This window comes from Dendropsophus ebraccatus, chromosome 3 (assembly GCF_027789765.1).
Source record: "Dendropsophus ebraccatus isolate aDenEbr1 chromosome 3, aDenEbr1.pat, whole genome shotgun sequence".
NCBI lineage: Eukaryota > Metazoa > Chordata > Amphibia > Anura > Hylidae > Dendropsophus > Dendropsophus ebraccatus.
The window spans coordinates 94866570-94938658 of record NC_091456.1 but is presented as its reverse complement, the minus strand read 5'-3'; the positions used below and the strand labels follow the sequence as shown (position 1 = coordinate 94938658).

At 44.2% G+C, this 72089-nt stretch overlaps 3 protein-coding genes across 7 annotated transcripts; 2 read left to right on the top strand and 1 right to left on the bottom strand.

The window, feature by feature from the left end:
- The first annotated feature begins 21796 nt into the window (after nt 1-21796).
- TMEM221 (transmembrane protein 221) lies at nt 21797-27709 on the top strand. Its single transcript, XM_069964411.1, has 3 exons — nt 21797-22083; nt 25812-25897; nt 27014-27709. Exons 1-3 carry the CDS (start codon nt 21797-21799, stop codon nt 27571-27573), a joined length of 933 nt encoding a protein of 310 aa, XP_069820512.1. The 3' UTR covers nt 27574-27709.
- A 985-nt stretch (nt 27710-28694) lies between these two features.
- BORCS8 (BLOC-1 related complex subunit 8) lies at nt 28695-39320 on the bottom strand. 2 transcript variants are annotated; one of them, XM_069962251.1, is made up of 4 exons: nt 39110-39320; nt 34371-34483; nt 32065-32129; nt 28695-31020 (listed from the first exon to the last, which is right to left on the bottom strand). In XM_069962251.1, exons 2-4 carry the CDS (start codon nt 34458-34460, stop codon nt 30909-30911), a joined length of 267 nt encoding a protein of 88 aa, XP_069818352.1. In that variant the 5' UTR covers nt 34461-34483; nt 39110-39320; the 3' UTR covers nt 28695-30908. The 2 variants fall into 2 exon arrangements, with proteins under 2 accessions (XP_069818352.1, XP_069818351.1); XM_069962250.1 differs by having other exon boundaries at nt 28696-31020; nt 39060-39320.
- A 47-nt stretch (nt 39321-39367) lies between these two features.
- On the top strand, nt 39368-67875 carry RFXANK (regulatory factor X associated ankyrin containing protein). Of its 4 annotated transcripts, none has more exons than XM_069962247.1 (9): nt 39372-39518; nt 50509-50637; nt 51163-51243; nt 54068-54133; nt 54220-54320; nt 55834-55959; nt 61030-61096; nt 62408-62488; nt 66192-67875. In XM_069962247.1, exons 2-9 carry the CDS (start codon nt 50511-50513, stop codon nt 66242-66244), a joined length of 702 nt encoding a protein of 233 aa, XP_069818348.1. In that variant the 5' UTR covers nt 39372-39518; nt 50509-50510; the 3' UTR covers nt 66245-67875. The 4 variants fall into 4 exon arrangements, with proteins under 4 accessions (XP_069818350.1, XP_069818348.1, XP_069818346.1 ...); XM_069962245.1 differs by having other exon boundaries at nt 39372-39521; XM_069962246.1 differs by having other exon boundaries at nt 39372-39525.
- Nucleotides 67876-72089: the final 4214 nt, after the last annotated feature.

The window sequence follows — 72089 nt, the reverse complement described above, 5'->3', positions numbered from 1 at the left end:
CCCCTCCAGAGCAGCAGTATCAGTGACAGGTAGGATAATACCCCCTCACCAGACTGCACCCCCTCTGGAGCAGCAGCAGTATCAGTGATAGGTAGGATAATACCCCCTCACCAGACTGCACCCCCTCCGGAGCAGCAGTATCAGTGATAGGTAGGATAATACCCCCTCACCAGACTGCACCCCCTCCGGAGCAGCAGTATCAGTGATAGGTAGGATAATACCCCCCCTCACCAGACTGCACCCCCTCCGGAGCAGCAGTATCAGTGATAGGTAGGATAATACCCCCCCTCACCAGACTGCACCCCTCCAGAGCAGCAGTATCAGTGATAGGTAGGATTATGCCCCCCCTCACCAGACTGCACCCCCCTCCGGAGCAGCAGTATCAGTGATAGGTAGGATAATACCCCCTCACCAGACTGCACCCCCTCCGGAGCAGCAGTATCAGTGATAGGCAGGATTATGCCCCCCTCACCAGACTGCACCCCCTCTGGAGCAGCAGTATCAGTGATAGGTAGGATTATGCCCCCCCTCACCAGACTGCACCCCCTCCGGAGCAGCAGCAGAGGCAGCACTAAAGTAGTAAAAATTCTTGTGATTTTATTCACACCCTCTAGCGTGATGTTTCGTTTTCGCTCTGAGTAAGGCAAAACATTGCACAAGAGGGAGGTAATAAAGTCACAAGATTTTTTACTACTTTGGTGCTATCTTCGCTGCTGAATTATTGTACCAAGTCTCCTGGTTCCGTTGAAAGGGCTGCAAGCGGCATCAAGGTGTACAAACCACCACTAAAGTGACTGGCGGTGTTGGGCTTGTAACATGACCGCCCAAGGTGAGCAGCAAGTTTAGCCACTTACACACATTTGTTCTGCAGTAATAAGCTATGTGCGCCGCATGGTGTTCTCTCTCTTCTACTAGTAGATGTAAAAAATGGCAGATTACATTTTAAAGCCAGGTTTACACGCTGACCACTGATATGCCTTTCATGATGGTCCTTTAAAGGGAACCTGTCACCCCCCGTGCCGGGGTGACAGGCTCCCGACCCCCCGTTAGAGCCCCATATACTTACCTAATCCCGCCGGGTCCCGCTTCTGGAGATGGTCGGGTGATGAAGATCTCAGCCGCTGCAGCCCGGCGTGCGCTGAGAGATGAGTCCAACACCCATAGAGAATGACGGGAGAGTCCAGCGCTTCGTCATTCTCTATGAGCGTTGGACTCATCTCTCAGCGCGCGCGCCGGGCTGCAGCGGCTGAGATCTTCATCATCCGACCACCTCCAGAAGCGGGACCCGGCGGGATTAGGTAAGTATAGGGGGCTCTAACGGGGGGTCGGGAGCCTGTCACCCCGGCACAGGGGGTGACAGGTTCCCTTTAAAGTCTTATTCCAGCCCAACACCTTGTGGTGAGGCTAGAATAAACAGTCATGGGTCTCCTCTACTGGAGATTGTAACAGAGGAGCAGACTAGATGGTCATTTTTTCCTTCATCTTCTGAGGCTGTGTTCACACATGACATTTTTTATGTGTTTTTACAGCAATATTGTTGGAATTTCATTAAAGTTTCTTCATAAATGGTGCAGTTTTACCACAACTGCATAAATCAGTAACAACTGTATAAGTGACTGGCACTGCACTAGCGTTGCTGGTCACATACACAGCTCTATGCAAAGTCGCTGTACTAACGTGAAAGGTTTGGCGCTGATTATGTCTTTATATATTGGGTGGGCCCCAAGAATCAATTTCCCTGGTGGGCCAAGGTACCCCAGTCCGACACTGTTGACAGGTGAACATTGCTGGGCTTTTGAAGCCCAGGGGAATGCCTGGGCTTTATCTTTAATTTGCTTCACCTCTTAAGGAAGCATGGCGTACCGGTACGTAATGCGTCCGCAAGAGGTGTTCAGAGCGGGGCCACGCGTTGTCCTGGATTAGCGATCCACACATCTTTACCGGCCGGGTGTCAGCTCCAAAATGGCACTGATCCCGGCTCGACTACTGCTGCTGCTCCTGTCTCTCTTCACTGATCAGCAACAAGTGTGCCCCTTTTTTTTCTCTAACAAATACGTTTTTCCCCCTTTTTTTGTGTCCGTGCTGCCCAGTCCCTCTGCCTCTCTTTGCCCCCTCAGACCTCACCTGCCCACCTCACCGACCCACCCCTGTACCAGCCTCTCCCCCCTGAGTCACTTTGCCCACTCAGACCGTTCCTCTGCCACCCTCCCCCTCACCTGGCCACCTCACCTGCCCACCCCTGTGCCAGCTTCTCCCCCCTGACTCTCTTTGCCCACTCAGACAGTTCCTCCGCCACCCACCCCCTCACCTGCCCACCCCTCTGCCATCCCCCCTGTCTCTCTTGTTCTGATCAGTGACTATTCACTGATCAGCAACAAGTGGGCACAGGTTTTTTTTCCCTTGAAAAGTGTAAGTGTAAAAAACACACACTACACATAAATAAATTTTACTGATTTACATAAGTCCCCATATCTAAATCTTAAAAAAATGGCCCATCGTATGTATTCGGCTAAAGAGGCATATACTCTTATTGCCTCTGACACCGATACAGCCAGTGAGGGAGAAGAGGAAGATCCTACTTTCCTCGTTTCGACCTCCTCCTCCTCTTCATCATGTAGCGATGATGAACCCCCAAGGCGCCGAAGGCGTCCAAGGCGAACGCCTCGGGCAGCCTCCCCCAATCTCCACCCCAGTGACCCCATCTCCACCCCAGCCCCCCATACAAGTGAGCCCATCTGGACCCCAGTCCCCCCCAATTTTGAGCCACAGATTCCCCTCCAATCCAATTTGACCCCTCAGGCTTCACTGAAATAGACTTTTTAAAACTCTTTTTCAGTGAAGAACTGGTAAGTCTGATGGTCGTGCAAACTAATTTGTACGCCCAGCAGTTTCTGGCTCAGCACCCCGTCTCCTCTTTTTTTTCGGGATCCCACAGCTGGACCCCAGTTGATGCAGCAGAAATGACCACGTTTTGGGGTCTTCTGCTGCACATGGGGCTAGTTAAAAAACCCCGAATTAGGCAGTATTGGAGTGTGGATATTTTATATAACACTCCAATACACCGGATGGCCATGACAAGGCATCGCTTTGAAGCCATCCTCAAATTCCTGCATTACAACGATAATGCAAGGTGCCCCCCCCCCCCCCGAGATGATCCCTCTTACAACAGCCTATACAAAATTAGGCCGGTCATTGATCATCTTGCGGACAAATTTTCGGAGGTATATATCCCAGGGAAATATATCTCCATTGACGAATCCCTTGTCAGCTTCAAGGGGAGAGTCCAATTTCGCCAGTACCTGCCAAGTAAGAGGGCAAGGTACGGCATCAAACTCTACAAACTCTGTAAGAGTACCTCAGGGTACACTCACAGATTTAGAGTTTATGAAGGGAGGGACACCCACATCCAACCTCTAGAATGTCCCCCCACTCTGGGAGTTAGTGGGAAGCTTGTGTGGGAACTGATGTTCCCACTACTGGATAAAGGTTACCACCTCTACGTGGATAACTTTTATACCAGTCTCCCTCTTTTCAAATCCCTCAGAGCTCGGGCTACTGTAGCTTGCGGCACTGTGAGGAAAAATCAGAGAGGCCTCCCGAGATCTCCTGTGGCAGAAGTACTGCGACGGGGTGTCTTCAAGGCCCATTTTAGCGACAACCTGGTATTAGTCAAATATAAGGACAAACGCGATGTCCTTATTTTGACTACTATCCATGGTCTTGGCACGACCCCTGCCCCTGTCCGCGGTACCACCGCAGTAGCACTCAAACCCGATTGTATTTTGGACTACAATCGGTATATGGGAGGAGTTGATCTTTCAGATCAAGTCCTCAAGCCATATAGTGCTCTGCGGAAAACAAACATCTGGTACAAAAAGTTAGCCGTGCACCTGGTCCAAACGGCAATGTACAACGCGTTTGTACTTTACCGTTGTGCCGGCCACCCTGGGAAATACCTCCAGTTTCAGGAGGCAGTTGTCAAGGCCCTGATTTTTTTGTGGAGGAGAAGGAGGAGGGCCTAGTTCTTCTGCAGCTGCAACTGGAGGTCCCCGTATCGTGCCAGGGCAGCATTTTCCTGGCGAAGTTCCTCACACTGGCAAGAAGGGCAAAAGCCAGAAAAGGTGTCGTGTGTGCTACAAAAGGGGGTTTAGAAAGGACACGTGTTTTCAGTGTGATACCTGTCCTGATAAACCTGGCCTCTGTATTAAAGAATGCTTCAAGATGTACCATACGTTCATGGAGTATTAATTCCCAACCTGCAAAATTTCCAAATTTGTCCTTTCCACTTCTGGTCACTGGCCACTAGAGATGAGCGGACCGTTGGACATTTGGTCGCTCTCTTGTCATGCCTGTGATGCCGGCTGCATAGTTGCGCTCCCGCGAATATGCGGGCAGGATATTCCAGGGAATTCAACATGGATTTCCTGGAATATACTGGCCACATATTCCCGGGAGCGCAAATATGCAGCCAGGAACACAGGCATTACGAGAGAGCGCCGATGCCATCGGACCAAAAGTCAGAACAGCTCGCTCATCTCTACTGGCCACATGTAGGGTTTATTTTTATTTTATTTTTTTATATATAGGGTACATAGGGTCCATTTACACGGAAAGATTATCTGCCAAAGATTTAAAGCCAACGCCAGGAATGGATGTGAAAGAGGAGAAATCTCAGGCTTTCCTTTATGACCTGATCTCTGTTTATAGTCTGTTTCCAGCTTTGGAAACAGACTATAAACAGAGATCAGGTCATAAAGGAAAGTCTGAGATTTCTCCACTTTCAAATCCATTCCTGGCTTTGGCTTCAAATCTTTGGCAGATAATCTGTCAGATAATCTTTCTGTGTAAATAGACCCATACACGGCATAAATAGTAGAGGGCAGACTTTCCATGTCGGCATCACATGCAGATGTGGAAAGTCATACTGGCCTGACAGTTGAGCTTCTATGTTTCAACTGTCAGCCAATGCCGTGCCTATCTCCTAATTTAGACCTCAAATACACATGGGCTCCCAAGGCCCATTGTATTTGCAGGCTTACAATTAGAGCCAGATTTTGATTTTTTTTTTCTAGAAGGGACATACACGGCATAATTAGGGCATGTTCACACTGAGCAAAAGCGGGGGAATTCCAAAGCGGAGCTCCACTTGCCTCAGTGTCAAACAGTGTGTGTATGGGAGGGCTCGCGCGTCTCCGTTCTAAGAATTTACATGTCAGTTCTTTGAGCGGAGGCGTGCAAGCCCTCCCATAGACACACTGGTTTACACTGGGGCAGGTGGAATTCCATGGTGGAGACCTCCGCAGTGGAATTCCAACGATTTTGCTCGGTGTGAACGCACCCTTAGGGCCAGTTCACAATGAGTAAACACGGTGTAAATCCCACTGTGCTCAGTGTGCTGCTGTAAGTGAATGAGAGGGTGCACGCTAGTTTGAGCAGAGAGGACAGTGAGCGGACCAGCGAGCACCCTCTCATTCACTTACAGCAGCACACTGAGCACGGTGGAGAGGTCCGCCACGGAATAACGCCGTGTTTACTCAGTGTGAACTGACCCTTTAGTGGAGGGCAGACTTTCCATGACGGCATCAACTGCTAACGTGGAGAGTCATACTGGCCTTACAGTTGAGCAGTGTGAAAATTGGTATTTCTAATTTTCAACTACTGCAGCACATTCAGTCCAGGAAAATAAATTTATGAAATGCTTTTGCACCCTACACCTCCTAAATACTTTTCTTGGGTGGTGTAGTTTCTGTAATGGCATCCTTTTGCTTGGGCATTTTTCTATTTATTTTCCTGAGAATGTCTGCAACTGTCAGCCAACTCTGTGCATGTCTAATTTATTTTTCTCTTTTAACCCTACCTATGTGCCTGTCACCAGTGAGGTCCGTGTAACATGAGGGCTCAAAAGGGCATTCCGGTCTCAAAAGGGCACTCAGTCCTTTTGGAGGCTTGTCCTGTGTCCACGTAGTAATGTAAGTCCACTTGTGGGGTATTTCCCCCTTCGGAGGAAATTGCTCTACCTATTCCCACTCCAACCCGCTTTTAACCCCTTGAGAAAATGAAAGATTCCAGGCTAGACCAACCTTTTAGTCTAAAAAATTTACTTTTTTTAGATGAAAATGTTGGTCTATCCTGGAATCTTTCATTTTCACAAGGGCTTAGAAGAAAAAAATACCCACTAAACATGTAGAGAATTTGCCCCTGAGTATGGAAATACCCCACATGTGGACTTAAAGTGCCAAGCGGGCACAAGGAAAGCCTCCAAAGGGAAGGAGCACCGTTTTGAAAGCTGGATTTAGACAGAATGGAGGATCGTGGCCATGTTGATTTTTCAAAGGGCCCGTGCTACCAAAACAGTGGAAACTATCCACAAGTGACCCCATTATGGAAAGGACACCCCTCAAGGAATCTAACAAGGGGTATAGTGAGCATATGGACCCCACTGGTGGAAGGCACATAGGTGGAACAATGTGCTGTAAAAAAGAAAATTTCATTTTTTCTTTTTCACAACACATTGTTCCACATTATGCCTGCCACCAGTTGGCCATATGCTCACTATACCCCTTGTTACGTTCCTTGAGGGGTGTAGTTTCCATAATGGGGTCACTTGTGGGGGGTTTACAATGTTTTGGCAGCACGGGGGCTCTGCGAACCCGACATGGCCTCCATCCTCCAATCTGGCCAAATCCAGCTTCCAAAATCCAAACGGCGCTCCTTCCCTTTGGAGGCTCTCCTAGCGCCCACTTGGCAATAAACGTCCACATGTGGGGTATTTCCGTACTTGTGGGGAATTGCTCTACATGTGTAGCAGGTTTTTTTCTTTTTTAACCCCTTGTGAAAAAGAAAAAATTGAGGCTACCCTAACTTTTTGGTCAAAAAAAAAGTACTTTTTCATTTTCTTAGCACATTGTGCCTGCCACCAGTGGGGTCCATATGCTCACTATACCCCTTGTTACGTTCCTTGAGGGGTGTAGTTTCCATAATGGGGTCACTTGTGGGGGGTTTACAATGTTTTGGCAGCACGGGGGCTCTGCGAACCCGACAAGGCCTCCATCCTCCAATCTGGCCAAATCCAGCTTCCAAAATCCAAACGGCGCTCCTTCCCTTTGGAGGCTCTCCTAGCGCCCACTTGGCAATAAACGTCCACATGTGGGGTATTTCCGTGTTCGTGGGGAATTGCTCTACATGTGTAGCAGGTTTTTTTCTTTTTTAACCCCTTGTGAAAATGAAAAAATCGAGGCTAGACTAACATTTTAGTTTAAAATATAAATTTTTTCATTTTCACGGCACATTGTTCCACATTTGTACCGGTCACCAGTGGGGTCCATATGGCCACTATACCCCTTGTTACGTTCCTTGAGGGGTGTAGTTTCCATAATGGGGTCACTTGTGGGGGGTTTACAATGTTTTGGCAGCACGGGGGCTCTGCGAACCCGACATGGCCTCCCTCCTCCAATCTGGCCAAATCCAGCTTCCAAAATCCAAACGACGCTCCTTCCCTTTGGAGGCTCTCCTAGCGCCCACTTGGCAATAAACGTCCACATGTTGGGTATTTCCGTGTTCGTGGGGAATTGGGGTCCATATGGCCACTATACCCCTTGTTACGTTCCTTGAGGGGTGTAGTTTCCATAATGGGGTCACTTGTGGGGGGTTTACAATGTTTTGGCAGCACGGCATGGCCTCCGTCCTCCAATCTGGCCAAATCCAGCTTCCAAAATTCATAGACGCTCCTTCCCTTTGGAGGCTCTCCTAGCGCCCACTTGGCAATAAACGTCCACATATGGGGTATTTTTCTAAACTGCAGAAACAGGGCAATAAATTTTGTGGTGCATTTCTCTGGTAATAGGTTTTCTATTATGAGAGAAATTGGATTACAATATAATTTGTGCACAGAAAATTGACATATTTTTAATTTTCTTACACATTTAGCTTTTATTTCTGTGACTCAACTAAAGAGTTAAAAAATAATAATAAAAAGCGATCAAAAAGTCGTATATGCGCAATCAAGGTACCGATAGAAAGTAAACATCATGGAGCAAAAAATGACACTTGACACAGCCCCATAGACCAAAGGATAAAAGCGTTATAACCATGGGAATGTTCACACTACGTATATTTCAGTCAGTATTGTGGTCCTCATATTGCAACCAAAACCAGGAGTGGATTAAAAACACAGAAAGGATCTATTCACACAATGTTGAAATTGAGTGGATGGCCGCCATTTAACAGTAAATAATGACCATTATTTCAATACAACAGCCGTTGTTATAAAATAACAGCAAATATTTGCCATTAAATGGCGGCCATCCACTCAATTTCAACATTGTGTGAACAGATCCTTTCTGTGTTTTTAATCCACTCCTGGTTTTGGTTGCAATATGAGGACCACAATACTGACTGAAATATACGTAGTGTGAACCAGGGGCGTAACTAGGATTCATGGTGCCCCATAGCAAAAAACTGTATGGGGCCCCCCTCCTCAGCATACTCCTGGAAGGAACGCTGCCTCTGGCAACGTGTTGCAAGCCCTACATACACATGTACCCACATAGCCGCTAGTCTACTGTGCCACCATCTCCCCCTTGTGTACCATGTCATCGTCTTATCTGTTGCAAAACTTCAACTCCTGTTATGTGAAATAGTCCTGCATATTACCCCACACTATGCTGGGAGATGTAGTCCTGTATATTACCCCACACTATGCAGGGAGATGTAGTCCTGTATATTACCCCACACACCATGCTGGGAGATGTAGTCCTGTATATTACCCCACACACCATGCTGGGAGATGTAGTCCTGTATATTACCCCACACTATGCTGGGAGATGTAGTCCTGTATATTACCCCACACTATGCGGGGAGATGTAGTCCTGTATATTACCCCACACACCATGCTGGGAGATGTAGTCCTGTATATTACCCCACACACCATGCTGGGAGATGTAGTCCTGTATATTACCCCACACACCATGCTGGGAGACGTAGTCCTGTATATTACCGCACACACTATTCTGGGAGATGTAGTCCTGTATATTACCCCACACACTATTCTGGGAGATGTAGTCCTGTATATTACCCCACACTATGCGGGGAGATGTAGTCCTGTATATTACCCCACACTATGCGGGGAGATGTAGTCCTGTATATTACCCCACACTATGCTGGGAGATGTAGTCCTGTATGTTACCACACACCATGATGGGAGATGTAGTTCTACAGCCCACCCTATACACCAAGCTGGGTGATGTAGTCCTGCATATTACCACACAACATGCTGGGAGAAGTAGTTCTACTGTGCCACTGCCTCCACCCTCCTATACTATGTCAACCTCTAATCCCTTGCAGAACTTCAATCCCCACTATGAACCGTCAATAGGAAATGATGAGGGTTGTAGTTCTGCAACTTGAATGTCCACAGGCTGTAAAACTACATCTCCCATCATGAACTGTTAGCAGGACATAGTGGGGTTGTAGTTCTCTGGGGTAATCTCACCTGTCCTGGTTCCTGCTCTGTCCTCTGGTCCTGTGTGGCTTCTGTGCCCGCCTTCTTCTCTCTCGTCTGTGGGGGCACTGATGGTGATGGTAGGGGACAGGGACACCGCAGAGACGGATGCTGCAGGGGGACACAGAACGGGGACGGGGGCCGCAGGGGGACACGGGACGGAGACGGAGGCCGCAGGGGGACACAGGACAGGGTGGGAGCCGCAGGGGACGCTGAGGACGGGAGCCGCAGGACAGGGGAAGGAGGGGAAGGGTGGCGCAGGGGACGCTGAGGATGGGGGCGGGAGCCGCAGGACCAGGGCAGTTTCTAGATAATTTTGGCAACAGGGCAAATCTTGATAAAAGCGCCCCCCCCCCGACCTCACTCAATTCATCCCTGGAGAAGGAAGGGGGGCTTTTATCAGGAATCGGGTTATTAGGAAGAAGCAGTGTGTGTATTATGGCATAGAGCAGCGTTGCACCCCTAAGAGTTCAACTGAATACAAAATCATCATACAGGGACTCACAGGTGACGTCTTCTTTGATCTGAGGCGTCATTTTCCTTTTCCTCTCCAACCGGCCTGGACCACCGTGATGATTTCTTGCAGCTACAATTCGTGTCTTCAGAACCTGCCAGACAGACATCTCAGGCTCCGCACATTTCCGGCAACTTCCTTCCCTTTTCCCTCCTCTAGGCTCCAAAACTGTAGTAATTCTGCTGCTTGGTGCAGTAAAGTCTGCAAGGTGTAACCTCCATTACACACTGACATACAGGATACTGGGAGAGCTGTGTGACTTCCATTACACACTGACATACAGGATACTGGGAGAGCAGTGTGACCTCCATTACACAGACATACAGGATGCTGGGAAAGCTATGTGACCTCCATTACACTGACATACAGGATGCTGGGAGAGCTGGGTGACCTCCATTATACACTGACATACAGGATACTGGGAAAGCTGGGTGACCTCCATTACACTGACATACAGGATGCGGAGAGCTGGGTGACCTCCATTATACACTGACATACAGGATGCGGAGAGCTGGGTGACCTCCATTATACACTGACATACAGGATGCTGGGAAAGCTGGGTGACCTCCATTATACTGACATACTGGATGCTAGGAAAGCTGGGTGACCTCCATTATACACTGACATACAGGATGCTGGGAAAGCTAGGTGACCTCCATTACACTGACATACAGGATGCGGAGAGCTGGGTGACCTACATTATACTGACATACAGGATTAGGGGAGAGCTGTGTGACCTCCATTATACACTGACATACAGGATGCTGGGAAAGCTGGGTGGCCTCCATTACACTGACATATAGGATACTGGGAAAGCTGGGTGACCTCCATTATACTGACATACAAGATTAGGGGAGAGTTGTGTGACCTCCATTATACACTGACATACAGGATGCTGGGAAAGCTGGGTGACCTCCATTACACTGACATACAGGATGCGGAGAGCTGGGAGACCTCCATTACACTGACATACAGGATGTAGAGAGCTGAGTGACCTCCATTATATTGACATACTGGATGCTGGGAAAACTGGGTGACCATCCCCTGTAATTCCCCTGTGCTGACCTCATTGTAATTCCCCCATGCTGTCCCCATAAAAAAATCCCCCCTGTGCTCCCCCCCCATAATACTAATCCCCTCTGCTCCCCCCTGCATTGGCAAACACACACACACAAAAAAAACACATTATACTCACCTTATTCTGGCATACCGCGGTCCCTCTCCTCCTCCACTGCCGGCCGTGCAACGTCTTCTCTCTCCATGACGTCACTGCGCTGCTGGAGGGAGATGTCTGCATGTGCTCTGCTGAGTCGGAGCAATCCGGGGGCGGAGTTACGAACGGGTTCGGGGGCGGAGCTATCGGTGGGCGGCGGAGCTACGGGCCGGCAGGCAGGCGATCGGAGGGCAGTCTTGCCAGGTGATGGGGCAGAGGGGCAGATGATGGGCTGAGCGGGCGGGCGGCAGGGGGGGGGCCCGCAGCTAAGTGGGTGCGGGGAGTGCCACCAGCGCCCCCTAGCTGTCGGCGCCCCGTGCGGTCGCCCAAAACGGCCCTGCGCAGGACAGGGGAAGGAGGGGGCGGGTGCCGCAGGGGACGCTGAGGACGGGGGCGGGCCTCATGGCACACTGCGACTTGCCGTTTGCAGCACCCAGGAGGCCCGCTCGGCGGTCGGGTGCTGCGAGTGTCTTCTCAGGGGGCTCGGTCCATTACAGGATCGGGCACCGGGCCCCCTGATAAGGCGGGCCCCGTAGCAGCAGCTACGGCTGCTTCGGCGGTAGTTCCGCCACTGGTGTGAACCCAGCCTTAAGGAACATATATTTAACAATGGTTTGAATTTTTTACAGGCCATCAGATACAAGAAAAGTTATACATGTTATATATCATTGTAATCGTAACGACTTGAGGAACATGCATAACAAGTCAGTTTTACCCCAGGGAAAATAGCGTAAAAACAAAAAAACCCTAAATATAAAAAAAATTCGTTTTTTTGTTCAATTTCACCACACATTGAATTTTTTGCTGGTTTCACAGTGTACTTTATGCAAAAATTCAGCCTGTCATTGCAAAGTACAATTAGTGATGCAAACAATAAGGGGTCATGTCGGTCTCTAGGTGGAAAAATGCAAGTGCTATGGCCTTTTAAACAAAAGGAGGAAAAAACAAAAACGCAAAACGAAAATTGGCTCCGTCCTTAACCCCTTAACGACATCGGGCGTAAATTTACGCCCTGATGCCGGTAAGGGAGTTCAGAGCGGGGCCGCGCGGCGACCCCGCTCTGAACCGCGGCGGTCCCGGGTGCCGCGTGTAGCCCGGGACCGCAGGTATTAGCGGGCACGGTCCGATCGCCGTGCCCGCTAATACAGTAATCAGATGCAGCTGTCAAACATGACAGCTGCATCCGATTACCGGATCCAGCGTCTCCCTGGTGTCTAGTGGAGGAGATCGCTCCTCCGGGATGTTATCCCGGAGGAGCGATCTCCGTTTCTGAAGCCGGCCGGGGACCGCTCCAAGATGGCGCCGTCCCCGGCTTGGCACTCGTTTACTTCCGGCTGCAGCAGCCGAAAGCAAACGAGTGCCTATCTCATGGATCTCTGCAGCATATCTATGCTGCAGAGATCTCTATGAGAGATCAAAGCACTTATACTAGAAGTCCCCCAGGGGGGCTTCTAGTATAAGTGTTAAAGTAAAAAATAAAGTGTTGTTAACAGTAAAAAGCCCCCTCCCCTAATAAAAGTCTGAATCACCCCCCTTTTCCCAGGTTATAAATAAAAGTAAATAAATAAATAAATAAACAAACATGTTTGCTATCGCCGCGTGCGTAATCGCCCGAACTATTAATCACATTCCTGATCTCGTACGGTAAACGGCGTCAGCGCAAAAAAATCCCAAAGTGCAAAATTGCGCATTTTTGGTCGCATCAAATCCAGAAAAATTGTAATAAAAAGCGATCAAAAAGTCGTATATGCGCAATCAAGGTACCGATAGAAAGAACACATCATGGCGCAAAAAATGACACCTCGCACAGCCCCATAGACCAAAGGATAAAAGCGCTATAAGCCTGGGAATGGAGCGATTTTAAGTGACGTATATTTGTTGACAATGGTTTAATTTTTTTACAGGCCATCAGATACAATATAAGTTATACATGTTACATATCGTTTTAATCGTAACGACTTGAGGAACATATATAACAAGTCAGTTTTACCCCAGGGCGTATGGCGTAAAAACACATTTCCCCCAAATAAACAAAATGCTTTTTTTTTTTCAATTTCACCACACTTTGAATTTTTTTCTGGTTTCGCAGTGTACTTTATGCAAAAATTCAGCATGTCATTGCAAAGTACAATTAGTGACGCAAAAAATAAGGGCTCATGTGGGTTTCTAGGTGGAAAAATGCAAGTGCTATGGCCTTTTAAGCACAAGGAGGAAAAAACTAAAACGCAAAAATCGAAATTGGCTCTGTCCTTAAAGGGTTAAGAGGTTAAAAGTTTATATCTTGGCACTGAAGCAACAGAATGAATTAAGATGGGGGACATTTATTGTTAAGTCTAATAGCTGCAACTTTTTAAAACTAGTTATAGCCATTTGTATTTCTACTTGTGCTTAGTGAATTTATTAAAAATTGTGCAGGCTTGATAAAATAGCACACAGCATTTTTTATCTGACAAACAAGTGAAATGCATTCACCTGGTCTGGAGCAGACTCACATAAGTGTACTGTTGTTCACACTACGTATATTTCAGTCGGTATTGTGGTCCTCATATTGCAACCAAAACCAGGAGTGGATTAAAAACACAGAAAGGCTCTGTTCACACAATGTTGAAATTGAGTGGATGGCCGCCATATAACAGTAAATAACTGCCATTATTTCAATATAAAAGCCGTTGTTTTAAAATAACAGCAAATATTTGCCATTAAATGGCGGCCATCCACTCAATTTCAACATTGTGTGAACAGAGCCTTTCTGTGTTTTTAATCCACTCCTGGTTTTGGTTGAAATATGAGGACCACAATACTGACTGAAATATACGTAGTGTGAATATACGTATATTCACAGGATCAAGTGCAATAGATATCTTCTTGGATTTAGAAACCCTATTATGCTGACCCAGAGGAAGGTAAAAACCCTTATGAAGCAGATGACAATAGCCCCATCACAGCAAGAAATTTCCTTCCTGACTCCAATGGCAATCAGACAGGGGAGTAGCTAAAGGCTGATGGGCCCTTGTGCAAAATTTTAGCTTGGGGCCCCCCCATCTCACCCGATCAGGCAAAGTCATATCTAACGTTATATTCAATTACTCTAATGTGCCACCAGTGGTGTAAGTGGTTCCCGCAGGGTTGAGGCCCCTCTACCACCGGATCACAACATTGCTGTACTCTCTGATGTTACTTGTCGGCTGTACAGTGATGTCATCTGACCTGGGGGAGGGGCCTCAATGCTGAGGAGAGGTGGATTGCAGCACAAGCTGGAGCTCAACGCCGTAAAGGTACGGCGATAGGACACAACTTGGGCCTCCAACGCAGATGTCTGGAGGAGGGGGCGCTGGTACTTGCTGTCATCTGATTAGGTAAGAGGCCCAATCAGATGACAGCATGTGCCAGCGGGCGCAGCAGGACAGATTAGTGCAGTGCTTCCCAACCTTTTCCACCTTGGGGCACCCCTTGGAAAAAATTTAGCTTGGGGCACACCTACTAAATAATGTTCTACAATATAAGAAAACTGTCATACAGTGACTCACAGGTGACGTCTTTAATCAGAGGCGTCACTTTCCCTTTTCCTCTCCATCCAGTCCAGTCCTCCATGATGATTCCTTCCAGATACGTTTCATCTTTTCAGAACCTGCGAGACAAACAATTTAGGCTCCGCACATTTCTAGCAACTTCCTTCCCCTTCTCCCTCCTGTAGGCTCCCAAAGTAACTGTGCTGTTTGGTGTTATGTGCAGTAAAGCGAGTAGGAATGTCGGATGCCTCCTGTATGTAGGATCCCCTGCTGTGCCCCCATTAGCTAATAATGCCCACAGAGGTGCCCCCATGAGCTAATAATGCCCCCAGAGGTGCCCCCCATGAGCTAATAATGCCCCCTGCTGTGCCCCCATGAGCTAATAATGCCCCCAGAGGTGCCCCCATGAACTAATAATGCCCCCAGACGTGCCCCCATGAGATAATAATGCCTCCAGAGATTCCCCCATGAACTAATAATGCCCCCAGAGGTTCCCCCATGAACTAATAATGCCCCCATGAACTAATAATGCCCCCAGAGGTGGCCCCCATGAACTAATAATGCCCCCAGAGGTGCCCCCATGAGCTAATAATGCCCCCAGAGGTGCCCCCATGAACTAATAAAGCTCCCAGATGTTCACCCATGAACTAATAATGCCCCCAGAGGTTCCCCCATTAACAAATAATGCCCCCAGAGGTTCCCCCATGAACTAATAATGTCCAAAGAAGTGCCCCCATGAGCTAATAATGCCCCCAGAGGTGCCCCCATGAACTAATAATGCCCCCAGAGGTGCCCCCAAGAGCTAATAATGCCCACAGAGGTGCCCCCATGAACTAATAATGCCCCCAGAGGTGCCCCATGAGCTAATAATGCCCCCAGAGGTGCCCCCATGAACTAATAATGCCCCCAGAGGTGCCCCATGAGCTAATAATGCCCCCAGAGGTGCCCCCATGAACTAATAATGCCCCCAGAGGTGCCCCTATGAACTAATAATGCCCCCAGAGGTTCCCCCATGAACTAATAATGCCCCCCAGAGGTGCCCCATGAGCTAATAATGCCCCCAGAGGTTCCCCCATGAACTAATAATTCCCCCACAGGTGCCCCCATGAGCTAATAATGCTCCCAGAGGTGCCCCCATGAACTAATAATGCTCCCAGAGGTGCCCCCATGAACTAATAATGCCCCCAGAGGTGCCCCCTATAAACTAATAATGCCCCCAGAGGTGCCCCTAAAAAAACAAACATCCTACTCACCTAATCCGGGCTGTGTGGCTGCAGGGAGCAGCTCTCCTCCTCTTCTGGCTCCATCTTAGGAGCCGCAGGAACGGGACCTCCGGCAGGCGTGATGACATCACATCATCATGCCTGCCGGAGAGGTCACGTCCCGGCGTCCCATAGGCTGCTGGTATGAAGTGCCAGCAGCCTATGGGAGGGAATGCAGGAGCAGGACGCTGACAGGTCCTGCTCCTGCATTCTGCTCGCTTTAATGTTCAGCCCGCTCACTGTGCGGGCAGAACATCAAAACGATCTGTGCATTCCGAGTAGCTGCGCGGCTTCTCGGGATGCTTAAAGAGACAAGTGGCAAGGGGGGCCGTGCGGGCCCCCCTAGCGTAGGGGCTGGTCGCCATGGCGACCGCTGCAACCCCTATAGCTACGCCACTGCAATCAGAATAATCCCTGGATCAACATGCTATCACATAAAAATCTAATGTCCATAACTTGTAATATTATATATATGGAGAAAAGCATCCAGGGCTCTATTGAACACATTTAAAGTGACTCTGTACCCACAATCTGACCCCCTCAAACAGATTGTACCTTCGGATAGCTGTTTATAATCCAAGATCTGTCCTGGGATCTGTTTGGCAGGTGATGCAGTTATTGTCCTGAAAACAACTTTTAAACTTGCAGCCCTGTGTCAAACTGGCGTGGCCTAGAGTATCTGTGCATTAGGCTGGCACAACCTCTCTGTCCCTCCTCCCCGCCATTTACATCATTAGGAATGCCCCAGGCGGGTATTCTCCTATTCCTCACTGCACAGGTGCCTTAACGATCCAGTCTATGTGCCGTGCTCACACCAGTGATGAATAGTAGAAAATCTGAATTCCTGGAGCATTCCTAATGATGAAGAGGGCCAGCCTAATGCACAGACACTCTGCAAGTTTAAAAGTTGTTTTTTAGGACAATAACTGCATCACCTGCCGAATGGACCCCAGGACAGATCTTGGAGTAAAATCAGCTATCCGAAGGTACACGTGGTTTGGGGAGAGGGGTGGGGAACAGATTGTGGGCACAGAGTCACTTTAATGAATCAGCCATGACAACATCATGTGGCAGAGAGTTCCACAGTCTCACTGCCTATGGCTCTGTTGCAGTGGATTTTGCTGTAAAGCATAAGTGTCTACATTAAGCCACTGTTTATAATCGATTGCATCCTTGGGGTACTCCGCTAGAGCATCTTGTTGTTTAGATGTACCTGGCTTGAAAAGATTGAGAAACACTGCTCTAGATGTAGAGGATGCCCTCTTGTGATGGTTACAGGCCTAGGTGTAAAAAGATCTGTCCTCCTATATCTTTTGAATCAAAGGAGGTCCAGGCCTTTGATTGGCTGAGCGGCCTGTCAGCTAAGACAGGCCGCTCTGGAGCTGCAGCACGCGAGACCCGGGGAGAAGAGGAGCAGGAGGAGCCCTGGACCATGGAAAGGTAATGTATTTCTTTTGCAAATCGCCAACCGCCGTCCGTGCACCGCTATTACACGTAGCGGTGCGCGGTCGGCGTCCGACAATTATAGGTCACAACCTATATCAACGATCAGACGATGACAGCGATCATCGGCTGATTGTTGTGTTTATTACACGGAACGATAATAGTTTATCAGATTATTGTTCCGTGTAATAGTACCCTTAGCCAGGGCCGCACCGATAACACTTCTGTTATCAAAATACCAGAACAAGAAAGTAGATCATGATTATCATAAGGTATTCCCGATTTTGTCAGTGTTTTCTTCAGATAGCACTGTTGTGCTGTTTCTGGTGAATTTTCCTGTAATTTCCTTATGATCTGTTTGTCTGACTGTCCGCTCTTATGCATGTACAAGTTTATGGCTACAGGAAACTTATGGGACACATAAATTGCCATAGGAATTGTTGTAAACAGTAGCACATTGAAAAAGCACCAGTTTTTAATCTGTCCTTCTATGTGACTTTTACTTGACCTCTGAACCACAGAATTCCTAGTTTATAAATAACTTTCCCTCACAGGTTCAGTGCATAACTACAACTAATGTTTATTAATGTTGGCCACTTAACACTTTCCTCCATAATAACTTATTAACAGCTTTAAGGGCTCGTTCCCACTGAGCAAAAGCAGCTGAATTTCTGCGCTGAATCAGCGCTGAAATTTCAGCCGTTAAAATAGGTGCAGAGCTAATTTCCATTGTGTTGAATGGAAATTCTGCTCTGCAGTTCACACAGTGGAATTTCCGCACTGAACTAATCCGCTTTCCGCCAGAAGAATGAACATGTTCATTCTTCCGCTAGCGGAAGCCTATACAAATCAATGGGGCTCTGATTTTCTGTTTCAGCGCGGATTCAGCGCGGATTCAGCGCGGAATACAAGCGTAATACAAGCGGAAATTACTCGCTGAATCAGCGCGGAAATGGGGAAAAGGGGGGGGAGGAGGATTCTAGTATATGTTCTGGTATAGTCTAGTTTACTCACCAAATACTCGCTGAATTTCAGCGCTGAATTTCAGCGCTGAATGCATGCGGATTCAGCGCGGATTCCTCGAGTATTCCGCGCTGAATTTGTCAAGAGCTGATTACGAGCTGAACACTTTCCTAGCAGAATACGCAGGGATTCTGCTTGCATTCTGCTTATATTCTGCTCGGAATTCAGCGTCAGTTGATTTCAGGCGGAAATATTTCCTTGCGTAATCCGCTCCTTTTGCTCTGTGTGAACGTAGCCTAAAGGGTTGTCCGGGCAAGGGACATATTTGATATATGATTGAGGAGAAGGAAACTGAAAAAAATAAACTACACCCCAGGCTCCTGCGCTGCCACCAGTATGACAATTCTCTGTCCCTGATGTGTGGCTGCTTCTGGGTTCCATGACGTTACATATCCACCCAGTTTCTCAGCAGCTGCAGCCGTGTCCGTCTGAGTTACTGATTCGCTAAGGGGGCTTGCAACGTTATTGCCTCAGAACTCAAAGGAGACCACACAGAAGGAGGGCCAACCGCTTTGAGGGCTGGTGTATAAGAGATGACAAGATTGTCTTAAATATAACTAGCTTTACACAGTGTTTGTGTTTATGTTTAGCATATACGTTTTATACTCTTGAAATGCTAAAAATGTATACATTAAACGGATGCTAAAAACAGATTCTGCTGTATGCTGAATCTGTTTACCATTGTCTTACATCATCAACAATTGTTAATTGACACAAAAGGGCAGATGAATATTGAATTCTATACAGAAAATTATAAAAATTTTAATAATATAATATAAACCAGTGAAACTAATGTCAGGACTCTAAGGCTCCTATAGCTGGCATTAAAGTGTTTTTTTCCCATCATACAAAGTGTATTTTCTTTGTGTTTCAACTTCTGCAATTAAATAATACATTTTAATGTATACATATACAGGCTGATGAACATGAAAGTATAGAGTTTGTTACAGTTAAAATATCGGAGCTGCTAATTGTAATACGTTGATCAAACCCTTTGATGCCAAACTGCCAGGTGCATAGCCATAGGGGATGCAGAGGGAGCTGCAGCTTCAGGGGGCCCATAAAGTCTATCTTCTCCATATGAGGAGAGCAGTATTATAAATGAAGCATTATAGATAAAGGTCCTGTGACAGATTGTGCACTGGGGCCCACCAGTGTCAAGTTACGTCCCTGCCAACTGCGGCACAGGTACGACAACTGGGTGTTGTGTGAGTATGAAGCGAGCGTGTCATTATATTATTATGCAATATGCATTGATCTATATAAACAGTGAAATAAACGCTTATGAAAGTCCCCTGGGGGGGGACTAATAAAGTGTAAAAAAATTAAATAGATCCCCAGTAGCAAAAACTGAAATCACCCCTTTTCCCATTTTTCTAAAAGATGACACTAAACAACAACATTAAAAATTTGGCATCACCATATGCAGAATTGTCTGACTTGCACAGCCCATGGCATAAAAAAATATGGCTCAGAATTTGGCTTTACAATTTTTTTTAAATCTTTTTTTTTTTTTTTTTAAGTAGTAAAACCTAAGATAAACTATACAATGTATTGCTGTAATTGTACTGACTTGAAGAATAAAGACAACATGTTTGTTTTACTGTGTGTTATGACATTACCTAAAGATAGATAGATATAAGATAGATAGATAGATAGATAGATAGATAGATAGATAGGTACAAGTTATAATCTTAGTTAATAACCAATTCACTTTTTACCTCCCTTAAAGATCAGTGATGCTAATCCATGTCTTTGTCTGCACAGCAGTGTGATGGATAGGTCAAAAAAGGACTTTTGAAAACAGAAGAAAAGATAGCAGATGGGTAACTGACATGTAGTGCTGGCCCTCAACTCCATCTTCCTTTTGAATAGTCTATTCAATGTCATCCAATCATTTTTATAGAAAAGAATATGTATGTTTTTTGAGATTCAAATATGAAACCAATCAACATGTCCTAAAAATTCCTTACTGCTCCCAACTCCAAAATATTCGAGGACTACCTTTGAACAGTATTCTTTGTTTGCAATATTGACAAAACTCAGCTTTTTTGTTTTTTTTTTTACATCTAGCGCTGCATGTCATAACTGTTGCATGACTCTTTGCCATGTCTAACATCAGCTTTGGTACACATATGTGCTGCATTTCATACATACATATTTGATACATGTGTTCCAAACCACACTTTTCAGTTGCTAATATGTTCTCTCATACTGATAGATTTCATAAAACAAACTATAAAATGCTAAATAATAATTTTCTATTTAATATTCTGTGGATTCTGGTTTAGATGAGCTATTTGTACATTCATTGAAAATGCTCTACATTGAATTTAGTAATGGCTTTAACACCCTGTCTGAACAATGATTTCTAGATGGGGAAGAGGTTAAAAAGACGGTTGAAATTCCCGCCCATGCCCCCTCCTTTTGTGCCTGGACCAAACAATTCAGAGATTCCTTCTTTTATCCTTTTGGAAACCCCAGAGTTTCCAAGAATCTGAGAAACAAGGCAATCTTTTCAGGACTCTCTCCTTTTTGGTCTAAATTTTATATATTTTTTCTCTATAAATAATCACACAATCACAGGAGCTCATTTTCAGGAGTCCATCAAGAGGTTAAAAGGCAGGTTCTTTTCAGGGGGTAAGGTAACTATAAGGAGTTGTGATTTTCTGATGTTGTAAGATTGATATAGTTATAGTGTGGTGTTTAGTAACCTTCCGTAATTTGAGAGACATTGAGATTTTCCCAGATCATTTCTGGGTGCTGGTTAATTTTATCATACATCAACCCTTATGGGTTTTGTGATTATATACTACATTTAAAAGGATATTTTCTTCTCTATCAACAGAGATAGGTTTCGTAAATTAGGTTTGCCTGGGGCAATATTGTATAGTCATTGTTTTTATATTAACGTTAATGTATATGCTACTTTCTGACTCTGCTGCTGCTTGTGTCTGTCAGTATGTATAACAGTTACAGTCTGGTTTTCACTAGTATTAGACAAAAGTAGTCCCAAGTACTATTTGTGTGTGTAGAACAGTATAAATTTGAGTGACTCTTGGATAGAACTCTGTACTTCATGCTGTTGATATGTATATGCTATAGCACAACAGTGGTAAGACAGATGCTGTTATTGAATATGTCATAGCCATAGATAGTATAATGTGTTAGGATCTTACTGAGCTAAGTATTGCAATTCTGGGGATTTTTTATTGCACATGTTTTTTTAGCGTAGAGAATATAGAATACTTGTTGGTAAAATTTCCTTAGGGTGCAGGAAGTCCATTGCTATATTGTAGGGAAATTCTGTATAGTTTTCCAACAGAGACAAAAATGCCGTCTCAATATAGCCACCAGTCCATTATAGTACTTGCCCTTTTTGGTATTTTGGCTGCCATCATGGCCTCCCTTTCAGTTATCCTAATCTTCCAAGTTCAAACTGCTACTAAACAAGGGGAGCTGAGTGCGGGGCTGGGCCCTGCTGCTGGTAGGATCTTACTTCCAGCTTCTGCAGTACTGGCTGCTCTATGTCTTGCACTCAATACCAGTTGTCTATTGCTGTGCCTGCTTCACTCCTATTTCACTGCTGAGGTTTGTCGTGAGGACCCAGATTCTCGAAGGTGAGTACGTTAAACTTATATGCTTATACGATAACATGTAAAATGCACTGGCAGACTTTATTTCAGAAGCGTGATCACTGTCCTATTGAAGTACAAACTGTAACATCTTATAGGCAAAGAGATTTAAAACAGCACCATCACAAACTATTGGAATTTGGTTAATAAAACTAAAACGTTTTGTTTTGACCATTGTGGCAATAGACAAAATAATGGGCACAGCCAAATTACTTTTTTGTATTTTTACATGTAATGTGATATACAGTACCCTTTCTTCTACAGCTCAACTTTATTTGCCAGGTAAGGTTACAACCCTATTCTAATGAGATACAGTGGTGCCTTGGATTACGAGCATAATTCGTTCCAGGACCGTGCTTGTAATCCAAATCCACTCTTAAACCAAAGCAGATTTTCCCATAAGAAATCATAGAAATGCAGACAATTGGTTCCACACCCCAAAAATAATGATTTATTATTCTAAATAACATGTAAAACAAATGAAACAAACATTCAGAAACAGCAGAATATGTGATATTATAAGTTACTGTACAGTAATGGAAACACAAGGGCTGACAGAGACTGCAGGGAGTATGAAGGAATGAGCAGGACAGATGTGGGCACAGTATAGCAGCACTTTCTGTCCGGGGAGAGAGGGGTTACAGCTATGCAGAGATTACCTCCACAGTCCTGTCCCCTGATGTAAGCCCCAACCTTAGGTGGATCTGCTATGATTTGGAAGGTGAGGGAGACTTCCTGGGTCAGAGTACAGGGCTGTAGACCACACTATGTAGACCATGCCCCTCCCCCACTCACGCTCCCACCCAGTACAGGGGGCTCTTAAACCAAAGCAATGCTCTTAAACCAAGTCACAATTTTGAAAAAATGTGAGCTCTTAAACCAAAACGCTCTTAAACCAAGGTACCACTGTATTATAAAAACCATGTGACCATGTGATGCTGAAAACATTGCTTCCCAGCACAGCATACAGTGGCCTCCATCAACCCCTTCATTTCATGCAGCTCACGCTCCAACCATGCATTTTAAGAACCTGCTCTTTGCCTCAATAGTCCATGCCCCAGTTTTCAGATGCTCACCCTTTGTTCTGAGCAGCTCCTGAAAACAATGTCCCAGCATGGAGCTGCTTCCAGCTTGTTAAACTCCACATGACTATTAACTCCTCACAGTCAATAGTGAAGGACAGACCCATCCAGAGGAAGTAGTAATAATTTCAAAACTAAGGCATATGCCAAGCAATACTACAAAAAGTCAAAACAATGCGTGGTTGTGAGGCATGTGGCCTTCCAGATCCATACTTTTCTTTATACTTTCATGTCAAATAAAAAGAAATATCTGGAAATAAAGGTCCCTTAGCATTTGTCTGGCTTGATGAGGACTTAAATAGGCACTGTTGTTTTAACAAATTTTGCATAGATCACTAGAACATGAGACTATAACAAACTTCATAAGGTATTTAATCAGACAAAAATTACTCCTTATAATGTGTCTTCCCTCCATTACTTCTAAACTGTCTTCCATCAGTTCAGCACCATCCTTTATGTCCTGTAGCTAGGTCAGAATAAAACATGTCAATGGAGGGAGGAGGAGGAGGAAGATCACACCCCAAGGATTTACACACAGTTTAGACAAGTGTTCCCGAACGCCAGTCCTCAAGGATCAACAGGTCATGTTTTGAGGATATCCTGTGTAAACTGTGGCAACACATGATGCGCTAATTATATCACCTGTGAAATGCTAAGGAAATCCTCAAAACATGTTGGTGGTCCTTGAGGACTGGAGTTGGGGAACACTGGTTTATACCAGTGCTTCTCAATTCCAGTCCTCATGCCTCACCAACAGGTCATGTGTGAAATACCAAGGAAATCCTCAAAACATGACCTGTTGGTGAGGCCTGAGGACTGGAATTGAGAAGCACTGGTATAGACTGCTCACTAGAGCTTTACCGCAGGCTGTGCACAAAGACACAGAAGTGTAGGATCTTCTTCTTCTGTGTGTGTGCAGACACCACAGACATTTGGCTCCCCTCAACATCTCTGTGAGAACTAAAAATTACAGATGTGCCATATACAAGATATACAATGGCCAGAAATAATGCTGCTCCTCGTGTACACACAGCAGCTTATCCTGAAAAGTGCCTAAAAGCAACAGGTATGCTTTAAAGAAGAGCTCTGGCTTAAAGGGAACTTGTTATTACTTTCATGCTGCCTGAAATACAAAGGATCAGGGCAGCCCCAGCATCTCCCTGCTTGCCTCACAAACCATGAGTAACCCCTTGAGGAACAATGACATATCCTTTCATCATCGCGCCCTTAAACCATTAATCACGGCCGTTGTTGCCGATTTGCAACATTTCCTGCCGTTTGGATCTTGCTCTATTTCTAATTCATATATTCCCCCTAAATGTTCTTAAAATTGCTCTATTACCATCTTTAAAACACTTTTATTTTTTGATCTGTAGGGCTTTGTGAGATGTAATTTTTTGTGGCATGATCTGTACTTTCTATCGGTATCTTGTACCGGTATCAGTAATTTTGCCTTTTGGCATTTTTAATATAGTGCTAATGCCATTTACTTTGCAATATCAAGAATGCCATAAGTTAATAATTTGGTCAATTCCACACATGGTGATATCAAATATGTTTATTTTCTTATTTATAAAATCGGAAAAGGGGGTGATTTAAACTTTTATTACGTGATGGGATTTTTATTAATGAAAACTTTTTTTTCTTTTTTTTTACACTGTAATTTGAGGTCCCCTGGGGGACTTCTATGTTAACTACACTAATCTCTCATAGAGATCAATGCAGTACATATGTAAAGATTGATCAATTAGATCAGTGCTCAGTCACTAAGGGCTTTTGCCAAGTTGGGATCAGCGTCATTGCGGCGCTGAGGCCTGTCCAGAAGGAGTGATTACTTCTCTGCGATTGCACTAGACCACCACGGTTTGGGGAAAACAAGCAATATAAATGCAACTGTCAGTTTTGACAGCTGCATTTAAAAGACTAATTAGCCGGGTGTAGCGATCAGCCTGTGCCCACTAATAGCCACACAGTTCACAGTTGATGTACAAGTATGTCATAAATCGTTAAGGGATTATAACTAGGGATGGTCCGAACCCGAACCCTCGCTAATGATATCCGCTGTCTGCCCGCTCCATGGAGCGGGCAGATCCAGCGGGAGGACCGCCTGGAAAACTGGGATACAGCCATAGCCATAGGCATAGGCCATAGGCAGGTTCGGACCATCCCTAGTTATAACCCTTGATGCTAGGGAGGACTCGAAGTTTTCTTTCCTGTTGGATCCACTTCTTGTTTTGGTTCAAAAACTGCAGTGTCAGTTTTTCAAAAACTACTGTATGTGAAAGGCAAACTAACAGCATGTACAAGTCCTTTTTTTGCTGATTCAAATGAAACCTCTTGTTGCCTGATTCCCCAGTCCCCACTCTTTAGCTGCTACTGTGTAAGCTCGGAATCTTCAAACAGAGAAAGAATATGGCACATTATGCCTACATAAATATGCATAGGTAGCCGGCGCAAAGAGGCTGGCGGGTGAGGGAACAATGCACAATGAGAGGCCAGGGAATGCCTACAGTGCACCAAGCTACCAAATTTACATATCTGGATTTTGCTAAAAGAAAAAAGTACAGAATGAATGGGGCAGTAAAAGGTATTATTTCAATCACACAATAACACGTATTCATCTTTGTGTAGGTGTGACTGGTTCCTGCTAGATAATAGGAGTATACGGCAATCCGCAGTCTGTCTGTTCTGTCTTGGACTTTCACTGTACCTGGCAGGTAAGATATTATTCCTATATTATAGTTTATACCCAGCGTGCATTGTCTACAATTACATGTTGTGAACTGGCACATGCATTGGCAACACACGCATTACATTTTTATATCACCACTTTCCTTCTGGAGGAGTGTCATTTTGCATATTTTCTTTTTCCACTGATGCACTATACACTCTAACCTTTTAGTTCTATATTAAACTGATAATTCAAGTTAAATTCTATGCCCCAGAGAAACTGGAGGGTGAATGCTGGAGAACTGAGCTTTAAGGTGGCTATACACCTTCAAGAACTCTTGGCTGAATGTGTGTCCGTCCAACGGTTACACAGTAAATGTGTGGGTCAGATGCAGAGTGTGTTGGCCCACAGAGTGTAAAGAGTTAAGTGGTGATGCAATAGCATCACCACTTACTTACTCTGAACTAGCAGTAAGTAGTGATGAATCATGCACCACTACTAACTTTAAAGGAGTCAGTATTCCTGTCATAATGGCAGGAATCCCCACTCTAAACCGGTGGGTGGCAGCCAGAGTGGTGCTCCTTGACGGGCATTTATGGTGACCCTGATCTCCTGCACCGTGATGTCATCCTTCTCCAGGCGGCCGGTGTGCTCAGCTGCATAGGAGACATGCTGGCTGCCTGGGGAGCTAGCATGTCACTGTGTATAAAGCTCGGGTCACCCCCAATACACAAACAGCATCCCTGTTCATACTAACGGCAGTCCAGCAGTCTTGTGCAGGAGGAGAATGAGAGCAGCCCCGGAGCTCCTGTCCAGTGACGTCCTCTCTCTCCATCTGTCCAGCGTGTTTTCTACGCAGCTGAGTGTGCCGGCCACCTGGAGAGGGAGGACGTCAGCGTGTAGGAGCTTTGGGACTGCTCTCATTCTCTTCCTGTTGGTAGTATGAAGGGGGATGCTGTTTGCATTGGGGGTGACCTGAGCTCCATGAACAGTGACGTCCTATAGTTCAACTGACAGTAACAAACAAAACTTCAGGTGGAAATATGGTTCAGATACCAAAGTGTATTACTGTACTTTAACATTGTGCTCAAACAAATGTTCATGTGTTGTTAAATACATATAATCTATATAACAATTAGCATTTTTTCTTATGTCTCTGCAGCCCTGTCACTCTACATATTAATCCTGTTTGAAATTGAAACAGGAATAGCCAGCTCCTGTATTCTCAGCATGGGCTCCATTTTTATGATAGTCACAGTGGCTCATACACTACACAAAGCCTCGCAGGTCACATGTCAGAACCACGACCAAGCGGCAAGTACACTCTATGAAAATGATTCAGCCAATGACGCAGACCTCAATGATTCTACACCTTCTTCAGACCTCCACAATGACAAGGAAATGTCACCAGTGCGACCACATCCGGAGATCCACCGTGAATTCTCCTACCCTCCATTTGTTCAGCATCAACAGCAGCCGCTGAAACCACAAACTCTTTCTCCTCTATTCAACAACGCACAGTGTGTGGTGAAACAGAGTGAGAGCATGTGCAACAGCAACAGGGACGAGCGCTACAACATTCCCAGAATGCAACGAACACTTTCTGTTGAATCTGGACTCACACAACCAAACACTAGACCCTGGAATGGTGGAACACAGGAGATGAGAACAATGGTACTAAGAAAACCAGGAGTGATCGGGAAAGACTCCACATTAGTATGAACGCTTCAGTGGGACACAATACTTATTATGTCTTATAAATCTGCTTTGTTCACTATTAAAGGAGGAAGAAAAAGGTGAAAATCAATGACTAAGGTTTAAAACTAGAGGTTTAACCAAAGACAATTGATAAGGCCTAAAAAAACAGACCTGTTGCTTGTAGAACTGTCTAGTACAGAGTTCCTATGGGAACCATAAAGATCACCATTATGGCTGAAATGTATCAGAATGCAATTTGCAAAGACATGCAAATAATCCATACCATGATCTTTATTTAGCTTTTAGTGTTTTGTTGTTTTAAAAGTAATATGTTGAAGCATCACACCTATCTCCTATTACAAGCACAGGTAGTAAGAAAAAATGACAATTACAACCATAGCCTTCATGTTGCTACAATTGTATAGTGGTAATGTAACAATGTTAAGTAGGTCAGATGTTTATTTGAATGAAACATGAAATCTGTGCGGATAGACAGACTTGAAGGAATTAGATATACACTTATTTGTTTTGTTTTGAATATCTGTCTCACTTTGAATGTCTGTACATCAATTTACATAGGTGTTCACTGCAGTTGGCACTACATGTAACATTAAGGCTGGGTTCACACCATTTTTTTTTAAGTTAAAATACAACTAAAGTTTCAATATAATAATGCGCTCAACAGAAGTCAATAGGAAATTGGATGGCAGTGCACACAGTGGAGAACGACAGTGGTAATTTATTATGACCGTTTAAATAATGAACATGCTCATTGTTTACCACCTTTTTTTGCAATTCTTTGCAAAGGAACTTTAAAAAAAAAAAAAAAATCCACTTCAAATGATGACCATATTTTGATATTTTTGTTACAGTGTGGAAACAGAGCCTCAAGGCCTTATGTACATATTCAGTATTTTTCATGTCCGTAAATTCCTCCCGTTATCCACCCGCCCATATTAGGCTGGGTTCACACTAGCCTAATACGGACGTACTAGGATAATATAGTTAGTTGAACAAATAAAGTCTAATAAAGCTGTAGTACCAAGATGACAAAAACCAACCTTTAAGCTGCCTGAGGGACAACAATTTAGTGCAAAACAAAAAAGGAGAAAGAATGATATTGTACATTGTTTTATGCATTACTGTTTTATTTACCATCAGCACTTAGTTATGTAAGTCAAGGGAAATGTTCCACACACAGGCAAATTTTAAAAATAAAATGTACTTTATTTGAATGAGCCGAAAACATTTCATAAGGTCATACAAATGTGTTGTTTTAACTTTTAGCTAAAAATCATAAAATCTTATAACGTTATGCAACCAGAAATGACCAATGTTCCAAAGGGTCCCAAAAAGGGGTGGGGGGGGGGGGGGGGGGGTGGGGATACTTGGATAACACCTTTTTTTTTTTTTAACAATGTAGGCCATTTTTATGATGTGATGCATGGACACATTGGGGTCTGACAGAGCAGGAGGTGCTCCTTTATAGAGGCTTTGGTTTTCTAACACACAGAAGGGGGAAAGAGGGGGCAGACACTACGATTATCAAAAAACAAAAAAACAATTAAACAAAACTGTTACCACACTGCTGTGAGACCCTAACCTAAACATCCATAGGCAACACGTGGCAGAGGAATCCCATAATATACCACTCCTTCTCCTGACATGCTGCTCTTTCCTTCCCATTGTTGAGAGTATGCAAAAGTAGAGCCTGTGGGGCTCCACGGGCTCTACTTTTGCATATTCATGTTTCCCAGGGGGCAATGCACCTAGGACTTCACTGCATTGAGTGCTTTCACTAGCAGCCGGCAGTGTTGTCGTTTGGCTGGTCTCCCTGAGTTCAGCAATCTGTTTCTCTTATTGTTGAGAGTAGATTGTCTAGGTTACCAACCCCTCTCTGCTCCAAAAACAGTGGTCTGGCTGGTGTGTATGTATATATATATATATATATGTAATGTAAATGTATAGGAAACAGTGTATATATACTTATATAGATGTGTATACTATATCTATATATAAACCCTGTCAGACTACTGTTTTTAAAGCAAAGTGGGGGTCTGTAACTTACGCAACCCGTTGACAACAATTAGAGGGAAAAAGCAGCACATTAGGAGGAGGCAAGATTGCTAAATAAATGTATTTGCAAAAGTATTTAACTTCCCAAGCCGTTCAAATTTAGCTTCATTAGTTGAGCTGAGAACACCCCTTTAAAGGAGAAGTCCTGTGAAATTTTAAAATAAGGGAGATGCGGAAAAATAATATTCAAAGTACTCTTAATTGTCTCCGGCGGCTGTCAAGGGGACCCGGCAGCAATGCTACAGGGCACAGGGAAGGGTAAGAATTAGAGATGAGCGAACCTTGAACATGCTCGAGTCGATCCGAACCCGAACTTTCGGCATTTGATTAGCGGTGGCTGCTGAAGTTGGATAAACCCCTAAGGCTATGTGGAAAACATGGATATAGTCATTGGCTGTATCCATGTTTTCCAGACAACCTTAGAGCTTTATCCAAGTTCAGCAGCCAGCGCTAATCAAATACCGAACGTTCAGATGGACTCGAACCCGAACTCTGTTCGCTTATCTCTAGTAAGAATGCATTGTTTTCTTTTTTTCTCCACCCCCCCTCCCCCTGGCTTTCTCCCTTTTTTCAATTTCACAGGACTTCCTCTTTAAAGGGGTTAACCAGGATTGGAAAAAAATATAGCTGCTTTCTTCTAGAAATAGCACCACAACTGGTCCTTAAGTGTGTGTGGTATTGCAGCTCAGCTCCATGTAGCCTAGTTGTAATACCACACACAACCTGAGGACAGGTGTTATGATGTTTTCAAGGAAAGCAGCTATGTTTTTGTTTTTAAATCTTGGATAAAACTTCAAAGGCATTGCACAGGAATAGGAACAGGTTGCCTTCTTCGAGAAACAGCGCCACAACTTATCCAGAGGTTGCATGCAGTACTGCAGCTGTTACATTTATTTTAATAGTTATGACCTGAAATATTAGACACAGGTCTATGCACATGCCTTGCGCTTTTTCTAGGAGAAAGTATCCATTTAATTATGTACAATGACATATTGTCTTTTACTCATAAGCAAATATTGTATAATTATTTCAACATGTGTGGTAGCTAAATCAAATAAAACAAAAATCTATATACAATAATTAGTATGGAAGAAACAAGAGTCATACAAAAAAATTGTAAATGTAATGTAAAAATGTAAATTTTTCACATAAACATACAACCCATTACTGCACCTTGATAAAGTCCCAAACACATGCATTAAGGGAGCAAGAGGAATATTCTGGTAGTCCTCCGATTCTGTGCAGGAAGGCAGCAGGAGTGACACTCAGACTGTCCCTGTGTGCTACCTGCGGCTCTGGATAGCATTTAGCTGATGCTTTAGATTAATAGCTTGTTTCAGGAGGCCTTCAATGCTCTTGAAATGCACACTGCTAAATGTCATACTTCTAACAGCACTGGGCAAAGAGATAATAAATGAAAAGGTTATTGGACATATCCACATTTTTTTTCAATTCTTTGCTGTAAAAAAAAAAAAAGTTTAAAGTGCATGTATCATGAAATCGAATGTCATACGGTACAATGTGTAATATAGTAGGGGACACATTGTTACTGAACATTTGTTGGGTAGCCAGTGCTGTTTATGCAAATAAGCATCCTTAAGACAGCGGAATTGCTGAAATTATTATCCTGGAGTTAGTCCCATATGTAGCCAGCTGACAGTGTAGGTGAAACTATTATACAGGGAACCTGCCCTCCCCCCGTGCCAGGGCAGAGCCCGGCTCACCCCCCCCCCCCCCCCGGTGGAGACCCTTATACTTACCCCGTCCCGCTCCCGGACCCACTCCCGTTGCAGAGATATAGCCATCGGAAGCCCATCTCTGATGAGCGCGCGATGGGCTTCCGATGGCGATATCTCTGTAATGGGAGCGGGTCCAGGAGCGGGACTTCATGCACGGGGTAAGTATAAGGGTCTCGTGGGGGGGGGGGGGAAATTAATGGGATACCACAATGAACAAAGCCTTAATAAACTACATGTAAATATTTGATTTTCAAAGCACTTAAAGGAGAAGTCCTGCTTTTTTGAAAATTCAGCAGCCAGTAGGGGAGAATTTGATAACAAGTACAAACCTACCTCTCCCCGTGACCGCGGTGAACAACAGGGTCAGGCACTCCAGCGCAGACATGTCACAACCCGGCTGATGGACTGGCCGCTTAGCCAGTAAGTGACTGGGGCAGGACCCCTGCCGGCAGGGTTCCAGAGGTCGGTCCCACTGCTCACCGCGGGCACAGGGAGAGGTAAATTAGTACATGCAACCAATTTCCCCCCCCTGCCGGATTTTCAAAACGGCCAGACTTCTCCTTTAATGTTATGTCATGGCGCTCAATTTTTTAAAATGGAAAAGGATAGTAAGATGAGGACAGATACAAAGTACTCACTGACTGACACATACAAATATTCAATGTTAGAATAAAAAGTAAAAAAAACCTGGAACACGTACCTGCATGCATACTCCACGGTGTATACAGACCCCTGACTTTGTTCTTCCCAGTTCTGCATATCTGCCTACACAAAGAAAAGAGCAGCTGTTTCACAGTAGCAATGAATATTAAATTGCAAGCAACCTAAAGGGAAACTAACAGCAGGTAAGAAGACTCTAACCTACTGTTACATTCCCATAGAGCAGGAGGTGCTGAGGAAGTAGGTTCAATTTTATGTTTTATTAATAAATAATGTGTTTATTAGGCACTATGGTGCACTGGATGAATATTCATGAGGTGAGCAGATCGGTGATTAAAGAGGGGGTGTCACAAAGCAAAGAACGTTAAATTAGATATTTAGTATTTACAGATTGGTGCACCAAGAACTATAATACCACCCTATTAACATAGTAACAAAACGGAGGATTGAAGGAAAATGGCACCGAGAATTAAGGTAAGAAAACTACCTTCTTCCCCAATGTCAGTAGGAATGGAACAGCAGTTACAGTGTTCTAACTTCCTGTCAGTTTCGCTCTAAATTATACTTCATGCCACAGTAATGAAAAATGCCAAGTGCCATGGCACAGATTAGCGACAGATGATTTACATTTTTTTTTTAACTGCACTAAAAGTCTGCAACTAACTATACAATGCATATAAAACTCCAGGTGCATACAGGGGAAAATTAGAAAACCTGCAGCATGCTCAATATGGTGGACATTTTGCCAAATTTGCTGCATTGCAATTGAATGGGTGAAAGTTTCAGAATATTATGGAATAACCTACAGGAAACATTAAGTGAAAAGACTAGATATACAGCTCACTAAGCTTTATTCAAAGGCTTTTGTCATCATTTCATCCAAGTAGAGTTCTCTTTATTACACTTCCCAATGTTTCCGGTATTCTAGCCTCTCTCAAGCCTGACAAATGCCTGCTGAAATGCTAACTGGAAATGAGAACTGAAATGTTGCAAGGTCTAATAACTCTTCTTTGGGTGTACTGCAGTGAATTACAGGTGGGAAAAGACTGAAATGCAAACTTGCCAAGCTAGGTCATGGCCTCCCTAGGTTGTTTGGAGTTGTAATGTAAGGAACTTCTCTATGCATCTGATTACTTCCTAATTCCCTCTCTGAACTGTGACCCTGCTGTTATTATTCAAGAGTGCAGACACTTTCCCACAACCCTCCTATTTGCATGTAAAGTAAAATCCAACTGTTAGTACTAAATGGAACACATCAGGTGACTGCAACTGAACCTAGTGGAGCCTGGTGGGCCTTAAAGTAACACTGTCTCCCCCTTTTTTGCATTCTGACTTCTCTACACAGGTGTAATGAGTAAATTTAGCAGTTTTCACACTTATTTTATATCATACATCATGCTGCTTGTTCAAGTAAAAATTGATCTTATCAACTGCAGATTGGGCGCAGCTTCACGGCAACAACGCCACTTAGCCCCGCCCCTCATAGCGTAATAGGCACATAGGCCCCACTCCCTCATCGACCATTGGAACAGGCTGGCCTAAAGGTCTAGGCCCCACCCCCTTTAGGTCAGCCCACATCAATGGGCAACGAGGGAACGGGGCACAATCTGCAGATGATAAAAGATCACTTTTTACTTGAACAAGCACCATGACGTATTATATAAAATAAGGTATGAAAACTGCTTAATTTACCATTTACACCTGTGTAGAGAAGTCAGAATGCAAAAAGGGGGTGACTCTCACTTAAACCAAGGGCAACAGGTTATCAAAACTAAGCAACACATGGGGGATTAGTGAGTCAATACCTCTCAAATTATATATTTTAAGAAATGTTTGTAAATTTAAGATATGTTTCATTTAAAATAATGCATCAGTATAGACCTAGTTTTCTTTGTGACACTACCCCTTTAATAATTATAGCTGTTTCCTAGTACAGATGACCTCAACAATCAGCAGTCAACAATGAAGAACACAGGTGGCTAAGCTCTACCTAAGGGTGCCTTCACACCTGCCCAGCCGCAGCCACTGATTGGCCAGGCGGGAGAGCAGGACAGGTAATGTATACAGAGCGGAGCAGGAGGCGGGCGGCATCAGAAGGGGTAAAGTGGCCGGCAGATTTACATACACACAGCGGTCGTTCAGACCACTGCGTGTATGTAATGACAGTGATCTGCCAGGACCTAGCCGACTCTCAGCGTTATTAACGCTGCGAGTCGTTAGGTGTGAAGGCACCCTAAAGGAGATTTCCTAGAATCAAGTAAAATATGACTAATCTGAAATACTGCACTCTCAGGTGCAAAGCAAACACACATACACAATCTTACAATCCTGAGTTACGCTACCCACCTTGTGCTGAGCCAGTTCTGGAAGAGACCGGCGGACATGTTCTTGAAGCCTATATAAAGCCACAGAAGGCTCATTGGCGAGGACATACATGCTCTCAGTAAACTTATCCGTTACTAGAAGAAAACAAAAGACTTTCTATACACTCGGATACAAATACAGAAATAGACACAACAGGACAGAATTAAGAAAAATGTCACCGATGAGCTGCTGTTCCCTAGGTGTGTGTGTCCTATTTTTTTTTATCACCACTAGAACACCTTACATCTTATCACTTTTTTTAAAGAAAGGCCTTAGATTAATAGGACAAAAAATATTTCATTCAAAATTAATACTCCACCGTAGGGCTGGGCGATTAATCGAATTAATTCGATTAATTCGCCCAGAAGGTTAGAAACGATTTGATTTTTTGTGAAAATCGTAAATTCGATTTTCACAAAAAATCATTGCGGGCAGAGAAGCGCGGAGAGTCAGTCGGGCGGGCGGACGGGAGGTGCAGGTGCCGGGCGGGAGATGGAGGGCGGGCAGCACTGCGTGGAGGTGCCGGCCGGGCATGAGGTGCAGGTTACGGCCGGCGGGAAGTGAGGGGGCGGCGCTGCGTGGAGGTGCCGGGCGGGCGGGAAGTGCGGCGAGGTGCAGGTCGGTCGGCAGTCCCCCAGAGCCGCGACCGACCTTCCCCAGCTGTACACATAGCGTTCCGTTCCCCTACCGGCCACACATGCAGGTCCCGGTCTCTGCAGGAGGTTGCAGGGACTGTAGTGGTGATAGCGTCGCTGCCATTACTGGAGCTGTACAGCAGGATCTTCACCCCTGATCCCGCTGTACAGCTCCAGTAATGGCAGCGACGCTATCACCACTACGGTCCCTGCAGCCTCTTGCAGAGACCGGGACCTGCATGTGTGGCCGGGGTGAGGGGAGGAGGGCTATGTGTACTCCTTTTTCCAATCATTCCCAGCTTCCCCAGCCCCCCTCCATCTCCCCCAGTCGCCCTCCGTCACCCCCAGTCGCCCTCCGTCACCCCCCAGTCCCCCTCCGTCACCCCCCAGTCCCCCTCCGTCACCCCCCAGTCCCCCTCCGTCACCCCCCAGTCCCCCTCCGTCACCCCCCAGTCCCCCTCCGTCACCCCCCAGTCCCCCTCCGTCACCCCCCAGTCGCCCTCCGTCACCCCCCAGTCGCCCTCCGTCACCCCCCAGTCGCCCTCCGTCACCCCCCAGTCGCCCTCCGTCACCCCCCAGTCGCCCTCCGTCACCCCCAGTCCCCCTCCGTCACCCCCAGTCCCCCTCCATCCCCCCCTAGCTGCCCATCTATACCTGTACTACTACTACTACACCCCTCATCTATACCTGTACTACTACTACTACACCCCTCATCTATACCTGTACTACTACTACACCCCTCATCTATACCTGTACTACTACTACTACACCCCTCATCTATACCTGTACTACTACTACTACACCCCTCATCTATACCTGTACTACTACTACTACACCCCTCATCTATACCTGTACTACTACTACTACACCCCTCATCTATACCTGTACTACTACACCCCTCATCTATACCTGTACTACTACTACACCCCTCATCTATACCTGTACTACTACTACACCCCTCATCTATACCTGTACTACTACTACTACACCCCTCATCTATACCTGTACTACTACTACTACACCCCTCATCTATACCTGTACTACTACTACACCCCTCATCTATACCTGTACTACTACTACACCCCTCATCTATACCTGTACTACTACTACACCCCTCATCTATACCTGTACTACTACTACACCCCTCATCTATACCTGTACTACTACTACACCCCTCATCTATACCTGTACTACTACTACACCCCGCATCTATACCTGTACTACTACTACACCCCTCATCTATACCTGTACTACTACTACACCCCTCATCTATACCTGTACTACTACTACACCCCTCATCTATACCTGTACTACTACTACACCCCTCATCTATACCTGTACTACTACTACACCCCTCATCTATACCTGTACTACTACTACACCCCTCATCTATACCTGTACTACTACTACACCCCTCATCTATACCTGTACTACTACTACACCCCTCATCTATACCTGTACTACTACTACACCCCTCATCTATACCTGTACTACTACTACACCCCTCATCTATACCTGTACTACTACTACACCCCTCATCTATACCTGTACTACTACTACACCCCTCATCTATACCTGTACTACTACTACACCCCTCATCTATACCTGTACTACTACTACACCCCTCATCTATACCTGTACTACTACTACTACACCCCTCATCTATACCTGTACTACTACTACTACACCCCTCATCTATACCTGTACTACTACTACTACACCCCTCATCTATACCTGTACTACTACTACTACACCCCTCATCTATACCTGTACTACTACTACTACACCCCTCATCTATACCTGTACTACTACACCCCTCATCTATACCTGTACTACTACTACTACACCCCTCATCTATACCTGTACTACTACACCCCTCATCTTTACCTGTACTACTACTACTACACCCCTTATCCACTATACCTCCACTACTAAACACACAAAGAAGATCTCCTATACTATATGGGGGCCCAGAATGGCACACAGGGGGCTTGTCTACTACAGGGGAGCACTGTTACAGTGAGAAGCAATACAGTTGTCTCAAATGTCATTAAAATAGTATCTGATGCTGCAAGGACAAAACTATTCTGTTTATTTAGCAAAAAGGAAAAAAAAAAAAAAAAAATCGAGATTTAAATCGAGAATCGTCCAAAATTTTTTAAAAAAATCGAGATTTTATTTTTTGGCCATATCGCCCAGCTCTACTCCACCGTCACAAAACACCACAATTACTGGTGCTCACTTACTGCGGGACCCTGTTCATCACAGAACGTAGAAAATGGTGCTGTAAGTACGGCCATAATGGACATATCATGCACGTGGTGGTGTAAGGGGCCTATTCCACGGAGCGAATCGGAGTGATAATCATCCGAAACGGCCCAATTCGGCCGATTATTGCTCCGTGGAATAGAGAGAATGATCAGCCGATGATCGTGTCATCGGCTGATCGTTCATTTAGGTTCAGACCTAAAATCATCGTTCGCCACCCGCGCATCGCTACGGTGGAATAGCAATGTGCGGCGGCGACCGACGATTTTAGCAGCATCATACATTACCTATCCGGGCTGCAGGTCTTCTCCTTCTCCCGGGGTCCCGCGCGCAGCAGCTTCAGAGCGGCGGTCCCGGACAGTGATTGGCTGAGCGGTCTGTCAGTTCAGACAGCCCCGCACCGAAGCTGCTGCGCGCAGGACCACGGGAGAAGACCTGCAGCCCGGACAGGTAATGTATGGTGCAAGAACATCGATAACTATGTCCCTGCAGCCCTCACTTAACGATCGGGGCCGTGGAATAGGCCCAGTAAACGAGCGCCGATCTAGCAGATCGGCGCTCGTTTACATCGTTGATCGGGCCCCCATCGGCCCGTGGAATAGGACCCTAAGTATGGCCATAATAGACATATCATGCACATGTAAGTCTGGCCATATCAGGTACATGGCAGTGAAAGTCTGGCCATATCAGGTACATGGCGGTGAAAGTCTGGCCATATCAGGTACATGGCGGTGAAAGTCTGGCCACATCAGGTACATGGCGGTGTAAGTCTGGCCATATCAGGTACATGGCGGTGTAAGTCTGGCCATATCAGGTACATGGTGGTGTAAGTTTAGACATATCAGGTACATGGTGGTGTAAGTCTGGCCATATCAGGTACATGGTGGTGTAAGTCTGGCCATATCAGGTACATGGTGGAGTAAGTCTGGCCATATCAGGTACATGGTGGTGTAAGTCTGGCCATATCAGGTACATGGCGGTGTAAGTCTGGCCATATCAGGTACATGGCGGTGTAAGTCTGGCCATATCAGGTACATGGTGGTGTAAGTCTGGCCATATCAGGTACATGGTGGTGTAAGTCTGGCCATATCAGGTACATGGTGGTGTAAGTTTAGACATATCAGGTACATGGTGGTGTAAGTCTGGCCATATCAGGTACATGGTGGTGTAAGTCTGGCCATATCAGGTACATGGTGGTGTAAGTCTGGCCATAAAAGGTACATGGTGGTGTAAGTCTGGCCATATCAGGTACATGGTGGTGTAAGTCTGGCCATATCAGGTACATGGTGGTGTAAGTCTGGCCGTATAGACATATCAGGTACATGGTGGTGTAAGTCTGGCCGTATAGACATATCAGGTACATGGTGGTGTAAGTCTGGCCATATCAGGTACATGGTGGTGTAAGTCTGGCCATATCAGGTACATGGTGGTGTAAGTCTGGCCATATCAGGTACATGGTGGTGTAAGTCTGGCCATAAAAGGTACATGACCCCAGTGATGTGACGTTTTCTATGATGTTGTAAAGGATTATGGGTCACAGATCCTTATCCAGTGTGCTGCAAGGTCCAACCAACGATGGTGCTTGTAGGAGCCGATAGAAAAGGGGGCCCCAGCCTACTAGACAAGGATGCCCGTTACACCTACACACAGCCGTGCAGCCCGCCCTGGGCATTTCATCTGTGGCTCCCACCTGGGCGGCTTGGGACTTGCAGAAGGTTTGCGGCAGGGTGGTGGATCCAGATTCCCCCTATAAATCTCCCCCATATACCTTTCTTAACCTTTATCTGCATCTCCTGCTCCTCCATGACCAGCGCTCACCCGGGCAGATCTAATGATAGCTGCTCCCGGCCGGCGCACCACTGGTCCGTCCCCAATTGCAGTCCGGACACAACAAGGTTTACAGTTCCGGCTCTGAGAGCTGCGCGCCCCCAGCACTCCACTTGTTGCAGGGACACCACTGATCCCAGCAGGTCGCTACACTACATCACCACAGCTTGTCCAGGAAAACGATACATCTAACTAAACTATAGCGAATAGCGAGCGGGACTGTATTATCGGCCAATCAGAGGCCGCGTGCTGCCGTCCAATCAGAAGGCGCCTCACATCCGAACCAGGAAGTGTGCGCGCGCGGATCTGGCTGGTTTAACTCTTGCCATGCTGCCCATCAGGAGGGAGCTGCGTCTTTAAGAGCCGGGATAAGACGGACGCTGACCGCTCCAATACACGGGTGGTTGGTATGGGATTATTGTTGGGATTTCCCTCATTATATATGGGGCATTGCCGCTCAGCTGCATGTCTATGTGGTTGGATTCGTTCTATTGTTCTCTGTTATCAGCCATACCATCATTGTGAGGCCCCGTTCACATCACGTTTCAGGTCCCCCCCACCTTCTGGTATATGTCAGGCTGTACCACAGAGTTCTCGCCCTGCAGCATACACCTACTCTGTGACAGATGGATCCCCACTGTATATATGTAGTTTTTGTCTTTGTTTTAGATTGTTTCCTTTTGCTGTATATAAGTCATCTAGTTGGTGCCTAACAGAAAAGTATATGTTGCAGTATAGGCCAATGGGAAATGGATTCTGTGGTGTGACATACAGCATTTTTTTGGCATCTTTTAATGTATGTTTTTATGTTATGGAAGCGTAAGTGTGAACGCCGCCTCATAGGGTATAAAGACACGGTAGACTACGTTTTATTGTCTACAAGTAAAATATAGAAGCTTGTGAAGCAAACTGAATGTAGTCACATATACTATGTTTGGTCCGTTAAAGTGTACGGCCACACTGTGAGTACACTGTGGTATACACCGGGGGAGGTGTACATATACAGGTGGAGGAGACCTGAAGCCTCATGTAAATAGGGCCCTATTCCACGGGCTACTGACAGGAGCAAACGAGCGCTTTTAGCGCTTGTTTACTCCTCGTTCACCACTCGCTGCTGCCGCTATTCCACACGGCAGCAGCGAGCGGGTAAGTGTGGGAGGGGCCGCGGGGGGGCTGCCCGGGTGATCGCTGATCGTCCGGGCAGCCCATAGGATACAGCAGCGTCTGCTGCCGACGCTCCTATTCCATGGAGCGCCGGCAGCAGATCGCTGCTATATCAGTCATTTGGTTTTCAACATGTTGGAAGCCAAACGACTGCAACAATCAGCTGACATGAACGATGTCGGCTGATCGTTGCTGTCAACTCCACGGGACGATTATCGGACGAATACGGCCGATAATCGTTCCGTGTAATAGGGTCTTAAGAAAGAGGAGTGTTATCTTTATGTTTACTCAGAATTTATTAGCAGAAAGCCAGCAAATAAACTTGACAACTCAAATCAGTGAACAGAAGGTACGTTACAAAGGCATAGAGTACAACCTTGATACATAGCACATCATGTGTTCCATAACATATGAAACAGAGTAAAACGAATAATGTAACACACTATAGCTACGCGTCAGCACTGTAGAAATATGCAAACCAAAGCACCCTTAGGTGCTATAATTTTTATAAAGATAAGTACGGAAAAGCAGAGTGCCCTTGGCAGGCCATTCGGATATAGCCAGTGTACAAAGAGCACAAAGGCAATACAACAAGGGCAAGAAGAGAGGAGAAAAGCAAAGATAAAGAAGAGGAGTGTTATCTTTAAGGGCTCATGCACACCGAGCAAAAGACGAGGAATTGAAGAGGAATCTGCTCTTAAATTCTGCTTGAAATTCCTCCCGTAAAAGAATGAACAGAGCAATGTCCTATTGTGTTCAATGGGATTTCCACTCTGTTATTCACACTGCAGAATGTCCGAGCAGAATTTTCTGCCCCAGATCTGCTTTCTGCCTCAAAGAAGTGACATGTCACTTCTTTGGGTGGATTCTGCTAGAGGAACCCTATAGAAGTCAATGGGGCTTGAATTCTGCTTAAAATTCAGCTTAAATTCCACTTACATTCTGCTTGAAATCTGCTCAAATTCAGCTTCTCTTCTGCTCCTATTCTGCCAGAACAGGAATTTCATGCAGAAATCTTTCCTCTTCAATTCCTCGTCTTTTGCTCAGTGTGCATGAGGGTGGGTTTACACTGAGGAATTGTAGAGGAAAGTTTTCTGCTTGAAATTCTTCGCCTATTTAGCTCTGGCATAATAGCAGCAGAATTTGAGTAGAATACAAGCAGAATTTAAGCCCCCATTGACTTCTATAGGATTTCTCTAGCAGAACCTGCCCAAATAATTGACATGTCACTTCTTTAGGGTATGTGCACACTGAGCAATTCTCAAGGAATTGAAGCAGAAAGTTTTCAGGCAGAATTCAAGCAGAATTTAAGCCTCCCATTGACTTCTATAGGATTCCTCTAGCAGATCTACAGCAGAAAATTCTGCTTGGAAATTCTTAATACAAAAAATAATTCCAATTTGCAGGTAAATACTAAATAAGTCGCATGTGCAAAACAATATATCCTGCATATCAATCAGTACCAATATTACAAGGAAAACTCAATACACTACCAAAATATACCAAAAGAACACTGAATGAGCATAAATTCCTTAATTCAAAAATATTCCTTTATTAATAAAAATATAAAGTGAAGATGTCATAGATAAAAAATGAGGGAAAAGGTGATGACAGTACAAAAAACCAGGGGATACAGAAACAACTATGGGTCAAAAGACTATTTGTGTAGATGTATTCCATATACAAAGGGCGCAAATAAGTTAATATAATAAATACCAAAATCCCAATAAGTCTATCATACAAGGTGCATCAATACACATTATAACTCATTCTCTAGACACAAATGGGATCTGTAAACATAACACACATAAATTTGCCACCAGCCCGAAAGAAATTACTGTGAGATGTTTAAAAATGCAGATTAACCAGTCTTACCCATATTTCTGTTCCCCTGGCACACCCCGACGCGCGTTTCGCAGATGACCACTTTATCAAGGGGCCCCTTGATGCCCCTTGATAAAGTGGTCATCTGCGAAACGCGCGTCGGGGTGTGCCAGGGGAACAGCAATATGGGTAAGACTGGTTAATCTGCATTTTTAAACATCTCACAGTAATTTCTTTCGGGCTGGTGGCAAATTTATGTGTGTTATGTTTACAGATCCCATTTGTGTCTAGAGAATGAGTTATAATGTGTATTGATGCACCTTGTATGATAGACTTATTGGGATTTTGGTATTTATTATATTAACTTATTTGCGCCCTTTGTATATGGAATACATCTACACAAATAGTCTTTTGACCCATAGTTGTTTCTGTATCCCCTGGTTTTTTGTACTGTCATCACCTTTTCCCTCATTTTTTATGTATGACATCTTCACTTTATATTTTTATTAATAAAGGAATATTTTTGAATTAAGGAATTTATGCTCATTCAGTGTTCTTTTGGTATATTTTGCTTGGAAATTCTGCAGTGTGAACAACAGAGCAGAAAACCCATTGAACACAATGAGACATTGCTCTGTACATATTTTACAGGAGGAATTTCAAGCTTAAATTCCTCTTCAATTCCTCACCTAATTCCTCGCCTTTTCCTCAGTGTGCACATACCCCTATATGCAGAAAGTGGATCAGCGGCAGAAAATTCTGCTAGGAAATTCTGCAGTGTGAACAACAGAGCAGAAATCCCATTGAACACAATAGGACATTGCTCTGTACATATTTTACGGGAGAAATTTCAAGCTGAAATAAGAGCGTGTTGCTCTTTAATTCCTCACCCAGACGCAATTGTGCGGAAAAATTCCGCCGCGCTCAGTGTGCTGCTTTGAGTGAAAGAGAGGGCACGCGCTTGTCCGCTGCCTCCGCTCAAAAGAAATCACATGTTAATTCTTTGAGCGGAGAGTAGAGGAAGCGGACGAGCGCACGCTCTCCCATTCTCTCAAAGCAGCACACTGAGCGCGGCGGAGAGCTCCGCCGTGGAATTACGCTGTGTTTACTCAGTGTGAACTGGCTCCTATTCCTCAGTGTGAACCAGTTACCATTCTTCCCAGCACCCCAGCTGCTGGCCCTTCAGCCATCATTAAACTACAACTCCCATCATGGGAGTTGTAGTTCTGTAGCAGGTGGATAGATACAGTCTGAGAACACAGACCTAGAGGAATGTTGTGTATCTGAGAACCTCCATGTTTGGCAATACGGTACGATGTTTAAGCCAACATACACTGCACACTTCTCTTGATTGATTGCAGTCCACTGCAGAAAGTTTTTATTAATATCAATCCCTGCTTAAGTAAAAAAAATTCTAAATGTATGTAAGGGAAATCTTCCCCAAAAGCCGCCTTTTTTTTTCTTCTGTAGAGTTGGGCTCTAAATTTATAATTAGTAACATAAATTGTGTAGAGATTTTGGCGCTACACCTCCTGGAGGTCGTGCTAGCACTAGAGATGAGCGAATCTCTAGCACGCTCAGGTACATCCGAACCCCAGCGTGCGTCATTTGATTACTGGTGGCTGCAGAAGTTGGATGCTGCCCTAAGACTTTGTGGAAAACATGGATACAGCCATAAGTTGTATAAGGGTACAAACACGCAGCAGATACGCAGCAGATTTGATACTGTGTTCAGTTATTTAGATCTAATCTGCTGCGTATCTGCTGCATATCTGCTGCGTATCGCAGCAGTAAATATGCAGCGTATAAGCTGTGTGTGTTTGTACCCTAAGGGCCACATGTATCATCCGGCGAATGGATGATTTTCGGCGGAAAGTGCCGATTTGCGTCTTTTTTTAAGCAAAAATGGCGGATTTGCGAATAAAATATTCGCAAATCGGCACTTTCCGCCGAGTACGCCAGGGGGCGGAAAAGGGGCGGAGAGTGGGCGGAACAGAGGGCGCGGACTCAGAGTCCACGCGATTTATCATCCGTTCCGCCAAAATGTACGCCGAAAACCTACTCCAGTCCTCAGCTGGCGTAGGTTTTCGGCGGTGCGCAACGGCGCACGGGATTTATGTAGAGGCAGTCCGCCTCTACATAAATCTCCGTAGCGCCGGAGCTGCGGGGGCATTTTTACGTCCGGCGTAAAAAACGCCGGACTTAATAAATGCCTCCCTAAATGTTTTCCAGGATTCCCTAGGGCTGCATCCAACTTCTGCAGCCTTCGGTATTCAAATGATGCACGCTGGGGTTCCGATGGATCCTCTTATCTGTAGTAGCTACCACTGCATCACCATGAAAACATTATCCATGCTCCTCCATGTGCCATGCTGAACCTACAAGGCTTGTAGAGCATAGCTGTACGATTTTTGGACAGAAAATGGTAATTTCCAGAAGCAGGGGACCTTTACTACCACAGAGTGAAGGATTAAAGGGGTTATCCAGCGCTACAAAAACATGGCCACTTTCCCTCTACTGTTGTCTCCAGTTTGGGTGGGGTTTAGAAACTCTGTTCCATTGAAGTAAATGGAGCTTAATTGCAAACCACACCTGAGCTGGAGACAACAGTAGGGGGAAAAGTGGCCATGTTTTTGTAGAGCTGGATAACCCCTTTAAGATGAGGAGATCCGAACCGCAGATCCTTATGATAATATTATATAAGATTCTTATTTATGATGTACGTCATTGAACAATGTCTCAGGTATGTACCTGTCATCAGTATGTTATATTATTTACTTATTGTTTGTAGTTATGGAGTTTGTTGTGGAGTGTAATTATTTTGTTGTTCTTCTCAGATTTCCTGGAAAATATTTAAACTTTTGATAGATGCTGACAAAAGCATTTGACAATTTTTTCTCCCTCCAGGAAGAGCACCATTGCAGGGAAGACACTGTGATGGGAAGGTCCATCTATGTAACTAGGTAGTTGCTCATTACGCTGAAGTGTAACTAATCTTTCGCTGGTGGCAGGGTATGCTGTCCAAACTCTGCTGCCTTGCATTCCCTGTGCAGGTGTACGCTGGGGACAGAATTAATCCAACAGCGCTGTTGATAGCATTGTATCAAGTGGCGCTGCCAGGAGAATTCTGTCTGTGGTGTGCCTGCACAGGGAGAGCATGATAGCAGGATTTTTACAGCGTATCCTGCTGCCAGTGAAAGATCATAGAACTACTGAAAAAAAAAATCCATCTTGATAATCTTTACCAGTGTAATTTTGTTGGTGACCATGGTCAGCAGGGGCTTGTAAATTTAGTTTTCCTTTTCTTTCTTTTTCAGATTCTTGGCCACTAGCGAGAGTTATGCATCGATTGCATTAGGGCTGGTAAATCAATTGTTCCTGGAATTGTAAGGCTGCATTCCTACGGAACACGGACATGGAAGGCCAGTACCAGAGTCCCCCGTGCCCGAACAGCATCTGTAATTAGATGCTGGGAGTCTGGGAAATGTATTCATAAGCGCCGCGCTGTCGTAACAGCACCGCGCCACTGCTTCATCACAGCGTAGCTCTTATGAATACAGTTCCCCAACTCCCAGCATCTAATTACAGATGCTGTCCGGGCACGGGGGGACTCCGGTACTGGCATTCCGTTTCCAGTGTTCCGTTAGGAACATGGGAATGCAGCCTAAATCAAGTGGCACATGCTCCTCACAACTCCAGTCCAGAAGATTTTGTGCATTTTTTTATGTGTTAACTTTGTAAGAACTGTTAATGGTAAGCAGCATCCTTTAGGATCACATTACCTCAACTACACAAAGTACTTTGTCATCCTAATGGCAGTGGCTGTTGCCATCAAAGTCTGTGCCTGTGGTATTATCGGTGGCTCCCAGGGTGCTACTGACATTGAGAGATGGGCAGCAAGTACTGGAAGACCAGGTGACCTCCTCTGTGGATAACAAATCCAGTCCCCTTCACTAATTCATAAGGCCTTTATGCTGATGCCCAATCTGCTTACCTACAGAGGGGTACAGATAACTGGAGGAGAGTTAGCCCGAGGCCGAGCTAGAGAAACTTTATGGACAATTTATACACAATTCTTGAGCAGGACTATGAGAGCCCTGACACACCAGTGGGGGAAACAAACAGCTTTCATTGATTCCAAAGTCAACCTGGCCTCTTATGCACAGGTAGGAGATACTTTTGTGGACAACTTCATGAGGGGAAGAATTCCCATCTTTATGGCAAGCAGCCTGTCTCAATTAATGGATCTCCTATTAAGATTTAGTAATAGGCCACTGCTATTCTGAAGATTTCAATCAGTCATCCTCATCGTATCTTTCCAGAAATTGTATTAATTTAACCTGGAATAGGTTTGTTTTTTACCCTGAGAGTGATCTATCTATATGTGTAGTCAATAGATATTCAAAACAGGAATTAATTTTTTCTAAAACTGTATTTTTTATAACCACTATAAAAACTAGGGGTGCCTAGTTATAAAGATGCTGGTCTTAAATAAAGCCCACCTCCTTAGTAAACCCGACCGGGCCAGTACCTGGTGCAGGCTCTGTGCAACAAATCTACATCTGCTTACAGGAGCTGTATATTTGTATATAACAAAAAGGCCTGCAAGCGGGCATAAATAATGATAAATCAAGCCTGGAAGGAAGGCACGCCAACCCATGTGATCACAGTATACTGTACAGTAACCTATTATATGAAATATTCAGCTGTTTCTAAATGTTTGTTTCATGTGTTCTACATGTTATTTAGAATAATAAATTCATTATTTTTGAGGTGTGGAACCAATTGTCTGCATTTCAATAATTTCTTATGGGAAAATTTGCTTTGGTTTAAGAGTGGATTTGGATTACAAGCCAGAACAAATTAAGCTCGTAATCCAAGGCACTACTGTAATATAGTATAACTCCAAGTAAATCAAACTTCTGTGAAATCAAACTGTCCACTTATGCTGCGTTTACACGGAACGATTATCATGCAAATTCGCAGGATAACGATCAAATTCGAATGATAATCGTACGTGTAAACGCAGCGAACGATCAAACGACGAGCAAGAAATCGCTCATTTTGATCTTTCAACAAGTTCTCAAATTGTCGTTGATCAATTCCCAAAAATTAGCAGATTGTTCCGTGTGAACAGTCGTTCACCGATTTAACCAATGTGTGAGATAGGCTTTAAGTGATCGCAAAATGAATTTCCATACGATATATCGTACCGTCTAAACGCTGATCGTTATGAAAAAAAATTGTTACTCCGACATTGTTAATCGTACGATCGGGCGAATTATCGTTCTGTGTAAACCTAGCATTAGGAAGCAACACTGACTGACAATCAATTTCACATGCTGTTGTGCAAATGGAATAGACAACAGGTGAAAATTATTGGCAATAAGCAAGACACACTTAATAAAGGTGGGGACCACAGATTACTTCTCTGTACCTATGCTTTTTGGCTGACTCTACAACCCACACAAGTGGCTCAGGTAGTGCAGCTCATCCTGGATGGGACATCAGTGTGAGGTGTAGCAAGAAGGTTTGCTGTGTCTGTCAGCGTAGTGTCCAGAGGCTGGAGGCGCTACCAGGAGACAGGCCAGTACACCAGGAGATGTGGAGGAGACTGTAGGAGGGCAACAACCCCACGAATGTGCATGTGTGTGCACAAATGGTTATAAACCGAGGGCCCGACATCCACAGATGAAAGCAGGTTCACACTGAGCACATGTGACAGACGTGACATGGAGAGCGATGGAGACGCCATGGAGAGCGATCTGCTACCTGCATTATCCTTGAGTATGACCAGTTTTGCAGTGGGTCAGTAATGGTGGCATTTCTTTGGAGGGCTGCACATTCCTCCAAGTGCTTGCCAGAGGTAGCCTGACTGCCATCAGGTACTGAGATGGGATCCTCAGACCCCTTGTGAGACCATATGACAGTGCAGTTGGCCCTGGGTTCCTCCTGATGCAGGACAATGCTAGACCTCAAGTGGCTGGAGTGTGTCAGCAATTCCTGCAAGATGAAGGCATTGAAGCTATGGACTGGCCTGCCTGTTCCCCAGACGCCAATCCGATTGAGCACATCTGGGACATCATGTCTTGCGCCATCAATCAACGTCACGTTGCACCACAAACTGTCCAGGAGTTGGCAGATGCTTTAGTTCAGGTCTAAGAGGGGTACCCTCAGGAGACCATCTGCCACCTCATGAGGAGCATGCCCAGGCGTTGTAGGTCATGCACAATACTGAGCCTCATTTTGGCTTGTTTTAAGGACATTACATCAAAGTTGGATCAGCCTTGAGTGTGTTTTTCAACTTTAATTTTGTGTCTCCAAATCCAGGCCTCCATTGGTAAATAAATTTAATTTCCATTGATAATTTTTGTTTGAATTTTGTTTGTTAGCACATTCAACAGAACAAAGTATTTAATAAGAATATTTCATTCAGATTTAGGATGTGTTATTTAAATGTTCCCTTTATTTTCTTTAAGCAGTGTATATCCAAGCTGTAGTAATCTATAATGTTTGCTACAAGCGTGCATATACTATCCCTAAAATACATGGATATGCAAAGAACCTATGTGCAGCAACCCTTTTTTTCCTGAGTCTTTCATAGCTGATGTGCTCAACTATCAATCATCTTTATGCAACAAAATGTAAACCTTTTTATACATATCTGCTATTGAAAAAACATTTTAAAAAACTTTGTTATTTCACTTGGAAATTAGGGCTTCAACATCAATAACCTTACTAGTAGAGTGTGGCTGCTCCTGGGATGCTTTCCCACTACTAAGGTTCTCTACTTCTCTATTTCCACCCCTTTTAAGTGCATTTCTATTTTTTGGGCCAACAACCATTAGCAGTATCGGATGCATGTGAATGGACATGCAGCTTTCCCATAGAATACAGTAGGGGACAGATTGTAAGTGGATTTCATGTGTATATTGGACAGATTTGTGCTGATTGTATAAACTGAGCTTAAAGGGGTAGTGCAGTGCTCGACATTTATTCACTTAATAACACACATTACAAAGTAATACAACTTTGTAATGTGTGTCATTTAAGTGATTGCCCCCCTTCCCGGTGTTCCCCGCCACCCCCGGAAGTGTTGTGCATTATAATCACTGCATCCCAAGATGGCGGCTGGGGTCGGTGAGTACAATGCATCACACTTCCGGGGTGGGGGGAACACGGCAAAGGGGACCATTCACTTAAATAACACACATTACAAAGTTGTATAACTTTGTAATGTGTGTTATTTAGTGAATAAATGTCAAGCATCACACTACCCCTTTAATGCCTTAACAAACCACTTTTTTTCCAAACACAAACATGCAAAAAAATATCAAAACTTTATTGTATATACTTACATTACAAATACAACACTTTTTCCAGACCACTGTTTTATAGTTTGGTGACTACATGACCATATTGTCTTGATGTGCCAACCTTGTACAAAATGCCTGCTTAGCCAGTCACTGGCTGACATGGTTCACTGCATTAATAGGATGATTGGGAAAGGGTTGGGAAATTGGGGCAGATGAGTGTGTGTCATTTTTCATTTTTTTTCAGCACCCAAGGTCCTCACTGAAAAAAAAAAGACACTTCATTCGCAGAAAACCCCTTTAGGTTGCGCGTGTAATTACAGAAATCTGGAAGTTAGATTTGTCTGTAAGGCTGCTATAACACATGGCATTTTTAAAAAAATTTTTTAGGGTGTCTTCAGATACACTGGATCTGCAGTGGATTCGCAGCGAAATCCGCTGCGGATCCAGTGTCAGTGCATCCCTATGAGAATACATAGGGACATCCCGTGGCATGTATGTAAGTTAACTCCCCGGTGGCTGGAGCATACATCACCTCCTCCCCACACCGACTTGCTTCGGGGGTTCTCAGCAGGACGTCCAGCCTAGCCAATCAGTGGATGCAGCGAGGCAGCGCACTGATTGGCTGAGCAGGACCAGCAGACGCCGGGAGCCCTGAAGCTAGCCGGAGCACAGAGCAGGTGATGTGTGCTCTGACCGCCGGGGGGGTTAACTTACATACACGCAGCGGGATGTCAACCCCGCTAGGAAAATGTATTCTCATAGGGATGCACTGACACTGGATCCGCAGCAGATTTCGCTGCGAATCCACAGCGTGAAATCTGCAGTGGATCTGGTGTGTGTAAAAGCACCCTAAAACTGCAGTTCTTGAGCCAAAGGTGGAATTGCTCAGCGCATACAGCAGGAAGTCCTACCTATATTTCCTTTGCTTTTAAATGCACTGTTAGTTTTGGCCCAAACACTGCAGTGTATGACGGCAGCCTGAAAGTATAAAAATACTATAAGCGGAAGCGCTGTTCTATAATTGTGCAATATAATGTGGAATAATCTCATATATAAAAAAAAAATGTGAAATCTTTTCTCTTTCAGCAATGGGAGACCATATTACAGATACCGCGGTCTGTCCCACTATTGATGATCAGAGCATTGTCATCTTAAATATTTATCCCGAAACCCAGAATGGCTCAGACATTGAGGAAGAGGTCACTCAGTTAAACGGTAATGTGAATATGAAATCATAATAAAAGTAACTATCCCCACTGTAGTGTACATTGGTGGTAGACATTAAAGGCTCCGTGCACACAGAGCAAAAGTGGCGGAATTGCGCGGCGGAGAATGTCGCCAGCCTCCCTGTTATAGTGACAGTCTATGGGAGGCTTGCGCGCCTCCTTTCTCCGCACTGAAGAATGAACATGTTATTCTTCAGCCCGGGGAGAGGAGGCTCTCAAGCCTCCCATACAGTATCATTATGACAGGGAGGCTGGCTGAATTCTGCCACTTTTGCTCCGTGTGCGTGGAACCTTAGAAGGGTTTCCTAACTTATACCTCTGATGCTTTCAATATATATTATTATGCATATGTTGTCTAATGGCTCCCATGTAAAAAGAAAAAAAGTATATATAACATCATACTTTTATTTACTGGATGCATAGGTAATTAATACAGATGTTCTGAGCACTACTTGTCAGACCCAATCTGTCTAGCTATTGTGATATGAATGAATGCTGATTTTTATTTTCACAGTTGGCCCATTGAAGTATTCCACAACTCTAACCAACAGACAGCGAGGAAACATGGTATCTGTATTACCAGCAACTCTGGACTGTGAGTTACAAATCTAATGTTTTTTCTGCAGTAAGAGGTTATTTAGGCTTAGAAAAACATGACTGCTCTTTTTCCAGAAATAGCACCACTCTTGTCTGGGTGTGGTTTTGCAGTTCCATTCTATTGAAGTGAATAGAGCCTAATTATAATACCACACGCAACCAAGGGACAGGTGTGGTGTGGTGTTTTTTTTTTTTTTTTTTTAACCTTGGACAATCTCTTTAGTACTGTAGATATAGTTTAGTCATTTGTTATAACTTAGTAGAGTATGGTTTGCAAAGATTACTGTTGCATAGCATTGACCAGTGAGATGGATGCTCAGCTAGTAAAGTCTTCCTCAGGCAGACTTGATGAGCAGAACCATTATGCCTGGTATAGAGGCCTAGTAAAAAGCCTCCAGCAGGCATAGTAACCAAGTGACACACTGCAAATTGCGTTGCAGAGTTGCCAAACACCATATCCTAGGAGTAGGACTTTTCCTTCTAAACATTGCAATTGCAACACCAAGAAGGACAAGCTCTAAGGTTGTGGGCTGCCATTGTTCCTGGGCAGATTTTAACAGCATTTAGTGAAATGTTTTAGAGCAAGCCTCATGGACATAGCGGACAATAGACAGAACCTGTTCCCTTGAGATTAAAGTGAAGCATTACTGAGCATGCTCTGTGACCTGTAAAGAGGTCATTCCACAGGGGGCTGCTCTTGTGTTCTATTGATGCTATCTATCTATTGGTGTCACATGTAGCTGCAATGCTGTACAGATGACTTTACAGAATGAAAACTGCAACATATCAAGATTATTTTATAACATCTTCATGACCCAGGACGTAAATGTACGTCCTGGGCCGGGTAGGGGAGCTCTGAGTGGGGCCGCGTGGCGTGGTCTTATCGCCACGCCCACTAACGAGCCATTTAGATGCAGCTGTCAAAGCTGACAGCTGCATTTAAATGGCTATGTTGTAATTGTACCGATCTGAGGAACATAGATAACAGTTCCATAGTTTTACCATAGGGCAAAGAGTGTAAACATACCCCCCCCCCCCCCAATAAAAATAAATTGTGTTTTATTTTCAAATATTTTTTTTGTTGGTTTTGCAGCATATTTTATGGAAAAATTAAGTCTGCCATTGCAAAGTACAATTAGTGGGGCACAAAATAATGTGGGCTCATGTGGGTCTGTAGGTGAAAAAAGAAAAAACTAAAATTTGCCCAGTCCTGAAGGGGTTAATATAGGTAGAAAAATGGAAAATTACAAAAAACATCACCAAAAAATTCTTTAAAGCGACTCTGTACCCACAATCCGACCCCCCCCCCCCCCCAAACCACTTGTACCTTCGGATAGCTGCTTTTAATCCAAGATCTGTCCTGCGGTCCGTTTGGCAGGTGATGCAGTTATTGTCCTAAAATCAACTTTTAAACTTGCAGCCCTGTGCCCTACAGGAGTATCTGTGCCCTAACTTAGCACCATCCCTCCGTCCCTCCTCCCCACCCTCTTCATCATTGGGAATGCCACTGAAACATTCTCTCCATGCTGAACACTGCACAGGTCCTTAACGATCCAGCCCATGTGCCAGGCTGACACAGGTGATGAATAGGAGGCAATCTGCCTGGAGCATTCCTAATGATGAGGAGGGCGGGGAGGAGAGACAGAGGTTGTGCCAGCCTAATGCATACACACTCTAGGCCACTCCCATAGGGCACGGGGCTGCCAGTTTAAAAGTAAATTTTTAGGACAATAACTGCATCACCTGCCAAATGGACCGCAGGACAGATCTTGGATTAAAAGCAGCTATCCAAAGGTACAAGCGGTTTAGGGGGGTCAGATTGTGGGTACAGAGTCACTTTAAAAATATGTTTAACATAATAATAGTATTTAAACAAAATTTCTGAATAAATCAAGATTAATATTTGGTCTTATTTGTTTATAATTTGGATATCTTTTAAGGGAACCATATCAGCACAATTGTGCTGATATGTTTCCCTGCAGCAGTGTATAGAGCTAATGTGCAATTCGTGGAGCATAACAGCTGTTGCTGCAGGAGTAGCTCTGCCAGGGAGAAAAAGAAGTTTAATCTAGCTGCGCAAGGCCGGGAGAAGGCCAGAAACTAATCATCTGGGCGGGGAGCCGCTTAGGGCTAGTCCCGGCTCTTTCCTGTCAGCACGCAGTGCGGGATGATTGACAGGCAGAGAGGCCACGGTCTCTCTCTGCCTGTCAATCATCCCCACACTGCGCGTTGACAGGCTGAAAGCTGTGAGTAGTCAAAAGCGACTCCCTGCGCAGATGACTAGTTGCTGTCCATCTCCCGGCCTTGCGTAATAAAACGTCTTTTTAAAACATCAATGTATAGCTACTGCTGCAGCTGCGGCTGGTATGCTCCATGAGCTGCACAGTAGGTCTGTACTGTGCCGCTGATTGGTTCCCTTTAAAATGCAGCTTTCAAATCTAAAGCCAGGAACAATCTTTTTCCTTATGTTTGTCCTCCATCTGTTCATGTCTGTAGCTTCAAAAACTGCATTGACCAACTTAAATAAAAAAAAAAAACATGAGAGCACACCCTGAGGGTCCATGGATTTTAGGTCATAGTGGGCTACTACAATGGTAATACAGTATATGGCTTGCTACAACTTCCAAAGCTCTTGTTAGCTGGCTGCAATCAGAAAAGGAGTTTCCTTCTATGACACAACTCTTTTATAGTGGGTGGTTTAAAAATGGTCAAACCCTTTAAACTGTGCAGTCTTTGTTTCCCATACACTTCTCACAGAGTTAGTTTTTTGTAGTGTAGGCTACAGAAGCACCATTTATTAATTGTGTATATTGCCTCACTAGCCCTTTCTGTACAGCAACTTGCAGCCCAAGGAGAGCTGACTCAATTAAAAGAATATTTGCAAAAAGGTATGTGCTTATAAACCCAATAACTTGTCTATGTACGGTATATGGACAAACTCCTTTCTTATTTGAGTCTTCTAATTTTCATCAAGATGACACATTTTTAAACCGACCAGATGAGCGAGGATTTACTCCTTTAATGTGGGCGGCTGCTTTTGGTGAGATAGAGACTGTCCGCTACCTCCTGGATATGGTAAATAAGACACATTTTTACTGTTTTGCTTCCAGGAAGACAGTATGCAGAAACAGACTTCCCGTTCCTTTTAATGAGCACTGATCTCGTAGATCGGCCTACCTCTGTGCATGTAGGGTTGCACAGATGACTGCTGAATTGTCTATGCACCCCTTTACTTCCATCTTTTATTGACACCACTCTCCCTATTACATGGGAAGGTGTGTGGCCGATGAATGTGTTTTTTTTTTTTTTTTTTTTTGATAAAACTGCTCATTCACCAGCTGATCACTCGGCCTAATTTACAGGGCATTGTGAATCCTTAGGGCACTTTTACGCTGCTGTGCGCAGCCGCAAACAAGCACCAATCAACTGCATCACCGCTCATTTGCAGTGTCTATAGAGTATGTGCATGCTATGAAATACACAGAAATTTCAAGTGGAGACCACGCAACGTGTCAATTCTATGGGACAGGCGGAACTTCAAGCGGAGTCCATTGCATGGACTCGGCTTGGAATTTCTGTGCTTATTCCGTAGTGTGCACATACTCTTAGGGTATGTGCACACTACAGAATGACGACGGATAACCTGTTGCGCATTCCACAGCTCGTACCTGCCCTGTTCATTCTTTGGACAGAGGGCAGAATCCGCCTGTGCATAAAATGGAGTCTATGAAATGGGTGTGTACGTACCCTTACACTGCATGATTAATCAAGTGGCCAGGCTGCAAGAACAATCACTATTGTCATGCGGCCATTCGGATGCATTGTTATTGATTACACATCTCCTGTTTAGAAGGAGAGATGTGAGGCCGATAACAATGATTTTACTGGCTACACAAAAAAACAATTTAACTGATGAGCGAATGTTTGCTTACTCATCGATTGATCACTGCCCCCTGAATAATAATCAGCCCATATAAAAGGGCCTTCATGGGTCACTGACATCATTTACCAAATTAGCAATAAAAAACCTCCTGGAGAACTTCATGCCTCAAGTATCACGTACAACGCTTCATTACACTGTAAAATTAATATTGTTAAAATTGTTTTTCATCATGAAAAAATAAATAAATCGGTAAGCTTGGTGCTGTATTGTTCACAGATGGATGTTAACAATAATAAACTGCCAGCTAGCATTATGAAGGAAAAACTTTATTAACAATTGGGTATTCCAATATAATTTTTTTTATATTATGCCAGGGGTGGTAAGGTAAGAGTTATACTTTCCTATACCAGTCTTCTACTGGTTGCTACTTCCGAGACAAGCCATCTCAACAGGACTGAGCCGAGCCACCTCTGTGGCCAGTGATTGGCCAACTGAATAAGTCCTGTTGAGACAGCTTTTCTTTAAAGTAGCAACAAGAGGAGACTGGAAATTGTTTATAGAGGTTCTGTGGAGGACCCTGGTGGTTATCACTTTTTTTCATCATGCCCCCAGGATAATAAAAAAAAAAAAATGAAATGGGAATACCCCTTTAATATTGTTAATGCACACTAAGCACATTGCTGCAATATTAATATCTGTCCACAGGAAGCAGACCCTCACATCTTGGCCAAGGAACGAGAAAGTGCCTTGTCTCTGGCAAGCACTGGAGGATATTCTGATATTGTGACTTTACTCCTGAATAAGAAAGTAGATATAAATATTTATGACTGGGTAAGGCAATGCATTGTTAATATGCAGTAATGACTGTTATACAGTAATTTACCTAATTTTTTATGCATTATGTCATTTATAAAGAAAAAAACATACCTTAAACACTGACTTAAACATAATGATGCCTACATTTTTTTTATAAAAAACAGGGCCTCAAATAACTGTACTTTTAGGGAAAAAATTCTTAAAGATAAGAGATGCGTTGAAATAAAGATAAAAATGTTTGAGTCCAAATGCCGTCCCCCTTAACCCAATGGCGGTTTGGTGCATACATTACCTGGTCAACGCTCTGGCCTCCCTCTGTGGCTTCCAGCACCCTAATGTCTCGCTCAGCCAGTCAGAGGCTGCGTCAAGAGGCCGGAGTGCGAACCAGGTAATTTATGTACTGGGCCGCCGTGAGTTAAGGAGGACGGCGTTTACATACTCGCAGCGGATTGAAAGTATGTAACCGCTGTGAGTATGTAACCCTATTCAGAATGACAGGTTTCGCTGCAAATTCGCAGCGTTAAATCCGCTGCGGATCCGTTAGGTGTGAATCTAGTCTTAAAGAGGTTGATTGAACTTGGTAATCTCTTTATGTGAAGAGTTCCCAAACAATAAGCGGCAGGATTTTTCCACCAACAATGAGTTGTAATTTGTGTGGAAGGGGGACCTAAGAACAGGTGTATAAAATACATGAAGAGTTCAAAAATGTCCGGGTGAAAAACACTTATTGAAGTTTAGGGGTTTCACTTAATCCCCCTAGACGTCAATAAGTGTTCTCCACCCACAGTATTAGTTCAATCAGACTGATATGGCTCCCAGCTGTCCACTATAGATCTACTGTGCAGTTCCCTGAGCATACCAGCCGCGTCTGCAGCATTAGCTTTACAGGAAGGAGAAAGAAGTTTTATGGTGGCAAGCGAGGCCGGAGGAGGGAAGTCCACTAGTCATCTGGGCGAAGAGCCGCCCATGACTAATCTCAGCTGTCAGCGCGCTCTGCGGGCATGATTGACAGTCAGAGAGGCCACTACCGGGTCTCTCTGCCTGTGAAGCATCACTGCACTGTACAGTCATGGCCAAAAGTTTTGAGAATGATACAAATATTAATTTTTACAAAGTCTACTGCTTCAGTTTTTAAAATGGCAATTTGCATACACTCCAGAATGTTATAAAGAGTGATCAGCTTAACAGCAATTACTTGCAAAGTCAATATTTGCCTAGAAAATGAACTTTATCCCCCAAAACACATTTCAACATCATTGCAGCCCTGCCTTAAAAGGACCAGATGTTTCAGTGATTGCTCCATTAATACAGGTGTGGGTGTTGATGAGGACAGGGCTGGAGATCAATCTGTCATGATTAACAGTCAGAGAGGCCACTACCGGGTCTCTCTGCCTGTGAAGCATCACTGCACTGTACAGTCATGGCCAAAAGTTTTGAGAATGATACAAATATTAATTTTTACAAAGTCTACTGCTTCAGTTTTTAAAATGGCAATTTGCATACACTCCAGAATGTAATGCTGCGTTTACACAGAGAGATTTATCTGACAGATTTTTGAAGCCAAAGCCAGGAACAGACTATAAACAGGGTGCAGGTCATAAAGGAAAGACTGAGATTCCCTGTCTTTTCAAGTCCATTCCTGACTTTGGCTTCCAAAATTGGTCAGATAAATCTGTCTGTGTAAACGCACCATTATAAAGAGTGATCAGCTTAATAGCAATTACTTGCAAAGTCAATATTTGCCTAGAAAATGAACTTTATCCCCCAAAACACATTTCAACATCATTGCAGCCCTGCCTTAAAAGGACCAGATATTTCAGTGATTGCTCCATTAATACAGGTGTGGGTGTTGATGACAGGGCTGGAGATCAATCTGTCATGATTAAGTAAGAATGACACCACTGGACACTTTAAAAGGAGGCTGGTGCTTGGCATCATTGTTTCTCTTCTGTTAACCATGGTTATCTCTAAAGAAGCACATGCAGTTATCATTGCACTGCACAAAAATGGCCTAACAGGGAAGAGTATCGCAGCTAGAAAGATTGCACCTCAGTCAACAATCCATCGCATCATCAAGAACTGCAAGGAGAGAGGTTCCATTGTTGCCAAAAAGGCTCCAGGGCGCCCAAGAAAGACCAGCAAGCACCAGGACCGTCTCTTAAAAGTGTTTCAGCTGCGGGATCGGGCTACCAGCAGTGCAGAACTTGCTCAGGAATGGCAGCAGGCAGGTGTGAATGCATCTGCACGCACTGTGAGGCGGAGACTCTTGGAGCAAGGCCTGGTCTCAAGGAGGGCAGCAAAGAAGCCACTTCTCTTCAGAAAACATATCAGGGACAGACTGATATTCTGCAAAAGGTACAGGGAGTGGACTGATGAGGACTGGGGTAAAGTCCCCATCCCCTTTCCGATTGTTTGGGACATCTGGAAAACAGCTTATTCGGAGAAGACGAGGTGAGCGCTACCACCAGTATTGTCTCATGCCAACTGTAAAGCATCCTGAAACCATTCAAGTGTGGGGTTGCTTCTCAGCCAAGGGAATCGGCTCTCTCACAGTCTTGCCTAAAAACACAGCTGTGAATAAAGAATGGTACCAGAATGTCCTCCAAGAGCGACTTCTCCCAACCGTCCAAGAGCAGTTTGGCGATCAACAATGCCTTTTCCAGCATGATGAAGCACCTTGCCATAAAGCAAAGGTGATAACTAAATGGCTCAGGGAACAAAACAGAGATTTTGGGTCCATGGATGGAAACTCCCCAGATCTTAATCCTATTGAGTACTTGTGCTCAATCATCAAGAGACGGGTGGACAAACAAAAACCAACAAATTCTGACAAAATGCAAGCATTGATTGTGCAAGAATGGACTGCTATCAGTCAGGATTTGGTCCAGAAGTTGATTGAGAGCATGCCAGGGAGAACTGCAGAGGTCCTGAAAAAGAAGGGTCAACACTAGAGATGAGCGAACCTTGAGCATACTCGAGTCGATCCGAACCCGTACTTTCGGCATTTGATTAGCGGTGGCTGCTGAAGTTGGATAAAGCCCTAAGGCTATGTGGAAATCATGGATATAGTCATTGGCTGTATCCATGTTTTCGAGACAACTTTAGAGCTTTATCCAAGTTCAGCAGCCCCCGCTAATCAAATACCGAACGTTCGGGTTCAGATCGACTTGAACCCGAACCCGGTTCGCTCATCTCTAGTCAACACTGCAAATATTGACTTGCTGCATTAACTCATTCTAAATGTCATTATAAGCTTTTGTTACTCATAATATGATTGCAATTATATTTCTGTATGTGATAAAAACATCTGACAAAACACACATAAAAACCAGAGGGCAGCAGATCATGTGAAAATATAATATTTGTGTCATTCTCAAAACTTTTGGCCATGACTGTAGTAAAAGACAGCAGTGACTAGTCATGGGCGACTTTCTGCCCAGATGACTAGTCGCTGCTCCTTTATTGGCCTCAGGTGCTGCAGTAAAACGCCTTTTTCTCTGATGTAAAGATCCTCTTGAAGACGTAGCTGGTATGCTCTGGGAACTGCACAGTAGATCTATAGCGTGCAGCCTGGAGCCATGAGTCTGATTGTTTCCTTGTAACAATCATGCTGATTGGTTCCCTTTAATTCCCCTAAACTTCAAAAAGCATTTTTTTCCCTGATGTAAAGTTCCTGCTGCAGATGCGGCTGGTATGTTTGGGGAGCTCCAGGGTCCATCATTTTTTGTAAACAGCCTGGGAGGAGGTGGCTGAAGCCTGGGAGGAGGTGGACCCAGGACTTCTCCTTTAACGGCAGATATGAGCTATATAGATTTCCACTATAATTAACACCAATTATAGTAAATCTGTTGGGGTACAAGAGGCTCACCCCTCTTTGCTTCCTCCCTTCTTTATGAAAAGTGTGCAATGCACGTGATCAAAAAAGTTTTTTTTTTTTTTTTTTTTGCAGAAAACAGGACACACCGTATTTGTGGAAAGCCATTAAATGAGTTATCCAGCACTACAAAAACATGGCCACTTTCTTCCAGAGACAGCACCACTCTTGTCTCCATTTCAGGTGCGGTTTGCAGTTAAAGTGAATGTACCACTGGTACATCGCATTTCTGATATTTACATGGATAGACTGGCGCCAATGCAGGGATGCTGGCACAACGGTTCATTGATTCTAATGGAGCTGTGTTATAGAGGGGCAGGGGGTTCCCTCCCACTAAGGGCGGGCTGGGCAGCTTCCAGTGCTTAACCCCTGGCTGGTGCTCAGGAATAGACCCACGCCATACGCAGGAACGGGCATCCCCGCACAGGCGCCAGTCTATCCATGTAACTATCAGAAAAGCCATGTACTGGTGGTACATTCGCTTTAAGCTTCATTCACTTCAATGGAACTGAGTTACAAACATCATCTAAACTGGAGACAAGAGTGGTACTGTTTCTGGAAGAAAGTGGCCATGTTTTTGTAGCACTGGATAACCCCAGTGCCTAATAATTTAGCAAAATTTCAATGTAAAATAAAGCCCATCACCATTCATTGTAAAATGAGAAAGCATTGGGCTGTCATTTTCTGCTATTGGGTTTGTAGATTTCCATTCATTAGATGCATTGTTTTACAACGGGATTGGTTGAAGGGGTAGTTCAGCAAAAAAAATCTTTCCAATCATCTGGTGCCAGAAAGTGCCAGAGATTTGTAATTTACTTCTCTTAAAAAATCTTGAGTCTTCCAATACTTATCAGCTGCTGTATGTCCTGTGGGAAGTGGTGTTCTCTCTAGTCTGGAGAGGAGAGGTTTTCTATGGTGATTTGCTATTGCTCTGGATAGTTCCTGACCTGGACAGAGCAACGTGTCAGACTGGTAAGAAAACCACTTCAGAACCACTGCAGGACATAGAGCAGCCGATAAGTACTGTGAGACTTGAGTTTTTCTCAAGAGAAGTAAATTACAAATATTTGGCACCAGTTGATTTTTTGACTTAAAAAAAATAAAATTTTGAGTGAACTATCCCTTTAATACTAGGCTTTATGATAGATGAAGCAGAAATACGCATGCATTTAAGGTGTTTTTTTGTTTGTTTATTTTTTTTTCACCCCCAGAATGGAGGAACACCATTACTGTATGCAGTCAGAGGGAATCATGTAAAATGTGTGGAGGTGTTGCTAGGTACCTGTATTTTTTATGTTTCTTATAAGTACTGTTGTGATTTGTGCATGAATAAAAATATAAAAAGAATACTTGTGGAAGCATTTGAAAAATGGCTGTCGGTTAGGGCTGGGCGATAATGGCCTAAATCAGTATCACTGTTAATCACACGTGTAGACTCGGTAACTATAACTGAACGATAATTATGACACACCCCTTTTATAAGCCACACTTCTTTCAAAAGACACAATCATTTGGGTGTGACAAACTGCATATTTTTTTATTTTCCTTGGATAATTGCAGTAAAGCTGGTATGCTTCTGCTAGTAATAGACTGTGTGTATATATATATCTATATATATATCTATATATATATATATATCTATGATTCTCCATTAAAACACTGACTATTCTTATGTATTAACACTTTAAATAACAGACCTTCAATTATAAATAACATAAAATAATTTCTACTTCATGTACACTGGTGGCACTGTACAATGTATATAGGGGGACTCTTCTATACACTGTATAGGGAGCTCTGCTATACATGATGCTGTGTGTGTGTATATATATATATATATAGTTCTCCTATACATAATGCTGTATATATACATGATGCTGTGTGTATATATTTTCTCCTATACATTGACACTCTAATCACATGATGCCTGGAGCTGACACTCTGATCACATGACCTGATGTCAGTGTATCAGCTCCTGGGATCGGAGTCATGTGATCAGAGAGTGTCGGCTCCTGGGATAGGGGTCATGTTATCACTCTAATCACATGGCCTAATACAACCCCCCCCCCCCCCCCCCCCCGGTATGGCGCCTCCCAAATTACACTTACTGCGTGCTGGTTACACGCGGGCAGGCTTTCATCCATCCACCCCAGTGCTGAATACTCACAGTGGAGTCGACAGTGCGGGGCCAGGACGGCACAGCGGCCAGCGCTGTAGCATGTACCAGCTATCTAGTACCTGCTACTACCATCTTCATTATGAAGACAATAGTAGCAAGTACTAGCGCCGCTGTGCCGTCCTGGCCCTGCACCACCGACTCCACTATGATTATCCAGCACTGGGGTGTATGGATGAAAGCCCACCCATGCGTAACCAGCACACCCTGCAGTACATGGAACAGGGGAGACGCGATCCGGGTGGGGGACTGGCCAAGCACAGTGGTCACTATTCACAAAGGAAAGCATGCTGGCAGGTGTGCCCCAGCATGTATCCTGAAATGTCATTGCATTACAGAATGTGATTAGTGATCTGTAAGTTTACCATTCTTAAGATAGGCTTTCACACTAAATGTCCCTTGCGTTTGTACAGAGCGAGGAGCTGATTTAACAATGGAGGCAGATTCTGGATACACTCCAATGGATTTAGCTGTTGCGCTGGGACATAAAAAAGGTATGGTATTATATATAGTATTATACTGTACAAAGTTAGAGCGGTTCACTCCAAAAAGAGCAAAATGTTGTTTCCCAATCTAAGGGTGGTTTACATCATATTTTGGATGTACTGTTGCAAGAGACCACACTTCAAAAAAGTATTTTGATATATAGTGGTGTGGCCCCAGACCTTAACAGACCAGTTGTCTGTCTGCTAGTGACTACATATAGTTTCACAACCCTATACATTTTATTTGTGAGACTCAAAAGCACGCTAGATGCTTTTGTGTCCTGCAAATAAAATATACTTTTGGTAAATGGACTGAAAGTAGTCACTAGTAGAGTATGTTCTATTTAAAGGGGTTATCCAGCGCTACAAAAACATGGCCACTTTTCCCCTTACTGTTGTCTCCAGTTCAGGTGCAGTTTGCAATTAAAGGAGAAGTCCGGCCAAAATTTATTTTTTATATGTTATTACTGATGGAAGGTTATACAATTTTCTAATGTACATTAATTATGGGAAATGCTCATATACTGCTATTTCCCTTAATTTAGTGTATCAGGAAGTGTTAGAATTATCTCTGAAGCAGTGACGTCACGACGAAAGGTGTAATTCCTATGGAGTGTCCAGCAGGGGGCACACTATATATAGAAGTCAATGAGTACCATTGACTTCTATATATAGTGCGCCCCTGCTGGACACTCCATTGAAATTACAATGGATGTGTATGTAAATGTAGTATACAGTGTTTTTGATTGAATACATTTATGAAATACTTTGGGGAGCAAGTGTCCTTGCTCCCCAAAGTATTCCATAAATGTAAGCAATCAGTACATAACAGTAAGCCCGCCGAACCGCCGCTGCCTGCCGCTACCGAACGCCCGCTGCTCTGGACTACTGAACTACTACTCTCCCCACCTGCTCATAGCATGAGCAGGTGGGGAGAGTAGTAGCTGGGTTATATCTCAGAGATCGCCGCCACCGCCGCTGATGCTGCCGTGCAGGGGAGCCGCTCATCACTGCAGCCATCATCCCCCTCCTGCTGCTTCCTTACTCTATCTGATGGCTGACTCCCCGCCCGGCCGCCGGCACGTGTGATCGGAGAGCGGCAGCCGGGCGGGGAGTCAGCCATCAGATAGAGTAAGGAAGCAGAGGGGGATGATGGCTGCAGTGATGAGCGGCTCCCCTGCACGGCAGCATCAGCGGCGGCGATCTCGGAGATATAACCCAGCTACTACTCTCCCCACCTGCTCATGCTATGAGCAGGTGGGGAGAGTAGTAGTTCAGTACTCCAGAGCGGCGGCGTTCAGTAGCGGCAGGCGGCGGCGGTTCGGCGGGCTTACTGTTATGTACTGATTGCTTACATTTATGGAATACTTTGGGGAGCAAGGACACTTGCTCCCCAAAGTATTTCATAAATGTATTCAATCAAAAACACTGTATACTACATTTACATACACATCCATTGTAATTCCAATGGAGTGTCCAGCAGGGGCGCACTATATATAGAAGTCAATGGTACTCATTGACTTCTATATATAGTGCGCCCCCTGCTGGACACTCCATAGGAATTACACCTTTCGTCGTGACGTCACTGCTTCGGAGATAATTCTAACACTTCCTGATACACTAAAGTAAGGGAAATAGCAGTATATGAGCATTTCCCATAATTAATGTACATTAGAAAATTGTATAACTTTCCATCAGTAATAACATATAAAAAATAAATTTTGGCCGGACTTCTCCTTTAACCCTTTAAGGACATGGCCCATTTTCGTTTTTACGTTTTCGGTTTTTCCTCCTTGTGTTTAAAAGGTCATAGCACTTGCATTTTTCCACCTAGAAACCCACATGACCCCTTATTTTTTGCTTCACTAATTGTACTTTGCAATTACAGGCTGAATTTTTGCATAAAGTACACTGCGAAACCAGAAAAAAATTCAAAGTGTGGTGAAATTGAAAAAAAAAACGCATTTCTTTTATTTGGGGGAAATGTGTTTTTACGCCATTCGCCCTGTGGTAAAACTGACTTGTTATGCATGTTCCTCAAGTCGTTACGATTAAAACGATATATAACATGTATAACTTATATTGTATCTGATGGCCTGTACAAAATTCAAACCGTTGTTAACCAATATACGTTCCTTAAAATCGCTCCATTCCCAGGCTTATAGCACTTTTATCCTTTGGTCTATGGGGCTGTGCGAGGTGTCATTTTTTGCGCCATGATGTGATCTTTCTATCGGTACCTTGATTGCGCATATACGACTTTTTGATCGCTTTTTATTACATTTTTTCTGGATTTGATGCGACCAAAAATGCGCAATTTTGCACTTTGGGATTTTTTTGCGCTGACGCCGTTTACCGTACGAGATCAGGAATGTGATTAATTAATAGTTCGGGCGATTACGCACGCGGCGATAGCAAACATGTTTATTTATTTATTTATTTGTTTACTTTTATTTAAAACCTGGGAAAAGGGGGGTGATTCAGACTTTTATTAGGGGAGGGGGCTTTTTACTATTAACAACACTTTTTTTTTTTTTTTTTTTACACATATACTAGAAGCCCCCCTAGGGGACTTCTAGTATATACACTTGGATCTCTCATTGAGATCTCTGCAGCATAGATATGCTGCAGAGATCCATGAGATCGGCACTCGTTTGCTTTCGGCTGCTGCAGCCGAAAACGAACGAGTGCCGAGCCGAGGACGGCGCCATCTTAGACGCGTCCCCGGCCGGCATCAGTAACGGAGATCGCTCCTCCGGGACAAGGTCCCGGAGGAGCGATCTCCCCCACTAGACACCAGGGAAACGTTGCCTCCGGTAATCGGAGGCAGCTGTCAACTTTGACAGCTGCCTCCGATTAGCTAATTAGCGGGCACGGCGATCAGACCGTGCCCGCTAATAGCAGCGGTCCCGGGCTACACGCGGCACCCGGGATCGCGGCACTTCAAAGCGGGGCCGCCGCGCGGCCCCGCTTTGAAGTGCAGGTGAGGACATATGACGTAGGGGTACGTCATATGTCCTTAAGAGGTTAAGCTCCATTTACTTCAATGGAACAGAGTTTCAAAACCCCACCCAAACTGGAGACAACAGTAGGGGGAAAGTGGCCATGTTTTTGTAGCGCTGAATAACCCCTTTAAAGGGGTTTACTGGGCATAATGGACTAGTTTGCACCCACACTATACTACTCTTAACCGTGTAGTGGTGGCGATGTGTAACTGCAGCTCAGGTCCTGTTCAAGGCATGCACCGCTTAAAGGGGTTATCCAGCGCTACAAAAACATGGCCACTTTCCCCCTACTGTTGTCTCCAGATTGGTGGGGTTTTGAAACTCCGTTCTATTGAAGTAAATGGAGCTTAATTGCAAACTGCACCTGAACAGGAGACAACAGTAGGGGGAAAAGTGGCCATGTTTTTGTAGCGCTGGATAACCCCTTTAATCTGGAGAATCTAACACCAGTGGGATTTTACTTAGGCTAGGTTCACACTGCATTTTCCCATCCATTTCACTGTTTACAGGGCCAGTTCACACTAAGCAAAACAGGCGGAAATTCCTAGCAGAACTTGTGCCGCCTGAAATCCTGCCTGCCTCACTGTCTCAACGTGATGTCTCGCTCTCCCCTCAAAGAATTGACATGTTGCATGGTGTGGCCTGCCATAGGCAAAGCATAAACAATACAAACGGTTTTATTAAGAATATTTATTTTGTTTCTTTAGTTCAACAAGTAATTGAAAGTCACATCCTGAAGCTGTTTCAGAATCAATCATGAAGGGCAGAAGAGAATTGTTTGCCAGTTAACCTTTATTTCATGGAGACAGAACAACGTAGAAAATTTCTGTAACGCACAGTGGACAATGCAGCATTAACATCCAATTTCTAAGAAATCTATCAAGAACTTAATTTAAGCTTCATTTGCAGAGATATAGTTCAAGATGAAGAATTAGCTAAATAGGAAACAATGGTCTGTATTATTCGGCTTGAAGGAGCAGTAGCCAATTATTGCCATTTTCCTCTCTAAATGTGCCTTGCCCAGCCTGGAAGGTTACGGGCCTCTGTGAATGGGAAATCAGAATCTCCAGCAGTACTAAGTTAGGGTTTCAGTATTAAAGAAAAAAAAAATAAACATCTCATTACATATATACATACATCAATTAATCATGTATCATTCTAACACTTCCACAAGGCTAAGGCAAGTTGTGTGTGTCTAACACAGAAAGGTCGACCCTGTTTTCAGTATAGTGATCAGAATATTGGCACTTGGTAAACAACAATTGCAGAACAGATCAGGTGAACTGTGTGTTCTGCATTATGGGTCCCCTTCCATATTTAATAGCTGCTAGTTTAACACCCTCCAAACTTTTAAACTGTAGATATTTGAATGTATTTTAACAGAAAATTCCTCTAAAATGACATGAAACTGATCTGTCACATAGATCAGCATGTTAGTTAATATTTGATTACATATAGTAACGAAAAGCCACAAGAAACAATGCCAGGGCTGGGAATAAAGCACACAATTTTACGGTGGATCTGTCTTGAATTAACATGTTCTGGAAGCCTGTGTTATGTGTCAGTGCTTCAGAACCTTTCATGGGGAATATTCACATTACAGATTGTATGAAAAGGAGGAAACCTCATCTGAAACATTATTGAAGTCAGAGGCAAAAGTATTATTATCTAGTGGCATTGTGCACTCTTGACAGGCCCTCTTTAGGATACAGAGGGCAAGTCTACTAAGATATAACTTTCCATTCCACTACAACACATCAGAGGAAATAAATTCAGCCTTGCTTTATTTCAGAAATGTGTACATCCATTCCAGTGCTGTTTAGATTCCGTTATGCAAACTTCTACTATTTTGTTTCAGTCTCTCTTGTTCTTTTCAAGATCTCTGCTTGCATGGGATAAAAAACAAAAAGCATGTTACTATATTCATTTAAAAAGACTTGACATGTCAAAAGTTTTGACTTGCGGTCTTGGTGCTGAGACTTCCGATAGCTAGAACAGGGAAAAGTGCTTTTCTTTTCCCATCATGGTCTATAGAAATGAGACTGTAAGAAGCGTAGTACTTCTTCCCATTTCTTTAAGTGATTGGCATGTACACTCCACTAATCAAAACTTTTGACAGGTCAAAAGATTTTTTTTTTTTATAACAATCACTTTTACCATGCAATTTTCTTTATTTTATTTTTTTGTCACCTTTCAAGAGCCATACCTACTTACTTTTCCTGTCATCATATTGTACCCAGTTGAGTTTTTCTTTTGTGATCACAAATTTAAGGTACATATGACTTTTTGTGTCTACCGTATTTTCCGGCGTATAAGACAACCCCTGATTTCAGGGATTCGCCTTATAAACCGGAAAATGTTAACTGCAGGTAAACTAATGAAAAAAAAACAAACAGTTAACTCACCTGGGCCCGTTCCCGGCCTCCGCACGTCTTCTCCTCCGCTCATCGGTCGGGGATGCCCAAAACTCTCCCCAGCAGACGAGCGTCTAATCGGAGACGCTCCGCTGCTAAGAAGAGCTTCGGAAGAATGACAGAGGCTTTGGGTACTTCCGAAGCCTCTGTCATTCTTCCGAAGCTCTCCCGAGCAGCCGAGCGTCTTCGAATAGACGCTCGGCTGCTGGGGAGTTTCGGGCATCCCTGGCACAGTCAGTGTACGTCACACTGGCTGCACCGGCAACGGGAGCGGAGGAGAAGACGTGCGGAGGCCGGGACCGGGCCCAGGTGAGTTAACTGTTTTTTTTTTAAATGGTCGCCCCATACGGTGGGGATGCGGGCCTTTTTTGAGCCCCCCTCACCGTATGGGGCAACCATACCCGGCGTATAAGACAACCCCCGACCTCTGACAAGATTTTTCGGGGTTAAAAAGTCATCTTATATGCCGGAAAATACGGTAGTTTTTTGGGGGGGAGGTGCATTAACAAAGTACAGCAATTCTGGCAAGGGTTTTTTTTTTTGTTAAACCATGTGGGCTAAAAAATTAGACCGTTTCATAGATCAGGTTGTTACAGATGTGGCAATATGCATTTTTATATGAAGAAAATTATTTTCAATAGGGAAAATAAATTTATATTTATATATTGACAAAAAAACTAATTATTATAGTCATAAAGGGGTTAAACCTGCCCTAATCATTTCCAAGTAACATAGGTACACAGGGTACAAATTATATTATATTCATACCCAATCCAAGGCCACTTTTACATTAATCCTGATATTGGGGTCTGTCACTTTTCTGTTAAAAATCTGCCATCTTGCCAAAAATACTGGAAACCCTGGTTGTTTCAACTGACTGACTGCAATAGAGATCTTAATTGTTAACTATCAGCAGTGTAGACGAATCTAACCTGCTGATCGCTCCCTAATACGCACAGCGCACCAAGGATGAAGGTAACTCTTGAACTTTCATCCTCTGTGCCGTTTCTGTGCTGTTGGTACTTTAATCTGGCGTCTAGTAAGGCGGAGGATATCAACCCTAAGAACTAATCTGTCTGGCTCACTCCACTGATAATCATTAGAAGGATTGAACCAGGGACGGATCAGTGCTCTGGGTGCGGCAGCCCTGCCCCTAGCTCTCCAGCCTTACTAGGTGCTGGATTAAACTACAAACAGCACAGAAACTGCAGAGGATGAAGGGAAGAGATTTATGGTCCTTTTACACACAAAGCTATCCGACAGACTTTTTTGAAGCCAAAACCAAGAAAGGATTTGAAAAGGAGAAATCTCAATCTTTCCTTTAGATTTGTTCTGTTTATAGGCTGTTCCTGGCTTTGGCTTCAAAAATCTGTCAGATATCTGTGTAAGTACAAGGACCCTAACCTCCATCCTCAGTGCCCCATGCGTAATCCGGTTAGATTAGTATAGCCTGCTGATGGAATAGAAAGTTGTAATCTTATTATTATACTGTGAATAAATTTAATTTACCTAAAAAGCTAAATGTTTTAGTTAAAATATGCAGGCTTACAAACACATAGCACAATTCATAACCATTTCACAAAGTGTAAGTTATAATACCTACCTTAGTGTCCGATTTACTGCAGATTATTGTATTCATACATAAAAATCAGGTATTCCAGTTACTCAAGTCAGGTTTTATGTATAGTTTGTAAGACAAGAAAATACGAAGTGGGATTCAAATTAATTTTTTCCCCCAGAAAATACAGAGTTATTTTATGCTTTTAAAATAAAGTAATGGTTTTGCATCATTTGTACTTCCCTTTCATTGCTAAATATTTTAAACTGGTTTACACTCATCAGCTCAATATAGTTTAATATATCTGCACACTATTTGTCTGTTTTGTAGGTAAAACTTTTGCACTGTTGAGGGCCACTCCTTGTGCAGTGAGAGAGCTGGGTTTAATCTCTGTGGCACAGTCGCGGTAAGGGCAGCTAAGGAAATGGAGACTTTACTGCCTGCACCACTGAATTAAAACCCGGCGCTCAGGCTGCAGTAGGAACGGTCCTAAATGCAACACCAGTGGGGGGCCAGAGACTATGGCATTGGGCAGAGGGGGTGGTGAAGCCTTGTCTAGGTGACAACTGTTCACCGATGAACTAAAGAGATTTTAGAGAACAAAGAAGCAACAGACAGTACATAGCAGTATATATCGATATCTAAACTTGTGCATGCTGCTGAGAAATGAACATGAGAGGAAGGGGAGGTAAAAGTATTAATTGTAAAGGGGTGTTCCGATCTGGGATTGTTATCCCCTATCCATAGCATAGAGGATGATAAGCTAAATCGCTTGGACTCCGTCCCACAGCCACCGCTCCACTCCCCATAGAGGATAAATGGAATGTTGGCTGCACAGGTGCACTAAGTGTATTTTATATTGTGAGGCAATTGCGTTCCTGGGGGTCCAGCGATTATTTTGTTATAAACATGTTAAGATGGAATACTACTTTTAAAGGAGAAGTCCAGCAAACATTTTTATTGTTTATTGTATTGTATTGCCCCCCAAAAGTTATACAAGTCCCCAATATACACTTATTACGGGAAATGCTTATAAAGTAATTTTTTCCCCTGCACTTACTACTGCATCAAAGCTTCACTTCCTGGATAAAATGGTGATGTCACGACCCGACTCCTAGAGCTGTGCAGGTTGTGGCTGCTGGAGAGGATGATGGCAGGGGGACACTGAGGGACACGGAGCATCCCTCTGCCATCATCCTCTCCAGCAGCCACAGCCCGCACAGCTCTGCTATATTGGTAATTTGTCTAACTTTTGGGGGGGGCAATACAATACTTTATTAATATTTTCGCCAGATTTCTCCTTTAATAGTACAGCTAATATACCTTAAAGTGACACTGTCACCCCCTTTGTGCATTCTGACATCTCTACACAGGTGTAAAGGGTAAATTTAGTTTTTTTTCAAACCTTATTTCATATCATACGTCATGGTGTTTGTTCAAATAAAAAGTGCCCTTTTATCACTTGCAGATTGTATTAAGTGGGCGTGGCCTCACGGCATTAGCGCCACTTAGCCCCGCCCACAACTGCACCGTTGCCCCTGCCCCCTTGACGCCCATTGGTTGGCCGACATAAAGGGGGTGGGGTCTAGACCTTTCGGCCAGCCTGTTCCAATGGCCTGCGAGGGGGCGGGGCCAACTGTGGCGTTGCGGGGCTAAGTGGCGCTAATGCCGCGAGGTCCTGCCCACTTAACACAATCTGCAGTTGATAAAAGATGACTTTTTACTTGGACAAGCACCATGACGTATGATATAAAATAAGGTATAAAACCTTTTGATCATTGTTAGTTGTGCCGATAAATAATACAATCTAAAATTGGGGAGTGCTAAGCCACCCTTGTCACATGGGAGACATAAGTAATGTTGTTCAATCCGCGTACGTTTCCTTCCCCAAATTAGATGGTTTACGATTACTTCCATGTTTAAAGTATTTGTCCTTTATAACTATAGGAGCTACTCGAAACAAATACAGAAATTGCGGGAGAACTAGACTCTTAACCAACATCAACTTATCAGCCATGGACAACGGGAATTTTCCCCAAACCAAAACCTTCTGTTCTAATTTACAAATAAGGGGTTTAATATTCAACTTTACAAAGTCTTGTATCTCCCCCGATATCTTAACTCCCAAATACTCTCTGTGGTCCTCCTTCTCCACTAGCTTTAGTTCACCCCCAAGCTGGATAGGGCCATTGTCCAACTTCAGAAGAGAGGACTTACTCCAGTTTATACTTAGACCGGCTAACCTACCGTACTGTTCCATCATCTCTATTAACTTAGGGACAACCTTTTGCGGGTTTTTAAAGAAAAAAAATTCCTCTGCATACAATAAGAGACTGTCCATACTAGGGATGCACGATGCACCGAAAAATCGATACTACTATCGATTTTCGGGGCAAAAAAACTGTTCGATACCAGGATTTCCTGGTATCGATACTTTGTTAAACTACCAAATAGCGTAGTTTAACATATAGTGCCGAGAACATGACAGGCGGCTACCTGAGCGCCTATCATGTTCTCTCTGCCACCTCTGCGGACACAGACCCGGGACCCTGCGCGCTCACTCGGGCCCAGATCTTCCACCTACCATGCAGCTGCTGCCGGCAAATTTTCCGTCGCCGCTCCTGCCTCTGACA

Excerpts from the sequence above, each read along its gene's own strand:
- TMEM221 (XM_069964411.1), top strand. The coding sequence starts at position 21,797 with ATGCCGTCTCAATATAGCCACCAGTCCATTATAGTACTTGCCCTTTTT. Across the intron at positions 22,084-25,811 it reads GAGGACCCAGATTCTCGAAG|GTGTGACTGGTTCCTGCTAG; the intron begins GTGAGTACGTTA and ends ATCTTTGTGTAG. Across the intron at positions 25,898-27,013 it reads ACTTTCACTGTACCTGGCAG|CCCTGTCACTCTACATATTA; the intron begins GTAAGATATTAT and ends ATGTCTCTGCAG.
- RFXANK (XM_069962247.1), top strand. The coding sequence starts at position 50,511 with ATGGGAGACCATATTACAGATACCGCGGTCTGTCCCACTATTGATGAT. Across the intron at positions 50,638-51,162 it reads AGAGGTCACTCAGTTAAACG|TTGGCCCATTGAAGTATTCC; the intron begins GTAATGTGAATA and ends TTATTTTCACAG. Across the intron at positions 51,244-54,067 it reads ATTACCAGCAACTCTGGACT|CCCTTTCTGTACAGCAACTT; the intron begins GTGAGTTACAAA and ends TTGCCTCACTAG.
- BORCS8 (XM_069962250.1), bottom strand. The coding sequence starts at position 39,096 with ATGGAGGAGCAGGAGATGCAGATAAAGGTTAAGAAAG. Across the intron at positions 32,130-34,370 it reads CAGAACTGGCTCAGCACAAG|GCAGATATGCAGAACTGGGA; the intron begins GTGGGTAGCGTA and ends TTCTTTGTGTAG. Across the intron at positions 31,021-32,064 it reads ACCGTGGAGTATGCATGCAG|TGCTGTTAGAAGTATGACAT; the intron begins GTACGTGTTCCA and ends CTCTTTGCCCAG.